The following is a 72,089-nucleotide window of genomic DNA, read 5'->3' on the forward strand; positions in this document are numbered from 1 at the left end:
TAAGAATGGGCACATAATCATGCTTACCTAACTGGCAGGGCGTTGATGTATTCTAATGTGTTTTGAAATAGAGAAGTAGTCTGAAAACCCAGATGTAAGGGGCGGGAGGGTGGGCGCTTCCTGGGAAGACTAGTTAATGGTGCCACGGTGTCGGTCAGTATCTGGCCCTCCATCCTACTGCCCCAGCCCTGGGTCTGAGCAGGGTCCCAGGGTGGTCAAGACTGACCCACCATAACAGACAGCTGTGGACACTTGAATGCAACTGCTTGGGGCTGACATCCATTCTCTTCCTGAGGAGAGAGAATGAGGGAAATCAGATTCCAGTCATGTACCTGCTTGGTGAGAACAGAATGAAGAGCCCGAAGACACCAACAGTTACAAAATGAAAATCTGTAGTGGTGTCATGTGATGATCATTGGATGTGTCCACCTCCACAAGAAAGACAGCTGCACTCAGGACACAGTGTCTCCAAGCCAGGGCTCTAGAGTTTCTCGGGACTGCGTGTTTGGTGTTTCTGTGACTATCTCCTTCTTCTGACTGAGCACCTTTCCTATGGACAGCCCTTTAAATAAGTTCCAATGGAGGCTGGATGCCTACAAAACCGTTCTCTCTTTAAGGTAATGGCAAGTTCTGGTCTGAGGCATTGTCAGTTTATTTCATGGATTTTACTCTCTGAGAGCAGTTTTATTCCCCTCATTTCCAAATATCGGGGGGACAGAATAGATGGGAAAAGGGTACAACTCAATGTTCAGTGTACATGCCATGTACCCAGATATTTTCTTTTTTAATGTTATTTTTAAGATTTTATTTATTTATTTTTAGAGCAAGGGAGAAAGAGAGGGAGAGAAACATCAGTGTGAAAGAGAAATATCAGTCAGTTGCCTTTGGTATGTGCCCCGTCCAGGGGCTGAACACACAACCCAGGCATGTGCCCTGACTGGGAATTAAACTGGTAAACTTTCACTTTGCGGAATGATGCCCAACCCCACCCACCCACACTGGTCAGGGCCCACAGTATATTTATTCTTGATAAATGGTCTCTTTCCACATATATGAGGGATTCACTCATTCCTCCCCTAAGTTATTTATGGTGGCTTTGTGTGTGCATGTGTGTGTGTCCAGCACTGTGCAGGGTTTGGCACAATGCTGGTTCTTGATTGTGCTGCTGTAATGGTTTCTGTTGGTCGGGAGGAGACCACTGTATCCCCAGCAAAATGTTGCTGGGCATGGAGACATTTCTCCAGGACTTCTCTTAAGAGTGGGGAGGTAGTCATTAAGAACACAATCGTAATTTCATACTTTCCAACCAAATAAACTGGGACAATCACCCAGATACCGGGACCAAAGGGAATAAATGTCTGAGGGTGTTTGCTTACACCAGGCACTCTGTCACTTTCTTCACACACATATTTCACTGACTTGTGACAACACTGTGGAGGAGGTATTACTATGCTCACTTTATAGATAGCAGAACCAAGACTCAGATGGGTGAAAGAAAGTTTGCTTAGGCTCACACTGTCAGTGGCAGTGAATCTGGGATTCAAACTCAGGTCTGCTGAAAGCTGAAGCCCTTCATCTCTGCTCTCCACCCTGCCCAGAAACAGAGGCACCGGCAGCCTCTGGAACACTGTAGCCACAAGACAGCGCCCAAGCCCACTCCCCCTCTGCTTTTCCATATGTGATCTCATGACACCTGGTGTGAATTGTGACCTCTCATGGCCTACAGCATTGAGGCTGTCCCTTACTTGTCACTCTGGGCCCTCCCCAGTAAGACCCCCACACACTTCTGTACTCTCTCTGCCCCTAGACCACAGCTCCTGCCACACACAGTCTGCTTTCCTCAGAATCTCTCCGACTTACCACCCCCTTAACTGGCACCAAACATGTTCTCCGATTTTTCTTTTGGCTCAAGATGGTCACCAGGCACCATTCAAGAGCCTGCCAGAGTCCCACACTACAAGGCCACACCTCAGCAAGCGGCCCTGGGGCCAGGTCTTTCCCCAGACAGCCACCACGCCACACCACTCACCCCTGGCTCTTACCATTTGTTTGCTTTTCAAAGCCACAGGAAAAGAACTGGGGGGCAGAAAGGTGAGAATAAGCCTCAGCGTACCAGGTGACGCCCCTCCTCTAAGATCTGGGTGTACCGACTCTCTGTGCTGCTCCCTCCAACGCACTTCCTGCTGACCACACACCTAGCAGATGTCGGGAATGGCGTCTAAACTATTTGTACGTAGCATGTGCTGACCACACGGGAGATATCGCGTCTCAGATATGAATGGATGATTGAAATGAATAAACGAAGAATTCCTGAGAGATAAAGAGGACAGCTGACTACTACCAGTCGTTATAAAAGTGGGCGCGGTGCCTGAGTACTGGCGGGACTAGTGGGAAAGAGAAGAGGATTCAGTAGGTGTTCAGAGACAGTTGGGTGAAGATGCTAAACGCAACTTTGGGAGTCCGAGAGGGTTTGAATTGGAACTCTGCTACTTCACAGCCAGGCAACCTTGGCTAAGACACTTAAGCTCTCTGTGCTTTTACTCTGTTATCTGTAAGAAGAGGGTGAATACCTACCTAAAAGGGACATTATGATGATTAAATAAGACAATTTGCATAAGTGCCTGGCAGAGTGAATGCTCCATAAAAGATTTTTTTAAAGATTTTATTTATTTATTTATCTTTAGAGGGGAAGGAGAGAGGGAGAGAAACATCAATGTATGGTTGCCTTTCGTGCATCCCCTGCTGGGAACTGGCCTGCAGGGAACTGGCCTGCAACCTAGACATGTGCCCTGACTGGGAATCGAACCGCGATCCTATGGTTCGAAGGCCTGTGCTCAATCCACTGAGCTACACCAGCCAGGGCTTCATAAAAGATATTTTGTTATGATTAGAGAGGGAGAAGGGAAGGAAGAGGAGGTTGGAGGAAGACCGCATCTAGGGAGTTTGGAAATGTGTCTAGTGTCGTCCCCCCAGCCCTGTGACAGTCTCTTCACTGTCCTGGCAGAGACACCCTGGAGCCCCCAATTTGGTTATGGATCACTCCAGTTTGTGGAAGTGGCAGCAACATCTGTCTGCTGGGTGGTGGCAGGGGTGGAGCCTGGTGCTGGTGGGGTTCTTACTGGGAGGATGGATGATACTCTCGTCTGGGGAGGAAAGGGCAGTGGGTGCTGGGGCACTGCAACTGAACCGTTGGTTTATTTCAAGCTCGTGAGGCCTCCAACCATCTCTTCCCATAAGCCCCCCTGACATGAGGGCAGAGGAGCTGAACCCAGACCAGATGTTTCCTCTCCTTCACTACTAGTGCCTGTCTTGGGGACTCGGCAGGGGTGAGGGGAGGAGGAAGTAATGAAGGCATTAGGAGAGATGTCTTAATTGGAACCCCATCTTCTTCACCTGGAACCTGCAGGCTTGGAGCGTGTGCTCCCTGAAGTTCTCGGCAGCACCCAACGAATGCCAGTTGCATGGCCACACCTAAGGTCAAATCAGACCCAGGGCAGGGGGTGGGATGGCCCATTTCCTGGAGGAGCCCCTTGGGAGGGAAGTTGGAGGGTGGTAGGGAGCCATCTGCCTAACTCCGTGAAGAATAACTGGGGGAGGAGAGGACAAGAATAGCTCTTTGTTTCATCTGTACCACTTGCAGAAACAAACTACAAGGCAGAGATAGCTTGGAGAATTCCAGCAGCTCCCAGCTCTACTACCGGGATCTCTCTGGACATCAGTCTTTTTATCTGTAAAGCGGGGAGAATACTAACCCCTATCCAGATGACTGTACTCCCTCATTGGGAGGGCTCCATCAGTGGTAATTGTCATGACGGCACTCTACAAATGTGCAGGATCAGCGTGAGTGAGATTTCATAGGGCGTTGGCAGGACGGGAGATGTCGTTTACAGGCAGGGAAAGTACCTAAGTGCCCTTCCACCTGCTGTACTCACGGTAGGGGCCTCAGCTGTGGAGACAGGTGCACATCCTCCCAGATTATTCTGAAATCATTGTGGGTGCCCAGTAAGCACTTCTTGGCTAGAGCCTGAGAGAAACAACTGAAAGCTGCTTCGAGCTTAAAATCTCCTGCACCAATTAATCATCTCGGAGAGTTTGGTTTAATCTCCTTCCCTGAGATACATCTTTTTTCTCACGCAAGGGGCTGTGAGGCCCCAGCGAGTCAGAGACTGGGGCAAGCTGAGTTGGGCAGGCATTTTTTCTTGGTAATCATCCCAGTTTCTAATTCCAAAGGGAAAGGAGGTGCCTTCATCCCTCCCTAGATTCAAAAAGCCCAGCAAAGTGGGTGGTGGTGTCTTCTCAGAGCTGCTGAAAATGGAACAGATTGCCTCCAGATGTAGTGAGTGAGCTCCCTGTCAGAGGTGTTCAACAACACAGCACTGGGCTAAGTAAGCCTTTGTGTATACTATCTTAATCTTTGCAACAACCCTGTGAAGAGGGGACTATTATTGTATTATCATACTTACTTTACAGATAAGCAGATTGAGGCTTCGGGAGGGTAAGCAGCCTCAGGTTTCATAGCTAAATAGCACCTCTTAAAAGCTTGGAAGTCAGGCCGCTAGGGACAGGCAGGTCCTGCAAGAGGTACCACGTGGCCCTCCTGAGGTGAGGCCTGACTGGACAGCAGAGAATTTTCCCCCAAAGGACAAGCCCTGAGTTAAGTCCAGAGAAGCTGCCCTTGCATGAGCCTTGGTCACCCTCCCCCTATGACTGAGGGAGCTCATCTTCTATTCAGGCTGACTTGGCCATCTCAAGCTGGAAGGATTGGGTGTGGGGAATGGCTGGGGGAGGGGTGCAGCATGACCTGGGAACCAGAAGAAGACTGGAGGTCATACTTTTATTCTTTCATGATCGAAATACTGAATTTTGGGTGTGTGAGAGAGACAGAGAGAAAGAGAGACAGAGAGAGAGGTGGGGGTGGTGTTTTCAGGGAGGTAGAGTATTGCTTTTGTATGAGTCTCTTTTTTTCCCCTTTTTTCAGCAAACCACAGACTAAGCTACACATTCTTTGGCCATTTCCTGACTTTAGATTTTGTTGAGAGCTGGGAGGGCGGGGGAACTCAGAAAAAAAGAGTAGGGGTGAGGGAAGAAGTGAGACAGAAAGCAACACACACATACACACCCTCCACACAGCACTCCTGGCAATGAGGAAGTGAGACAGATCTTTTTCATGAATGGGCTTAACTCAGCCTTGCTGAACTTCCGCTCTCCATTCACCAGCATTCAAATTTCACCTTCTGACCATCCAAGGCAGCTGGCTGCTGGCCCAGGAACTAGCAGTTTGAGATCATCCCCCTGACCACAGGCAACAGTGTGCTTACAAAAACCTCCTTTTCTGAGCTGATAAATCCCAAATAATCAGGGTGTTTACAGGATACCAGGTTTGGGGGGCACTAACCCCATGGCTCCTTCCAGGGATATTGCTTGGTGGAAGGTGGCGGTGGAGAGGGGGTTGTTCAGAATTTGCGCAGGCAGTGTGTGCAGAGGAAATCCTCCCACCTAGGAGTTGCACCCTGGGAAGCGTCAAGGCCTGCCTTAAACTCACAGGAGACAAGCATCAGCATTTGGAGAGGACACTTAGAGCTCTTCCTGTGGGGGCTCTGGAGTAGTTAGCTGTGGCCCATGAGGCTTCCATTGTTTCATTTTGGATGTTAGTCAGTGGAGGAAGCTGCTGTCCCTTGAAAATCAGCCTGGAAGTTCTGGAGGGTTTGTCCAGGTAACAGAAAGACTGGTCGCAGGGTCTCAAGCAAGTCATTTAATTTTGCTGTGCTCCAGTTTCCCAGACAAAAGATACACCCCACCCTACCCTGGCAGTGGACCTGGGCCCCCAGGCACTCTCAGTAAAACCTTGCTGCTGTGATTTGGGGAGGAGAAAGAATGGCCCTGAAGCTCTGAGATTCCAGGAATGGTGGCTGCTACAGACTCTGAGTAGTGGCCTGGAAGAAGGGAGATACAGGGCTGGCCTGGCCTGGACACTGAAGAAGGAAATGTGGGGTGGGAGTCGGACGGGGGGACATCCTTGGGAGGCTGAGCCCCCTCTCTTTCTCTATTTCCCCCTTTCCTGCAGCCCCTTCTAGTGGAGGATTGAGAAGATAGAGAAAATGACATCCTCTTCCCGTTCCCACAGAGGCTCCCATGACCCCCACACTTGGGTGGGTTATGAGGTCCCCCAAACACCCATGTTTTAGAATCTTAGGGCCCAGAGGCAGGGGCATGGATGAGGTGAATTTGAGAGTGCCTCCCACTTTGGGGCCCAGAGTCTGCCCAAGGCTACGTCTAGGACAGGCCAGGAGAGCTGCATTCCACTCCGTGCAGCTGCTACGCTGCTGGACCCTGATCTGGGCACTGGGAATGGACTCGGAAATACCAGTGGGCTTGGTTGGGGCTGATTACTCACAGAAAAGGAATGACATCCATTTCACTGGACTTTCTAGGAACTTGCTTGCAGCTGGAGCATCTGGGTCCTAGGTCCTGTCTCCAGCACAGAGAAGCTGCTGAGCAGAGACCTGGTGCTGGAGAGGAAAAAGAGGCCTGGGTGACCAGGCCAGGGGACCCCAGGAGGGATCAGTGGGATTCCTTGTATGAAGTTGGACCCTGAGTCCTCCTCCCCTGGGTAACCAGAAGCAGCTCTCTCTACCCGTTTTCCTTGGTCTTCTCTCTTTCCTGTGCTTGGAAGGCAGAGAGGGCAGCAAAGGAGGACAGAATCCCTGCTGATGGCAGAACCCAGAGGCATGGGAATTAGCATAAGAGGTGTAGCTGTGATGGAGGAAATGCCACTGCTCCGAGATCAATAAAGGCTGCTCCGTCTCATTGGGTCTCACGCCTGACCCATGCACAGGTGCTATTATTGTGCCCTTTTTATGGATGAGACGACAAGCTCTTGTGAGATTAAGAAATTCTCCCAGATTACACAGCAGAGGGATGAGCTAGAGATAAAGTCCATCCTGCTCATTTACAAAGCACGTGGCTTTAGGTACGAGACTCTGTTTCATGTGTTCTTTATGAGTTCAACTTTTATGAGAGTGAGAGATGAAGCACTCCCTGAGGGGAAGAGTGATGTTTTTCTTTTCTCTATTTATCTCTACAATATACCTGGAACTCATTTTAATAAGCAGCCTCCAGAATATGCTGAGATGGTGGGGCCACATCACCTGCAGGGGCCTGAGAGCCACTCAGGAACATGTCCCTGCTATGGAGGCCCCTCTTCCAGGCCTGTGGACACACTTCTCTCACTGCTGCTCACTGCTTCTTTTTGTTCCTTTCCCACATCTACCATCTGCCTATTCATTGCTTTTTCTGCCTCATGGCCTTGCTGACCGCTTTCTCTGTGAGCGCCCGTGTATCCCTTAACCATTTATCTTTAGTACCGCTACTAGATGACCAGTTTCGTCTCCTCTTCTCTCCTGTTCCATGTTTCTGGTTATGAAGAGCTTCTGTGACTCCTTCTCTCTGTGTCTCGAGGCCCTGGAGCCCCACACTCTCTGTCCCCTCAGAGTATCTCATGTTCAAATGCCCCACTGAAGGCTCTGACGCGTTAGTCACTATTTAATTGGGAGTTCCCCTTGGCCAGTCTCTAGCCCACAGGTGGCAAACACAAGGCCCACGGGCGGAACCCGGCCCTCCACCTTGTTTTATCTGGCCTGGCACCTTGTTTCTACCTGGTGGCAGCGCCGCTGAGCTCCTTGGCCCCTAGTTAAAGAGTAGTTACATTCATACAGTCCTAAAATTACACTCAGCCCTATGAAGGCAACCATAAGGCTGATGGAGCCCTGGTGAAAGTAAGTTTGACGCCCCTGCTAGCTTAATTTCCAGGTGGCTGGCATTCTAGAGGGGATCACAGGCGTCCATCTCAGGTCCAAGTTATGGTGGCCAGGGTGGCAGAGTATCAGGATACAAAGAAGATAGGCTCAGTTTTATAAACCCTGGCTTAAAAATGAGGGAGCAGAAGCTCAGAGAGGCTGAGCAACTTGCCCGAGGTCACACGTTTAGAAGACAGTAGAATCTAGAATCTAGATTAGTACACAAGTCATCTGTTTCCAAAGCCTGAGAATTTTCTACTAAATGTGCTACCTCGCAAAACAATGTAACTGTGTGTGGTGTTTGAGTGTGTGTGTGTATTGAGTGTAATGAGTCATATTTTAAATAATAGAAAAATTATAATTCATATTCTCAGGAGATATTCCTTTCAACCTGAAACTTCCATCATTCGGAATAAATACAGACATATCATAAGAGTGTTAAGGTTAAATAAAACCTTTAGCACTAAGCTCAACATAGAATTGTTTGATTGATGATAATATTATTAATAGTATTATAAATTAATAACATACTACCTACTACTACTTTTAAAAAGATGGAAACAGCCCTGGCTAGTGGGGCTCAAAGGACTGAGCACCAGGTTGCGGACTGAAAGGTCACCAGTTTGATTCTTGGTCAGAGCACACGCCTGAGTTGCAGGCCAGGTCCCCAGTTGGGGGCGTGCTAGAGGCAACCAATCTATGTTTCCCTCTCTTTCTCCTTCCTTTCCCTCTAAAATAAATAAATAAAATCTTTATTTAAAAAGAGGATGAAAACAATAGAACTGCTAGTAATAATGCTGCACAAACCCAGTTAGAACAAAACCGACACAAGGGTACTGGCCGTTGGGCTAAGAGACTGAACCCTGGTAGCACCAGCTGTTGTGTGCCCTGGGCAAGGCAGGGTCCCTCTGGGCTCAGTCAAATAAAGGGCTCATCCCTCGAATAGAGGCTTGGTCTAATTTGTCTCTATGGCTCCTTCCAGCTTCAACATCTACAAATTTAGGGATTTGGCTTTATAGCCTTGAAAAGGGCCTAAAAAATGTGGAAAGTAAGTCCTCTAGCACAGCCATGTTAATTCAAGGGAGAACCCCCAAAACCCAGAATTTATTTACAAAAAATTGTGTATTTACTCTTACATATTTAAACTTCAATCACCTTCAAAGTATTCCCCATATGATGCAATGCACTTATTGAGACCTTTTTCTACTGCTCAAAATAGTTTTTGAACTCATCAGTTTTGATGTCTTTCAGTGCTTCTGCTGTTTTTTTGTTTCACCTCTTCCACATCGGCAAAACAGTCACTGGGGCAAGATTAGATGAATAGCACCGGTGGGGCACAGGGATCAGGCCATTTTCAGTCAAAACTGCTGAGCACTCAGCATGGTGTGGGCAGGTGAGCTCATAAATCACCCATCATGAAATGGGCAAAGGTGTTGAAAGAGCCTTCCAACAAAATTCACTGAAGCAGAACATAGCCTCTCACAACAATGCCAGCTGGTAAGCTGATACAGATGGATTCCTAGAACACTCACCTAGCAGGGCAAGCCTGTACTACAAGGGGCCCACCCTCCAGAACACAATTCTGTTTTTGGGGGGTCCCCCCTCATAGACCTCTTTTGACCTAGCAGTTGAGGTGGCCCTATGAGGGCTTCAGGGACAATACAGAGAAGTTCTTATTACGATACTTAAAGACTTCCCACCAAACTGGTGGAACTTTAGGAATTAAAAAACTTCCTCTACAGTGGGGCTGACATACAAAGGTCATACCAATGGCCACGTTTAGTCTCTCTGGCCTCATCAGCTGGGCTCTATGAGCAGCAGAATTTCCATCCACTCAAGCAGCTGCTGATAGCTGCAGGGCCTGGGGTGGTCCCTGTTAACCTACCAGCTGCTTACACGGCGGCAGGAGGAGCTTCCTCTGGCTTCCTCTGGATGGCGGCTCTTCCGAGCATCACTGGAACAATGGCTGACTTCCATGACAAGTATGTGTCAAAACTGTTTTTTGAAAGCAGAAAATCATTTCAGGTTGACTTACAAGCTAGTCCAAATATATTCTCTGGAATATAAAACATGGTCATAAAGTGCCCAAAATAATGCCTCACACTAGCAAGTACTCAGTACACGCTAGCTCATTATTGTTAATACCAGATATAATGGAACAGGGAAATTAAACTAACTATGATATCCAACTCTACTAATTCTTCCAAGACTGGCTAATATTCCTTTTCCTCCAAGAATTCTTCCTGGACTCCTCAGCCTATATTCATTCATTCATTCATTCAGTAAACACTTGTCCAGTGCTTGGGGTTCTAGGTGTTAAGGATATCATGGTGAAAAAGAGTCAGTCTGTGCCTTTATAGACTTTGTAGTCTGGTGGGTAGAAATGTATTATAGACAGCTTATAAATTATACCTACTATATGCAAGACACAGTTTTAGGTACTGGAGATAACACTGCTGAACAAGACAAAGAGTCTTGGCTTAAACAGCTCTCCTTTTAGTGGAGAGACAATGAACAAATGGGTAAAAAAGTTTAGACATAGTAACTGTATGAAGAAAATGAAACAGGCATGTGCTCATGGTTAAGGGGAGTTGGAGCAGTGCTGTATTAACCAAAGAGGTCAGGTTTCAATAACTTCTAGAGAATGCAAATTGCAAAACAATGTCTGCACTAGCTGTCCTTTTCCATTTCGTTTTGGTAACCATCCCTCCTGTTTAAACATGGCTCAAATGCTGCCTTAAATATAGTAGCTGCCTCCTGTATTTGAGGGATTTATTAACTGACTTTAGCAGAGAATGGGGAAAAGGGCTCTTAAACTTGATTGAAGATGCTTCTGCAGCATTTCCATTTCAAAGGCCTTAAGAATCTCTGGGTTGTGGGAGCTGCGGCAGGTGAGAGGGGAGTGGTACAAAAGATCTTTAGCTGCATGATGACACTATAAAGAAGTACTAGAGCCCTGGCTGGGGTGGCTTAGTGGCAGTGGGTTGAGTGCCAGCCTCCCAACCAAAATGTTGCTGGTTTGATTCCCAGTCAGGGCACATGCCTGGGTATAGGCCAGGTCCCTAGTTGGGAGCATATGAGAGGCAAACAATTCATGTTTCTTTCACACATCAATGTTTCTCTCCTTTCTTTCTCCCTTTCTTCCCCTCTGTCTAAAAAGTAAATAAATAAAATGTTAAAAAAAAAAGTACTAGAATGTGAAGGCTGATTTCCAGTGGGAAACACTGCATGACATTACAGAGAGCTGGAAGCAAAACCTGGCTCCTTCCCAATCCTGCTGTCCAATAATCAGTCCGAACAGCACCATGGGGTCACTCTTGTATCAAGTGTTAACTGCAAGCCAGAACACCTTTCTTTTGAGTTTGAAGTTTACAGCGTCCTGGCAAGATAAAAGTGACAAATACGATTATCTCTGTTTGAGAATGAGGAAACAGAGAGAAAAAGGTCAAAAGTCTTATCCAAGGCCACCCAGCAAGCTGGGGGAGAAACCAGGAATAGGCAAGCTCTCCTGTTCTGCTCCTTTGTTCTTTCTGCCATGTGGCTCAGCAGTGCCACAGTTCCCCAGATCCACATGAAATATGCATCCATTCTTAACTCTTCTGTGCATTTAGAACAATTGTCTGACTTGGCGTTTTTCTTCCAAAAATGAACTTACCTTCTCTGACTCCCTAACCACCGCCTAACATTCCTTGTCTTCCACTCTAGGAAACAATGGTCACAGGCAGGGTGGAAAGTGGACATTCAGGGTTACCCTCAGCACAGCTGTCCTTAATTATGGAATGATTTGCAAGAACCCCCAAGTCCACCCCACTCGACACTGTTTCTGAGCCTCAGCAAGTGTTGACTGGAAAGGACAGCTATGGGGGGCCAGGCTGGTGGAGGCCTACCTCAGGTCCCAAGCCCATTTTCTGTCTTCCTCTCCTCGGTTTCTTTCCCTTCAGGAAGTTGCACACCAGCTAATGTGAGTGGGTGTTGCCCTGTGAACCTTTTGGAAGGAGGGCAATTTCCTATTCATCTACCCACCTCCTCACCGGTCTCCCTGCATCTGCTCTGTGTAGAGCAAGAGCAGAGTCGACTCTTTGTACATCGTTTGACAATCCAATGTGGAGTTGTTGTCAGCCACGACAGTTATAGTAACAGGGTGCAGCCAGGAGGGGGCCCCCAAAAAAGGATTTGGAATGGGGTCCAGAACTCAAGGTTTCCAGGAAATATTAAGATGTCCTCACCCTACCCCCCAAGGGACAAATGGAGCAGGGCCATTGAGAGCTGTTTCGTATAGCAACAGTTTTGCAGCTAATCTCTGGAATGGTCACTTAACATTTCTATAACCTTTACGTGGTTTCATAGATATGTTAAATGGCTGTGGCCATGCTTTGAGCCAGGGAGAAGGAAGTGGTTTCTACTCAGGATGTAACTGGGGGGCAGGTCCCCTGAGTTACAGTGCCTGCGTGGGAGCTTGGAGTTGATTGGCTCCACACCATGGGGCCACACCTGCCCAGTAAAGCTGGGAGGGTATGGGAGTGCTGGCAGGTATAACTGATTGTGGGAGGAGTCAGAAATGGGGCTGCAAAGGAGGACTGGCACGGGGATTTAAATGCAGATGTGGCAGCCATAGAGAGAGCCACGTGGTTTTGGGCAGAGTTAGGACCTCCTCTTGCCCAGGTGAAGAAGAAAGCCACATGCTTTTGGCAGAGTGAGGACCCCTGCAGCTTTGACAGAAGAGGCCCACATGGCTTTGGGATGCTCCCTTTGGCCACGTGGCCTGGGAGCAGGAGAGACTTTGCCTGGAAGAAGGGTGAAAGAACTCTGCCACAGTGGACCATGAGAAGGTGCCACATGACTTTGGAGTAATTGGAAATTCTGCCTGGACGGTGACCCACCAGATGATGGCAGCAACCTGAAACACGGATGTGTGCTCTTTTCCTGATTTATGGTACCCAGAGTTAGGACAGGGGGAGAAGGGAGCGTTGTGTGTGTAGGTAGATATCCTAGAGGACTTTGATATTTTAATGAAGACGTTAGGTCTGAATAGCATTAAATAAACATTTCATTTCCTTTTCACAAATCTCTGGCATTGAGAGATGTCTTTCCAATTGGCGGAGGACAATCGGGCCCAGTAGAGGGTTCGGACGGTATTAGTATACCATCCTCTGGAGTCCAGGCCCCTGTGTATCTGTTCGGTAACAGTTTTTTGGCATCCCTGGGTGGGCCAAATATTGCACTCCCCTTGGCCCTCTGTTCTGTAACATTATGTCAAGGAACATAAAGCCCAAAAATGAGAAAATGGGGTATAACAGGAACACCCGTGGGAGGAGCCCAGAACACCCAAAACCACAAGTCTGGACACTTAGATAAGGACTCCATTGGACAGTGATATGAGTGGGACTGCCACCCTTTGTGGATTCAGACCTTGGACGCTCGGGCTTAGCCCTTGGCCATACCATGGATCACACTCGGAGCCCGACAGACCTCCATTCCACCGGATGCGTGCTGCCACTATTGCCACTTGGCCTGAGGCAGGTGCCCACCTCTCCACCTGCGGGCATCACCAGTGCCTGGGACTGCATGCCGAGGACTTGTTCTGCCTGCTTCTATTGAGTAAAGTCCCCCTCTGTGTATAATCTGCATGACTCTACTGGCTTATTGGGGTTGTCTCTCTCCCAATCTGGCACTGTGGAAAGATACAACATGTCTGAATGACTCCTTTCTGAGATGCTCCCTTGCTCACGACATACTCTCAATCCACGTTGCTCCCATGTCCATTCAACAATCAATGTAGGCTGAGAAAACAGACCATCCCTGCTTGAAAGCCTTCAAACCCCCTTCCTTATCTGAGGATAAAGTCTCAACATGGTTTATAACCATCTGCATGATGTGGTTTCTCCTGCCTAGTGGGCCAGTATCACTTCAGATCCGCTCCTCTTCCCCATTCTGACTCCAACCCCCTCAGCTGTCTCGGGAGTGTGTACATGTTGTTTGCTGACCTGAAATGTCCCCCTCCTTTCCCCTATTGCCTTGCTTGAGTACCTCTTACGCTGCTTTCAGTATCAGTTCCTCAAATGGGATTGTAGCCCCTGTATATATATTTTTCATAGCACTTTTTCACTTCTTTAAGATAGTACCTATCACAGTTCTGCTTAAAAAAAAAAACTAATTGTTTAATTGTTCAGCAATTCTCCCCCTCTTCCCTTCCTCTTTCAGGTAATATGATCTTAGTCCCTAGAGCACTGCCCAACACTCCAGGCAAATTTGTTGAATGATTAAAGCTACCCTCATGCCCCAAGGGTTGGGAGGACATTTCAGACCATTGATTGAATCATGAGTCTCGATTAGTTACAGCGTTCCTGCCCCCTGTCTCCACTTCAGTTCAATGCCACTGTGCAGCAGGACTTGGTGACTCTGATGGGGGAAGGGCAATGCTTTCCATCGGAGGCAGCAGCCCCCACAGTGGTGAAATGCTCAGGCTCACCCTGAGCATGTTATTTAACTCTTCAAAACCTCTGCCTCTTCATCTGTGAATGGTAAGAATAATGCCCCTTCCCAGGAATGTTGTCACTATGAAATGAAATCAGGCACGTGAAAGCTGGTGCCCAACTACAGTGATGTTTCAATGAGTGTGAGCTGTTAGTACCCTAATCATTATCACAGAAGGTGAAATTTCCCCTACATTGCATTATGATTGATTTCTCCACAAGTCTGGTTCTACTTTGGGGCTTGCACAGAGTGTCTGACACGGTCCATGTGGCAGCCATTGGAGTCTGAAGACAGTATCTTGTTGACTATGACTCTTCTTGTCTCCAATTTACCACTGGATAGAAACTGTCTCACTTTCATGCCTCTCACAATCTAGGCTCCTGCTGGAAGGATTCCTCTGTCTATGTCCCCTCTCTTTTCAGGCCGTGCTAGAGACGAAGAAGGTGCTAGTTCAAACAGATCCAGGACCATGAGAATACAAGGAATTATCTTGTCTGTTGGACCCAGACATAGGAGTAAGGGGCTTTTTGGGCTATTTGGCAAACCTTCAGGAAAGTCCTCCATCACCAGATGGGAGCTGAAGGAACACAATATGGGCCACAGTCTGACCTCAGGCAAATTCCATCTCTTCCATCTACCACTTTTCTTTTTATCATATTTTGCTGTGTATAATGTGCAGTTTTGCCCAAATTTTTGAGGTAAAAATAATGATATGCATTATACATGGGTAGTCCTAATTCCATATCTGTGTTAAGTGTTTTAAATTCTTTTATTTATGTGTATGCATTAAAGTTGTAACTCTAGAAAGCAACAATGGTATCTGCATGCAAAATAATACCCCAGAATATAATAATCAGTTTTGTTTCTAGATATAAATAGATAAATAATTGAATTAAAACATTAAAACCAAAGATTTTTCCCCCTGAAAGTTTGGGCCAAAAATGTGAGTGCGCATTATACATGGCAAAATATGGTACCTCTTTTTTTTCTAAAGGATGTAACTCAGGTGCCCAGAGCCTGCATGCCACTTCAGCTTACACTTAGAATGTCCTATTGAAACAACCACTAAAGCTGTGTGCATCGATCCTCTTTTTAGAACTTAGCAGTTTTTGTTACATTCTTTCAAGTTCCTTTCTCTTCTGAGTTAATGTACCGAATTAGTTCATGCTAAAGTGTCAATGACTAACCTCAATTCCCCTTACTGCTTGCTATCCACAACACCCCCATCACCATCACTACCACACACAAAGGACTGAATAATTTTGGATTTCAGACGTAAATGGAAGGATCTGTGAGGGAGTTAATTTTGAGCAGGTGGAGATTTCACCCAAGGCTCAATTCATACTGTGTAGGTAGCTTCCTATTCTGCCTATGTATTGAGGCAACCAAACCTACAAATAATATCTGGTAGAAAGGAGGCTGTTCTGACAAGTCAGTTACTATGAAGACCGCCATCTACTGGCAAATGGTATCTGTCAGCCCTGTTGGTGAGCTCAGTAAGTTATTGCTACTGCATGGAGTTTCCTGATTGGATTGCCTGAGTAAAGAAAACCACTTGTCTCAGCCACTCCTTTTCTCTAATCTTCCTTTACTGTTTTTACTTTTTTACTTTGATTCTTTAATGTTCATGACATGTTACAGAGGCTTAGAGCTGGTAGGGATCTTTGGAGAGTATAGCTGTTGTAAGCCATTAACACTTTAACATAAATTAACCCATTTGACTGTCACTAGTCCAGAAATTGAACTGAAATTGCAAAGAGATGAAAAATTGGTTGTCTTTCTTCCTTGCTTCCTTCCTCCCTTCCTTTTATCTTTTCTTGTTCTTTTTTTCCTTCTTCTTGTCTTCTTCTCTTTCTCACACACACTTCTATCATCTTAGAATTAAAATGTAGAATGTGCCCCAGCTGGTGTGGCTCAGTGGATTCAGCACTGGCGTGTGAACCAAAGGGTCGCTGGTTTGATTTCCAGTCGGGGCACATGCATGGGTTGCAGGCCAGGTCCCTGTCTGGGGCTGTGTGACAGGCAACCACACATGGATGTTTCTCTCCCTCTCTTTCTCTTCCCCTTCATCTCTCTCTAAAAATAAATAAAATATTTTAAAAAGTAGATTGTAATGAGAACATCTGAACATTGATTTGGATTAAAAAATTAAAACTATGTGGGTTTTGTTTTTAGAACAGAGAATAAGTCTACTCTGGATGATTCATTTTACAATCATGAGAGCCTTTAATGATTAGGCTAAATTGTAGATGTCATTAAGAAATTAAATGTCTCTACAGTCTATAGTGTTAAACAGCTTGACATAAATAAAAATAAAGCATATGATAACATAAAATAATTTATAGACAAGCTTTGGTAAATGTGTATTGAGATGAAAAATATTTCAATTTATCTAACTCTAAGTACATCAAATTAAAAGGTGCCTCTAAGAAAACAAATAACAAGGATAATTAATAATAATTTGATGTGCCTTGGTAAGCATTTTAGGTGACTTCTCAGAAATGAATAAAGTTAATGACTGGATAATAGATACTTGTAAGTCAGATGTTTTCCAATTCTTAGCTTTCAACAATATCAGAAGAGGACCTAATCGAGTTGTCAGCTGATAGATTATTAAAAATAATTCTTGATGATAGAGCAGTATGTTATTTTTGGCATAGATCTTGGAAAGAGTTCAGAGAGTTAAATCATATTGCTATAATAAAACTCCTTTCAAACTTATTTATGTGAACAACATTTCCCAGCATTACTTTTATAAAAACGACAAGCAGGGTTAGAATGGATGCCGCTCCCTGTCTAATTCTAATAACAAGTGATATCATGCCTGGGTACAAAAGACAATTAAAAATAAAAGCCTTGTCCTTTTCACTGAAAGATAATTTTTAAGAAGATTTTATTTATTTATCTTTAGAGAGGAAGGGAAGGAGAGAGGGAGAGAAATATCACTGTGTGGTTGCCTCTCATGCGTCCCCTGCTGGGAACTGGCCTGCAACCCAGGCATGTGCCCTGACTGGGAATCGAACCGCAATCCTTTGGTTCACAGGCCCATGCTCAATCCACTGAGCTACACCAGCCAGGGCTGAAAGATAATTTTTAATTGAACTTTTTCAGAAAATAAGTTCACATGCAGTTGTAAGAAATAATACCCAGATACACTGTACACCCTTTACCCAGTGACAACCACTTGCAACTCTGGGCAGCACCAGGCCACAGCCAGGGTATGGGCAACACCTCCATCACTGAGACACCCCTCAGGTTGCCCTTAGACACCCACACCTACTTCCCTTTTGTCCTGTCCCTCCTTCAGCACCAATTTCTTCTCCATTGCTGCAATTTTTTCATATTAAGAATGTTATCGAATGGAATCTCACACTATATAACCCTCTGGGGTCGGCTTCTTTCATCTAGCAGTATTCTATGGAGATTCGGTTAGGTTGCTATTCGTATCAGTAGTTCGTTTCTTTTTATTACTCAGTGATATTCCATGGAATGGATGTACCTTGGTTTTTTAACCATTCACACAATGGAGGACATCGGGCTTGTTTCCAGTTGGGGTTTATTACAAATTAATCTGCCAAAAGGAGAAGGGTCTAGTTGAGGAACATACATAAAGGACCCAAGGACATGGACAACAGTGGGGAATAACTGTGGAGTCAGGTGTGGGGGGAAAGCAACAGGGGAAAAATTGGGACAACTGCAATGGAACAAAAATAATAACTGCATACATACATAAATAATAACGCTGCTACATTCTTGTGCAGCTCTTTGTGAGAACACAGATTTTCATGGCTCTGGGATAAATATCCAGGAGTGCAATTTCTGGGTCATGTAGTAGTTGCATATTTAATTAAAAAATAAATGACCAAGCTGTCTCCTGAAGTGGCTGTACCGTGTGTCATTTCCTCCAGCAGTATATGAGGGACCCTGTTTCTCTGCATCTTTGTCAGCATTGGCGGAACCCATTTTTTTACACATTTGGTTAGGCACTTCAAATTTTAGGATAGGCCTAGATGGAAGAGTTGCAAGAAGAGTACAGAGTTCCGTGAAAGAAATCAAGAAGTGACTGAGAAATCGGGTTCCTCCCTGTTTCCCCTGTTGTTAACACACTGAGGACCAGCAGCGACTCATTCCTTTCAGCTAAACTCCGGTTTATTCAGGTTTCAATAGTTGGTCCTCATTTAGGATCTCATCCAGGGCACCAAGTTGCTTTTATTGTCTGATCTCCTTAGCTTTTTCTGGTCCATAACAGTTTCTCAGACTTTTCTTGTTTTGGATGACATTAAGAATGTTGAGGCACGCTGGCCAGGTATTTTGTAGAATAGCCTTCATTTTGGGTTTGTTTTGTGTTTCTTCTCCCGGTCAGATGGGGGTAATGGGACTTGGGGAGGATGACCACCAAGGTGAAGTGCCATTCCCATCACATCATATCAAAGGCACATGCAGTCAGTGTGCCTGACGGTGTTAACCTTGGTCACCAGGTGAAGGGAATTTGCCAGATTCCTCCTCCTCTTCACTTTACTCTTCAGAAGCAAATTACAAGGGCATACCACCCTCAAGCTTGATCTCTTGAGGGAGGAGTACCTACAAAATTTGTTTGAATTCTTTTTTTTAATGCATTGTCTTTTTATTGGCACTTCTTTGTTTTAATTTATTTTTTTAATTTTAATTTTTATTTAATTCTTGTTCAAGTACAGTTTTCTGTCTTATATTCCCAGCCCTGCCCCCGTAGTGCTTCCCACCTCCATCCCATTTCCACCCCCCACCTTAGTTATTGTCCATGTGTCCTTTATACTTGTTCATGTGAGTCCATCCCCTTTTCCCCTATGATTCTCTCCCCTCTCCCCTCTGGACCCTGTCAGCCTGTTCCGTATTTGAGTGTCATTGGTCATATTTTGCTTGCTTGTTTGTTTTGTTGTTTAGATTCCTGTTAACGGTGAGATCATATGGTATTTGTCTTTCACCACCTGGCTTATTTCGCTCAGCATAATGCTTTCCAGTTCCATCCGTGATGTGACAAAGGGTAGGAGTTCCTTCTTCCTTTCTGCAGCATAGAATTCCATTGTGTAAATGTACCATAGCTTTTTGATCCAGTCATTTACTGATGGGCACCTAAGTTGCTTCCAACTCTTGGCTATCATAAATTGTGCTACTATGAACATCGGGGTGCATGGGTTCTTCTGGATTGGTGTTTCAGGGTTCTTAGGATATGCTCCTAGCAGTGGAATTGCTGGGTCAAAAGGCAAGTCCAATTTTAGTTTTCTTAGAAAATTCTATACTGTTTTCCATAGTGGTTGTACCAGTCTACAATCCCACCAACAGTGAACTAGGGTCCCCCTTTCCCCATGACCTCTCCAGCACTTGCTGTTTGTTTCTTTGTTTATGATAGCCATTCTGACTTGTGTAAAGTGGTATCTCATTGTGGTTTTAATTTGCATCTCTCGGATAGCTAGTGATATTGAGCATCTTTTCATGTGTCTCTGGATCCTGTATGTCCTCCTTGGAGAAATGTCTGTTCAAGTCCTTTGCCCATTTTTTAATGGGTTGCTTGTCTTCTTTGAGTGGAGTTGAGTGAGTTCTTTGTATATTTTGGAGATTAAACCTTTGTCTGAGGTATCATTGGCAAATATGTTTTCCCAAACAGTTGCTTCTCTTTTTATCTTGATACTGTTTTCCTTAGCCATGCAGAAGCTTTTAATTTTGATGAGATCCCATTTGTTTATTCTTTCCTTTATGTCCCTTGCTCTAGGGGATGTATCAATAAAAATATTGCTGCGTGGAATATCTGAGATTTTCTTGCCAATGCTCTCCTCTAGGGCTTTAATGGCTTCACGGCTTATATTCAAGTCTTTTATCCCCTTTGAATTAATTTTGGTGTATGGTGTAAGTTGGTGCTCGAGTTTCACAAGACAAGGTTGCCCACTTTCACCACTTCTATTCAATGTAGTATTAGAAGTTCTAGCCACAGCGATCAGACAAGAAAAGTAAATAAAAGGCATCCAAATCAGAAAGGAGGAAACAAAACTGGCATTGTTTGCAGATGACATGATAGTGTACATGGAAAACCCTATAGCCTCTACCAAAAAACTGCTCGAACTAATAAATGAATTTGGCAAAACAGCGGGATACAAAGTCAATATCTAGAAATCAAAGGCATTTTTGTATACCAACAATGAAACAGCAGAAGCAGAAATCAAGAAAAAAATCCCATTCGATATAGCAAAAACAAAAATAAAATATCTGGGAATAAACCTAACCAAGGAGGTTAAAGACCTATATGCAGAAAACTACACAACACTGAAGAAAGAAATCAAGGAAAACACAAACAAATGGAAACATATACTGTGTTCATGGATTGGAAGAATTAACATCATCAAAATGTCTATACTACCCAAAGCAATTTACAGATTCGATGCAATACCTATTAAAGTACCAAGGGCATATTTCATAGACATAGAACAAACACTTCAAAAATTTATATGGAACCATAAAAGACCCCGAATAGCAGCTGCAATGTTAAGAAAGAAGAACAAAGTAGGAGGGATCACAATACCTGATATCAAACTGTATTACAAGGCCACTGTAATCAAAGCAACCTGGTACTGGCATAAAAACAGGCACATAGACCAATGGAATAGAACAGAGAGCCCAGAAATAAACCCAACTCTCTACAGTCAATTAATATTCGACAAAGGGGGCAATAACATAAAATGGAGCACAGATAGCCTTTTCAACAAATGGTGTTGGGAGAACTGGACAGCTACATGCAAAAAAAAAAGAATTCTTCTTTAATGGCAGATTTAACTGCCCCCCCCCCCCAATTAATGAACATTATTTTTAGAGCAGTTTTAAGTCTTCTGGAAAACTGAGCACAGTATGGAAAGCTCACATTTATCTCATCTCTCCATCTTCTCCTCCCATCCAGCACAGATTTCCCTATTGTTAACATCTTGTTTTAATGTGATACATCTGTTACAACTGATGAATGAATACTGATACATAATTACTAATTAAAGCCCATACTTTACATTAGGATTTACTCTTTCTATTGTCTAGTTCCATGAGTTTCAACAAATGCATAATGTCAGGCATACCCATTACAGTATCAAAATACAGTACACAAAACAGTTTCATTGCCATAAAAATCCCAGTGCACCATCCCTCCTCCCCACCAATCCCTGGCAACCACAGATCTTTGTTACTGTTCCTATGGTTTTGCCCTTCCAAGAATGTCATATAGTTAGAATAGTTTCCCTGCTTTAACAATCTTCTGTGCTCCATCTATTCATTCCTTCCTCCCTCTAGGTTCTTGACACTGATCGTTTAACTGCCTCCATAGTTTTGCCTTTTCCAGAATGTGATATAGTTAGAATCATACAGTGTTTAGCCTTTTCAGATTGGTTTCTTTCACTTAGCAACATACTTTTTTGGTTCCTCCAAGTTCTTTCATGGCTGGATAGCTTATTTTAGTGTTCAATGATATTCCATTGTCTGGATGTACCACAATTTATCTACTTACCCATTGTAGGGTATTTGTTATTTGGCAATTATGAATAAAGCTGCTATAAACATTTCTGCAGTTTTGTCTGGACACATGTTTCCAACTCGTTGGGCTAAATACCAGAGTGTGATCAGTGGGTTATGTGGTAAGACTGTATTTAACTCTGTAAGAAGTTGCCAGACTATCTTACAAAGTGGCTGTGCCATTTTACATTTCCACCAGCAATGGATTTTTTATTCCTCTCTTCCCCAGCATTTGGTGAGGTCAGTGTGAGGACTTATTATTATAATAAGTATGTAGTACCTGTTTTTTAAAAATTTATAATTGCCTAATGACATATAATGTTGAGCATCTTTTCATGTGCTTATTTACAATTTGTATATCTTCTTTGGTGAGGTGTCTCTCTGATATTTTGCCAGCTTTATAACTGTATTTGTTTTCTTACTGTTGAGTTTTAAGAGTTCTTTGCATATTTTAGATAATAGACTTTTTTTTTTTAAAGAAAAAGACTATTTTTAGAGAGAAGAGAAGGGAGGGTGACAGAGAGGAAGAGAAACATTGGTGTGCAAGAGGTACATCGAACAGTTGCCTCTTGCATACACCCAACTGGGGACCTGCCCTGCATGTGCCTTGATTAGGAATGGAACCAGCGACCTTTTGGTTCACAGGCTAGTGCTCAAACCACTGAGCCACACCAGCCAGGTCTAGATTATAGACTTTTATCAGCTATGTGTTTGGCAAAGATTTTCTCCCAGTCTCTGACTTGTCTTTTTATTTTGTGAAGTATCTTTTATGGATTAAAAGCTTTTTAAAACTTTAACGAAGTCCAACTTATCAAATTTTTCTTTCATGAATCATGCTTTTGGTGTTATATCTAAAAGTCATGGCCAAATGCAATGTCATGTAAATTTTTTCCATGTTATCTTCTAGAAATTTTATAATTTTGCATTTTACATTTAGGTTCATGATTTATTTTGAGGTAATTATTGTGAACAGTATAATAATGTCTGTGTCTAGATTAAAATTTTCTTTTTGGATTTGGAAGTCCAGTTGTTCCCCACACTATTTGTTACAATACACTCCCTTTCCTCATCACATTGCCATTGGTCCTTAGTCAAAGATCAGCTTCCTATATTTTTGTGGGTCTATTTCTGAACTGTCTGCTCTCCTCCACTGATCTATTTGCCTCTATTTTCACCAATACCAAACTGTCTTGATCACCTTCAGTTTACAGTAAGTCTTCAAGTCGAGTAGCATCCATCTTCTGACTTTTTCTCCTTCAATATTGTGTTGGCTATCCTGGGTCTTTTGCCTTTCCTTATAAACTTTAGAATCTGTCTATTGATATTTACAGAATTTTCTGGGATTTTGACTGCATTGTGTTGGATCTATAGATTACTTGGGGCCCTGACCACATGGCTCAGTTGGTTAGATCATGGTCCTGATATGCCAAGCTTGCAAGTTTGATCCCCAGTAAAGGTGCACATGAGAATCAACCAATGAGAACATAAATGAGTGGAACAACAACTTAATGTTTCTCCCTATCTTCCATGCCCCCAAAAGAAAGATCATTTGGGAAGAATTTTCACATCTGAATATCGAGTTGTACTATTCAGGAAATAAAATGTCTCTCCATTTATTCAGATCTTTAATTTTTTCATCAGAGTTTTGCAGTTTTCCTTATATTAATCTCATACATTTTGTTAGTTTATACCTATGTGTATCATTTTGGGGGTGCTAATGTAAATGGTAGTAGGTTTATAATTTTTCTGAACTTCATTCATTCATTGCTTCTGTATATTAACCTTATATCCTGCAACCTGGCTATAATCATTTATTAATTCCAGAAGATTTTGGTTGTTCTTGCTGTTTTGTTGTTAATTCTCTGGGATTATCCACACATACAATCATATCATCTGCAAACAAATAAAGGCTTTATTTCTTCCTTCTTGATATGCATACCTTTTATTTTCTTTGTTTTATTGCATCAGCTAGGACTTCCAGCATGATACTAAATTGGAATGGTAAGAGAAGATATATTTGGATTACCGACTGAAGTATATTTTATTTTTACTATTTTGGTAAGTGTGTAATATCTTGTAGTTTTATTTGCATTTCCTTAGTGGCTATTCATATGAAATATATTCTCATATACTTATTTGTTATCTGTATGTTACCTTTGGTGAAATGCCTTTCCCCATTTTTAATTGGGTTGTTGGCTTTTTTATGTTAAGTTTTGAGAGTTCTTTATGCATTCAGGATACTAGTACTTTGTCAGTTTGCAAATATTTTTCTGTGTAGCTTGGCTTTTAGCCTCTTAGTAGAATCTTTTGCAGAGCAAAAGTTTTGAATTGTGATAAAGTCTAATTTATTAGATTTTCCCCCTGTAGATTATATTTTTGGTGCCAAGTCTAAGAATTCTTAGTCGTAGAGCCTGATGATTTTTTCTTATAAAAATAATTGTTTTAAATTCATATTTAAGTCTGTGATCCATTTTAAGTTAATTTCTTATATAAAGTGTTAGACTTATGTCTGTGGCTGTCCAATTGCTCCAGCAGCATTTGTAAGAAAAGCTATCATTCCTCCATTCTTTTGCTTTTTGTACCTCTGTCAAAAGAGGTTGGGGCTTCTGGCCAAGATGGAGGCGTAGGTGGAAACACTGTGCCTCCTTGCACAACCAAGTTTAAAGACAACAAAGTTTTAGTAACAAAAACGCAATAAAACACAGAAAACTGAACTGTATGGAAGTCCAACAACAATGAACCATTCAGCCAGACAGGGAAGACAGGCAGATTCAGTGGCTGGCAGGGCGGAGTCAGGCAAGAAAAAGGGGCAAGACTGACCAAAGCGCGCAGGTGTCGGTTGTCAGATCCCAGGTGTGGGGTGGCAATGGGCGGACCCAGTGAGGGTGCAGGGTGGCTGGCTGACCCCGGTCACACATTCACACTCAGATAAACCAGGCAAAGGAGCGAGCAGTGAGACAGACTGCACAGGCTAGGACCCCAGTGACAGGAATTAAAGCCTAAAAGCACCAATTGGAAAAACTTTAGGGGTCGAGGTGGTGGGAGAAGCTCCCAGGCTCACAGAGAGTTTGTTGGAGAGACCTACAGGGTCCTGGAGGGTGCACAGGCCCACACACCCAAGGGCCAGCGCCAGGGGGGCCTAGTTTGCTTGCAAAAAGCAGCAGAGGGGACGAAAATACAAGAGAGAGCTTGGAAAAAGTGCCATTGCCCCTCTCTGACCCCGTCTCTACATACAGCATCACAACCCAGCAAATGGGTCGCCCCTGCCCTGGTGAACACCAAAGGCTCTGCCTCTCATACATAACAGGTGCAAACAGATCAAAGCATTATGGCTCAAGAAGAACAGCTCAAAGCCCCAGAGCCAATAATTCTAAGCAACCAAGAGATAGCCAACATATCAGATGCACAGTTCAAAATACTGGTGATCAGGGTGCTCACAGAACTGGTTGATTTTAATCACAAATTAGAGGAACAAATGAAGACTAAAGTAATTGAAATGAAGGGAAATGCACAGGAAACCAATAGTGATGGAAAGGAAACTGGGACTCAAATCAATGGAGTGGACCAGAGGGAAGAAAAAAAATGTCCAAACAGAAAAGAATGAAGAAACAAGAATTCAAAAACATGAGGAGAGGCTTAGGAAACTCCAGACCGTCTTTAAACGTTCCAACATCCGAATTATAGGGGTACCAGAAGGGGAAGAGAAACAGCCACAAGTGGAAAACTTATTTGAACAAATAATAAAGGAGAACTTCCCCAGTCTGGCAAGGGAAATAGACTTCCAGGAAATCCAGGAAGCTCAGAGTCCCAAAGAAGTTGGACCCAAGGAGGAGCACACCAAGGTACATCATAATTACATTAGCCAAGATTAAAATGAAGGAGAGAATCCTATGAAGCAGCAAGAGATAAGGGGGCAGTCACCTACAAAGCAGTTCCCATCAGACTGTCAGCTGATTTCTCAAAAGAGACCTTACAGGCAAGAAGGGGCTGGAAAGAAGTATTCCAAGTCATGAAATCCGAAGACCTACAGCCAAGATTGCTCCATCCCGCAAAGCTTTCATTTAGAATGGAAGGGCACACAAAGTGCTTCTCAGATAAGTTCAAATTCCAGGAGTTCATCATCACCAAGCCCTTATATGAAATGTTCAAGGGACTTATATAAGAAAAAGAAGATAGAAAATATGAATAGTGAAAGGACAGCAAACTCACACCTAAAGCAAAAGCAAACTAAGAGGACAGCTAGATCAGGAGGGGAACCATAGAAATGAAGATCACATGGAAGGTTAGCAACAGGGGAGTGGGAGGAGGAAAAGGGGGGAGAAGATCCAGAGAATAAGTAGCATAAATGGTAGGTAGAAACTAGACAGTGGGGAGGGCAAGAATAGTATGGAAAATATAGAATCTAAAGAACTCGTGATATATGGACATAAACTAAGGGGGGGGATGGTGGGGGAGGGGTGTGCAGGGTGGAGGGGAATGAAAGGGGGGAAATGGGACAACTGTAATGGCATAATCAATAAAATATATTTTTAAAAAGGTGTTGGACATATTTGTGTGGGTGCATGCCTATTCTTTCACTAATAACATAGTCTTGATTATTGATTTACTGTCGTGATAACTCTTGAAATCAAACTGATTTTTTCCAATTTATTTTTTTTCAAAATCAACTGTGCTTGTTCCTTTGCATTTCCATATAAATTTTACAATAAATATTTCAAAAATAATTACCAAAATCTTGCTGGAGTTTTGATAAGAAGTATGTTTTACATGTGTATCAATTTTGGGAGAATTGACATATTTACTATGTTGAGTCTTTCAATACATAAAAATACAACATCTTTTCATTTAGGTGTGTAAATTCTATACATGTTTTGCTAGATTTATATGTTTCAGCTTTTTGAGCAACTGTGACATGGCAATATATTTTTAATTTTGGTGTCTACTCACTTATTGCCATTATATGGGACTATAACTGACTGATTTTTGTATATTTATCTATATACTGTGACCTTGCCAAGCTCACTTATTAGTTCTAGCATTCTATTGTAGATTCCTTGGGTTTTTTCTTCCTAGACAATCATATCATCTGCAAATACAGATAGCCACATGTTTTTCTGATCTATATATTTTGATTTCCTTTTCTTGTCTTGTTGTTGTGGCAAACACTTTCAGCACTGAAGTGCAAGCAGAGAGCCCTGTCTTGTTCCCAGTCTTAAAGAGAAAGCATTTTGTCTTTCATCTTTAAGTACATAATGTTAGCTCTAAGTTTTTTGTAGGTGTTCATCAAGTTGAGGAATTTCCTCTCTATATGCGCTGGGGCGGGGGGGGGGGAGTTTGGAAATTTTTACCATGAATGGATACTGAATTTTGTCAAATGCTTTTCCTGCATTGGTTGACATGATCACATAATTTTCTTCTTTAACTTTTTAATGACTGATTGATGGATTTTAAAATATTGAACCATGTTCTATCTCTGAAATAAATCCCACTTGCTTATGACATATAATTCTTATATTTTGGTGAATTGTTTGCTAATAATTTATTAAGAATTTTCTATATTTATGAGATTTATTGGCGTAAGTATTTTTTTCTTTTTCTACAGTCTTTGTCAGATTTTGGTATCATAACACTAGCTTCATAAAATGAAATGGATTGTGTTTTCTTCTCTTCTGTTTTCTAGAACAGCCTATATAGAATTCATGTTAATTCTTTTTTAAATGTTTGGTAAAATTCTTCAGTGAAACTGTCTGGGTCTGGAGATTTGGGAGGAAGAGTTGTAAAATTACAAATTCAATATTTTAATGGTTACAGCGTTCTTCAGATTATTTATTTCATATTGATGGAGATGAAATTTTTTAAGTTTGCATTATTTTTGAGTAATTAATCCAGTTCATCTAAATTGTCAAATTTATTAAGAGTAGGTTGTAGAATTCCTTTATTATCATTTGGTTTTATTCCAAGGTTTTACTCCTCATATTGTCTTTTCTCCATTTCTCTCCCCTTTGTCAGTCTTTCTGAAGGTTTGTCAATTTTACTGATCTTTCCAAAGAACAAGCTCTTTATTTCACAGATTTTCTCTATTGTTTCTGGTTTTAAAACATCATTGATTACGGCTCTTATCTTCATTATTTCCTTCCTTCCACTCACCCTGGTCTTATTTGCTCTTCAATTTCCAAGTTCTTGAGGTGGGAGATTTGGTTATTGGTGAGATGTTCCTCTTTTCTAATGTAAGCATTTAGTGCTACATATTTTCCTTTCAGCACTACTTAGCTGGTCTCAACACTATGTTGTATTTTTATTCCTATCAGTTCAATGTATTTTTGGATTTCCTTTGAGACTTCTCTTCCCAGGGATTATGTAGAAGTGTTTTGATATTTCCTATTATCTGTTATTAATTTCTAGCTTGATTCCACTGTTGTTGGAGAAAACAATCTTTATTATTTCAATTCTTTTAAATTTGTTGAGGTTTATGACCCAGGATATGGTCTTTATTGTTACTTATTATATTTAAAATTCTATTATCAAAATGTATATTTTGGGGGACTTCCACCAAGATGGAGGCATAGGTGGAAACACTGTGCCTTCTCCCACAACCAAGTTTGAATACAACAAAGGTTTGGAGAACAAAGACACAGCCAAAAAATAGAAAATTGAATTATATGGAAGTCCGACAACCACTAGTTGTTCAACGGGGACGGTAAGAGGGATGGAGCCAGCAGTGGAGCAGGGTCGGACAGGACAGATCCCCCGACCTAGGCGCGCAAGTGGCCTGGACCCAGTCAGAGTGTGGGGCAGACTGACTGCCGTCGCACATTCGCGCACAGTGAGACGGACCACGCAGGCCCCAGGGGGTGAGGGCTGACAGTGGTGGCACACTCACGTGAAGTGGGACGAAACGTGTGGACCCGGTGACGGTGGCAGTTGCAGCACCTGTGGGGGCCGTGGCAGGAGACAGCAGACGGAGCGCCATTGTTCCTCATTGACCCTGCCCCCACATACAACGTCACAACCCAGCGACTGAGTTGCCCTGCTCTGGTGAACACCTAGGGCTCCGATCCTGCTAAGGAACAGGCACGAACAGCCCAAAAGATGGTGCAAGAAGAACTCAAAGTCCCAGAGCCGATAACTCTAAGCGACCGAGAAATTGCCAGCCTCTTAGACGCACAGTTCAAGACACTGGTGATCAGGATGCTCACAGAACTGGTTGATTATAGTCACAAATTAGAGGAACATATGAAGGCTAAACTAATTGAAATGAAGGGAGATGTCCAGGAAACCAATAGCGATGGAAAGGAAACTGGGACTCAAATCAATGGAATCGACCAGAAGGAAGAACAAAACATCCCACCAGAAAGGAATGAAGAAATGAGAATTCAAAAAAATGAGGAGAGGCTTAGGAACCTCCAGGACATCTTTAAACGTTCCAACATCCGGATTATAGGGGTACCAGAAGGGGGAAAGAAACAGCCACGAGTGGAAAACTTATTTGAACAAATAATAAAGGAGAACTTCCCCAGTCTGGCAAAGGAAATAGACTTCCAGGAAATCCAGGAAGCTCAGAGAGTCCCAAAGAAGTTGGACCCAAGAAGGAACACACCAAGGCACATCATAATTACATTAGCCAAGACTAAAATGAAGGAGAGAATCCTAGAAGCAGCAAGGGATAAGGGGACAGTCACCTACAAAGGAGTACCCATCAGACTGTCAGCGGATTTCTCAAAAGAGACCTTACAGGCAAGAAGGGGCTGGAAAGAAGTATTCCAAGTCATGAAATCCAAAGACCTACAGCCAAGATTGCTTTATCCAGCAAAACTTTCATTTAGAATGGAAGGACAGATAAAGTGCTTCTCAGATAAGGTCAAGTTCAAGGAGTTCATCATCACCAAGCCTTTATTATATGAAATGGTAAAGGGACTTATTATATAAGAAAAAGAAGATGAAAAATATTAACAGTGAAAGGACAGCAAATTGACAGTTATTAACAACCACACCTAAAACAAAAGCAAACCAGGAGGACAGCTAGATCAGGAGTGTAACCATAGAAATGAAGAACACATGGAGGGTTAGCAACAGGGGAGTGGGAGGAGGAGAAGAGGGGAAAAGGTACAGAAAATAGCATAGATGGTAGGTAGAAAATAGATAAGGGGGAGGGCAAGAATAGTGGGGGAAATATAGAATCTAAAGAACTTGAGACACGTGGTTATAAACTAAGGGGGGGAGAATGGTGGGGAAGGGAGTGTGCTGGTGGAGGGGAATGAAGGGAGAGGGATAGAATAACTGTAATGGTATAATCAATAAAATATATTTTAAAAAAATAAAAATATTCACCCTTGAAAAAACAACAACAAAAAAATGTATATTTTGTATTGTGTTGATTCACTATGTACTAATGATTACCTAATACAGAATAATACTTTTGAAATTAAAACACAGTTATAGGAACTTTGAAAAATTATGTTTTTTGGGCAAATTTTTGTTTAAGAAGATTTCAAAAGGTGAAGTGAAGTAGAAATATGATATCAAAGAGAAAAGGAAACAAGGTAAATTTTCAAGCATAAGGAAGAATATGTTCATAAATTTTTAAATGAGTGATTTTTTTGCATCAAATAATTATGGTAACTATTTTCCATTGGATAGATGTAAAAGTGTGATTTAAGAATTTTTTTACCCTGGCTGGTGTAGCTCAATGGATTGAGCGCGGGCCTGCAAACCACATGATCACAGTTCGATTCCCAGTCAGGGCACATGCCTGGGTTGCAGGCCAGTTCCCAGCAGGGAACTCACCAGAGGCAACCATACATTGATGTTTCTCTCCTTCTTTCCTCCCCTTTCCCTCTAAAGATAAATAAATAAAATCTTTTAAAAAAACCTCTCCCAGTCAGGGCACATGCCTGGTTACAGGCCTGTTCCCCGCAGGGGTCAGTTCCCAGCAGGGGATGCACGAGAAGCAACCATACATTGATGTTTCTCTTCCTCTCTCCTTCCCTTCCCTCTAAAGATAAATAAATAAATTAAGAAAAAAACCTCTTCTTAAAAAAAAGAATTTTATTTTAAAATGCCAATATTGATAACTCTGAAATTACATACATTGTAACTACATATTGAAACTTTTGATGTGAGCTTTGGATGTTGAATTACAAAGGAAAGAGATATTATATAATTTATAAAATTTTGTGTGTGGTGGGGGAGTCCAGTACACAAGCAGTATCTGAAGACCCCTGTTCCAGAACACCATGTGGAGTGGAGAAGGTGTGGATGAAGACATAAGCATGTGGTCAATATGGTATACCTCTTAAGATCGGTGTTTACTCATTCATTCGACTAGCTGTGATTATAAAATGTCATTTATTATTATGTGCTTCTTCCTCTGTTAAGTGCTAGGGAGATGGGAGATACAGGTGGCTGATTCGAGGTCCCAGCCCTCAAGTAGGGCATCACTTGCCACGAAACAACCAGCAACACCACCATTCACTGGAGTGTCTGGGTCTCTCCCTGTTTTCCAGCCTTAGTTGCTGAAATTGGACAGTGGGTTGGGGTGCACAGGGGTATCTTTTTTTTTACACCTAGACCATGGAACCACATAGCCTCACCCTGCATCTCCTATATACTCTCATCTGCATCACATCTTCATCTGTGCTAATTAGCTCATATGGTGAGAGGAATCACAGGGCACAGGCTATAAGGACTTAGGCAAATTATAAGCACACAACGTAGTCACAGAAGTTCTGCTCAAGTTGGTTTACCACAAATGAAGTCTGGCTTCACAGGTCAGTCTTTTTCCACCTCAGGCCAGCCTGGCTTCTCCCCACTCCCACCACTGCTCCTTGAGGAAGAAAGATATGCAGTACAATACAGTGGAGAGGGGAGGGCTTGCTGAGAACCAGGGGACCAGGTTTTTGTCTCAACGATAACCCTCTGTCTCCTCAAATAAGTGACTCCTCTTTGCTGAGGAGGTTGAACTGGATGACTTAAGGGCCCGTTCATCCAAGGATTCTATGATTCTAGGCCTCTCCTGACTGAGTTCCACATGTAATCCCAAGTTTCAAATGCTCTTCTCATGATTTGGTAGTGTTCCTCACTCTGTCTTAAGTTCCTTGCACAGAGTCTTTTTTGTTCACTTCTTTCTTAGACCAAATTCTGCCAACTTACCGTTTCCTCCTGCTTACTTTCTTTGAGAGTATCAGTACTTCTTCATGTTCTCTCTCTTTCCTCTGGCTCCACCCTTAAGCTGCCTACCTGTCTGTCTGTCTCTTGATTTAGTTCACATTTCCTGTGTCTGAGATGCCATTCTGGTGTCAGAGTCAGCCTGGCACCTTCTAATTCCTGGATCATTGGCTCATGAATGTGGACCACATCCACAGAATAGCATCCAAGGAAAAAGGCACCTGCACCTGGGATGGCTGAGCACTGCTCCACCACACCTGAAGAATGGTGCTTCTTTCCCATGCAGAGGAGAGCTTGGGACCCCAGAGGTTGCAGCCCTATTGAAGCCTCTCGAAAAACAAAACAAAACAAAACAAAAAACACCTGGTTTCCCCAGGTAACTAGGATTAGTCTTTAAACCTGGCACTCAAGGAACATAGCAGATAGTCCAGATAATCTAAAACGAAGTGGAATTTAAATATTCTACCTTTCATCTCTATAAGCCATCAAAATATCTGGGAACCATCTAAACACATTAGTGTTTCTCAGAACTAAACTTGGGACAAGCAGATACTCTGTGCCTTCTGGAGTGATGCAACAGACAGTACTCTGCCCCATCCATGTGGTCTTCTTTCTCAAAAATGAACCTCTTCAAGCCTACAAGTCTACAGCTTTACAGGAGCCACAGGGGATGGAAGAATGAGCTAAGTACTGCACAGCGAATCGCCCAGCAAATCCAGACTGTGACATGCTCTGCTCAACAATGGAGGCAGCTCCTAAAGGAGAAAGAAGATTCTAAGTTCAGAGGCCCAGGAGACATAGAAGCACATGTGGTATGTGGATCCTAATTGGATTCATGTTTAAATAAGCCAATTGGATAAAAGGCATTTTTCGAGACAGGAGAAATTTGAGTTGAACTGGTGATGCTAGGTGATATTAAGACACTTATTATGTTAGGTATTTGGTTCTGTGATTCTGTAGGAAATCCCTCCTTCCACTCTCCTTCCCCCTTTTCAGAGAGAGCTACATATGGAAGTATTTAGGAGCAAAATGACACAATGTCAGGAATTTTCTTTAAAGTGCTATAGAAAAAAGAAAGAAAGAGAGAAAGAAAGAAAGAAAGAAAGAAAGAAAGAAAGAAAGAAAGAGAGAGAGAGAAGGGAGAAATGGCCAGATGAAGTAAGTGTGGCAAAATGTTGTGATTGTTGAACTGGGGGGATGGAAATCCATTTCCCATTCTGTGACTTTTCTGTATGATTAAACATTTTTGATATTAAAAAAACTGAAAAAATAAAAAGACCTGGGAAATGCCAGTGTTTTGCTGTCCAAGTGATATATGACTCTTTGTGGAGCCCATCATTGCCTCTAGGTGTTTAGTGTTAAGGTGAAGAACAGAGCTGTGGGGTCAGGCAGGACCGGACTGAAACCCTCGCTTTGCCACTTACCAGCTGGGTAATCTTAGCTCATTTGAAGTCTCTGAACCTCATTTCTTTATGTGGTTGCTGTGAGAGTAAATAAAATAATACATGTAAAGTGCTCAGCAAAATAAATATTTAGTAAATAGTTTAAATAGAAGCTATTAATATTGTTAACCCAAAGGCATCAGCCCTGGCTGGTATACAGCTCAGTGGATTGAGCATGTGCCTGAGAACCAAAGGGTTGCCAGTTCGATTCCCAGTCAGGGCACGTGCCTGGGTTGCAGGCCAGGTTCCCAGTATGGAGCACACAAGAGGCAACCACACACTGCTGTTTCTCTTCCTCTCTTTCTCCTTCCCTTCCCCTCTCTCTAAAAATAAATAAATAAAATCCTAAAAAAATCCCACTAAAGTCATCAGAGAAATCCTTTGTCAGCCCACTTATCCTAGGTTAGATTCAGAAAAATAGGAATTCAGAGAAGAATCAGGAAGAAATGTGGAACAAGTGGGCCACACTCTCAGTGTGTACAAGACTCTGAATTCCCAAGGATAAAGCAATGACTGCAGAGGCCTCATTAATCTTCGTGGCCAAGCCAGGGAGGGAAGGTGCCTGGGCAAACCACAGATAACTGCACCAATGAGAGCTCTGGGGGCAGGGAGACATGGGTCCAGGAAGAAGACTCAGGTTTGCCTCCCAGTTTGTGCTGCACCCACTAGGAGCATTAGTTGCTAGGGAGAATCTAAATATATATAGTGTGTTGTTGGAATGTTTCCTTCTGACAGCCGCTGAGCATTTTCTCTCATGGAGCTCATATTCCCCACTGGAAAGTGAAATTGTTTACAGGCTCCCAAGGGAAGCAAGAGCCCCGGATTCATTTTTCCCTAGAGAAAGCATGTTTGCTGGAAATTAGAGAAGGTAATTGGAGAGGACTAGGGAAGAAAGGGACCTGCAGGGGTCATTTAGTCCATCCTCCAGCCTCTAGGCAGGAGTGAAACTAACCCGTTCCAGATGGCAATTGTCCCTGTCTGCTGAAGACCACCAGGAGAGACCCTCGAAGCTTGACTCAGCAGCTCATTCCAGAGGAGGCTGAGTGCACAGACGTTTTGGTCTAATCTCAGCCCGTCACAACTGTCATTGGGTCTTGAATGAGTCATTTGTCTTAGACCCCAGTTTTCTGATTTATAAAACGAGGGAGGCTAGCTGGTACTGTCTTGTTGCTCTGAGATTAAATCCCATACAAAATGAGAAAAAGCTTTATGACCAGGAAGGGGCCAGTTTGTAAAAGGCCTGACAGCATTCCATTGCCAGCTCCTTAAGGAAGTTTAAAGAATCTTTTAGAGCTGATCCAAATGGTAGCTTATCCTCACTGTTCCCCCTTTGCTTATGAAATACAATGGGAGGTGGTAATAGTGCCTCAGAGAAAAAACTCCCACTGGTTCCACAAAAATAGTGCATTGGTACCGTTTGCCCAGAACCAAAGGAGTCCTCTGGTAGTGATGAAATTCCCAGAGGCATTGTTATTAGGGGAGCAACAGTGATTTTAAAGAACTCAGCAGCCACACTAGGTTACCAGCTACATTGTGTTGTCTGGGGAGCTGAGGAAGTCAGCTGAGTCAAGAGCCGAAGCCTAGAAATTGAGGCCCAGAGAAGTTCAAAAACCACAGCAACTAAGGATGGAAGGGGACTAGAACCAGAACTATTCTGATTTACTGACTGCCTGCTCTGTACCAGACACTGGTAGTAGCTGTGAAAAAGGTGCTCCAACTGTCATGAAACTTAGAGGCTGACAGGGAAGACACATTTAACAGACAGTAAGTGTTGCAGAGGAGAAGCATAGGGGGCTAAGAGCATGTGAAAAGGCAATGCGACCCACCAGTCCTTCCAAGGTCTTCAGTCACAGGGGAAGCTGGACACTGAAGCAAAGTCAGTGTGACATGTACAACCAGCATTCGGCACTTGGCCCTTGGCTCTCATCACACTTGGGCTCCTGTCATCCCCTCTACTGTTATTCAACTCTGGTGCCTTTTAAATTTAATTTTTACTGAAGTGAAATTCACACAATACACATGCAATCATTTTAAAGTGAGTAATTCAGTGACAGTTAGCACATTCATAATATTGTACAACCACCACTTCTGTGAAGTTTCCAAACATTTTCATCACCCCCAAGTAAAACCCCATACCAACAAGCAGTTACTCCCCATTTCTCCTTGGCTCCTGGCACTGGCAGCCACCAATCTGCTTTCTGTTTCTATAAAATTGCCTGTTCTGGATAGTCCAGGCAGGTGGAATCATGCACTATGTGACCTTTTGTGTCTGGCTTCTTTCACTTAGCATGTTTTTGAGGTTCATGTATGTTGTAGTATGTATCAGTACTTCATTCCTCTCCATAGTTGAATAATAACTCTAGTATTTTTGTAAAGGTTAACAAATGGGTGTTCTAGAAAGAGCACTGGACTTAGGAAAGAGAAACCTGGCTCTACCAAACACCAGTCCTTACTCTGAATCTCAACTTTGTCATCTATGAATTAAGTGTTAATAATACTAACCCAAATCACCTTGTAGAATGCCTGGGAGATACAAGCAGACATAATTATAAATAGTAAAACATGTTCCAAATGTAACTGTTGGAAACTACTAGTAGTAACCATTAATGAATGTCTCATGTATATATCCTTTCTCCACTATGTTTTAAGTTCCTTGTAGATAATGACTATGTTGTACCCATTTCTACCCTCGCAACACTTAGAATTATGCCCATCACTTATTGGCTGTCCAATGAACGTCTCTTGGGTAGATAACTATTAGAATAAATGAATGGACTACATACTACTTGATCTGTGAGGGAAACTGCTTTCTTCTAGGTCACTCAATCAATATTCATGGAAGAAAGGAAGAAAGGAAGGAAGGAAGGAAGGAAGGGAGGGAGGGGTGGAGAGAAAGCATCACCATCTGGCCTGGAATTACAAGCCTCTCCCTTCCCTCTCTGTACCTGTGCATTAGTCCTATCTTGGCCTAATGGCTCAAGGGGATTAACTCTTAAAATTAGCAATGGTATCAAGGAAACAGACTTTAGGTCTGGAAATAATGCCCTAGGCAAAGGAAAGTAGGGGTTCTGAGACCATGTACTTCTGGACAGCATCTGTACCAATTGTTCGGGTCCCAAAGATGATCAAGGATGGACAAGGACTAAAGATGGAAGCTCAGATGCCTCACTTAATAAATGATCCAACCTAACTGAGCCTCATTGGAGCTGGCCAGGAAGAAGCAGAGATGCACAGGAGCAGCCCTTGTCATCAACAAAGGCCTTGTCCCCACCCTTGAGTTATGAGATAAGCCAGAAGGAAAAAGTAATCCCAATACAAAAATACTCATTAATGAACTGACCTTTTTTAGAGTGGTTCACCATCAAATATTACTATTTACTACAAATGTGTCTTCACAAAATTAAGTTGCAAACCTTGCAAGAGATATCAAATCTGCCCAGGTGGATGAAAGTAATCTTGGAGAACTATTCAAGTCACAGGGAGAGCCACCACCCAGAGAGGCCCTGGGCAGCAGAGTCAGCGAGTGAACAGCACTTAGGGCAGAACCCACAAAGAGGGTGCTGGGCTTGGAGGGGGGGTAGGTTTTAGTATTAAAGGATTAAGGAAGAGCCCTTGAGATAAGTGATGGAGGGACTCTCTATACAACTGGGTTTTGAAAAGCAACATTAATTAAAAGATGTCTTTCGGGACTTCTGCCAAGATGGAGGCATAGGTGGAAACATTGTGCCTTCTCCCACAACCACGTGTGAATACAACAAAGGTTTAGTAAACAAAGACACAGTCAAAGAACAGCCAATTGAACTATATGGAAGTCTGACAACAACGAACCGTTCAACTGGGACCAGTAAGACGGGTGGAGAGAGCAGTGGAGCAGGGTCGGGCAGGAAAGATCCCCCCCGCCCCCCGACCCAGGCACGCAGGCAGCGCAGACCCAGTCAGGGTGCAGGCAGACTGACCGTGGTTGCACATTCGCGCCCAGTGGGATGGAACGCGTGGGCCCCGGTGACGGTGGCAGCTGCAGCGGCAGGCGGCAGATGGGACCGCCATTGCTCCTCTTTGATCCCATCCCCAGATATAGTGTCACAACCCAGTGACTGAGTTGTCCTGCTCTGGTGAACACCTAGGGCTCTGCTCCTCATACATAAACAGGCATGAACAGTCCAAAAGATGGCTCAAGAAGAACTCACAGCCCCAGAGCCAATAACTCTAAGCAACCAAGAAATAGCCAATCTTTCAGATGCACAGTTCAAAACACTGGTTTTCAGGATGCTCACAGAACTGGTTGATTTTAGTCACAAATTAGAGGAACAAATGAAGGCTAAACTAATTGAAGTGAAGGGAAATGCACAGGAAACCCATAGTGATGGAAAGGAAACTGGGACTCAAATCAATGGAGTGGACCAGAAGGAAGAAAAAAATGTCCAAACAGAAAAATATGAAGAAACAAGAATTCAAAAAAATGAGGAGAGGCTTAGGAACCTCCAGGACATCTTTAAATGTTCCAACATCCGGATTATAGGGGTACCAGAAGGGGGAAAGAAACAGCCACGAGTGGAAAACTTATTTGAACAAATAATAAAGGAGAACTTCCCCAATCTGGCAAAGGAAATAGACTTCTAGGAAGTCCAGGAAGCTCAGAGAGTGCCAAAGAAGCTGGACCCAAGAAGGAACATCATAACTACATTAGCCAAGATTAAAATGAAGGAGAGAATCCTAGAAGCAGCAAGAGATAAGGGGGCAGTCACCTACAAAGGAGATCCCATCAGACTGCCAGCAGATTTTTCAAAAGAGACCTTACAGGCAAGAAGGGGCTGGAAAGAAGTATTCCAAGTCATGAAATCCAAAGACCTACAGCCAAGATTGCCCCATCCAGCAAAGCTCTCATTTAGAATGGAAGGACAGATAAAGTGCTTCTCAGATAAGATCAAATTCAAGGAGTTCATCATCACCAAGCTCTTATTATATGAAATACTAAAGGGACTTATCTAAGAAAAAGAAGATAAAAATATAAACAGTGAAAGGACAGCAAATTGACAGTTATTAACAACCACACCTAAAACAAAAGCAAACCAAGAGGACAGCTAGATCAGGAGGGGAACCATAGAAATGAAGATCACATGGAGGGTTAGCAACAGGGGAGTGGGAGGAGGAGAAGGTACAGAAAATAGCATAGACAGTAGGTAGAAAATAGATAGGGGGGAGGGCAAGAATAGTATGGGAAATATAGAATCTAAAGTACTTGAGACACATGGTCATAAACTAAGGGGGGCAAGGGTGGGGGAGAGGTGTGCAGGGTAGAGGGGAATGAACGGGGGGGATAGAACAACTGTAATGGTATAATCAATAAAATATATATATATTAAATAAAAAATTTAAAAAGATGTCTTTCAGTGCCATCATGAAATTGTGCAAGAAAAAGTATGCCCAACAAACTCATTTTTTATTATTTTTTCTAAGATTTTTACATATTACATCAACTATAATTCACATTTCATTCAGTGCATACTTTCATAATCTGTAATGTAACTTTTCATGTTTTTTAGCTGCTAATTATAAAATCTCAGGGTTTATTGTTAGTGGCACTTTTCCTGTTCTAATTATGCTTTGTGACAAGAAGCCCCTGGTAGACTTTTTATTTACAGATGGGAACTGTTGGGGACTGCTACAATTTGGAATTCACTGTAGTTTATGCATGCAGTCCTGAATTGATTAGGAGACCTGGACTGTATTCCAGTTCCACTTTCACTTTACTGCATGACTTTGGCAAAGCTGCTTAATGTCTTTTTATACCAGCTTCCAAGTCTGCAAAACTTAGGATAACTATCCCTGCTTTCCTTCTACTCCACAGGAGTCTCAGTGGGACAATATTAGGATCCTTATGAAAGTAAACAGTTGTCTCCAGGGAAAGGATGATGCTACTACTTACTTAGTCAATTCTCAATTCCTTATGCTACCCAAAGGAAAGGAAAACTCCAAACAATAGATGATCTAAACATGCTTTCTATTACTTTTGGTATCATTATAATACATGAACTTCAAGGTTTCCTTCAGCACTGCAATTCATTGCATGTTTTCACAGAAATTCATTTTCCTGACTACAGTTTACACTCAGAGCAACTTTATAATTCCACTTTCTAAGCACACTCCCACTGATGGAGTGGTGAAGAAGCCTGGGAGCCTGTTGGACTAGGGCTGCTGTGAATGATTTACGTACTGACTCTCAAGGGTTCACAGGAAACTCGAGGAAGTATTGCTATTACTCTATCATTCACTTTGACCCATAACATGCTGTGAGGTCGGAGATGCTGGAATCTTCTTCCTATTTGAGATAAGGAAATTGAGGCAGCCACAGAATGTGGGACTATCGAAACCATTTTCTCACCCTGGGCTTTGATCTGCAGTCTCTCTATCCCTAGCCTTTCCCACCTAGCAGCACTTCCTCCTTTGCAAGATTACAGGAAAGAAACTGAAACCAGCCAGGGTCTGACCACTGACCTGCAGCATTTTGGCACTGTATGGGGGAGCAGGGGGAGCAGGGGAAGCAGGGGAGGCACTGACATCCGGGGCACAGGGGTGCCAGGCAAAGGGAGGAGGTCACTCAGGGCCTTGGGCAGTTTCTCTGGAGCTATGAGCTGAGCTCCACCCCAAGCCCACGGTCTCAAGCCCTTTCCTCTTAATTGTAGTTTTATGAGATTTGGGAGGAAAATGACATCCAGCTGGTCTGGATTTCTCAGCACATGAGATCCAGGCGTGTTTTGTAAGCTCTCTTGGATGACCATTCTGCTATTAGGAATCAACTGAGGCCCTTTTCCTTCCCTGGAGGAAGTGACATTCTACCAGCTGTCCCAGTCCCGAGGTGGAAGGGAGTGCCTGGAGGAAGTGTAAAAGGGGCAGCAGGAAGCCTGAGCTGTTACAGAGCCAGGACTGGGCTCTTAGAGTTCCTTCTGCTGGCTGGGCATTCTTCTCAGAGCAAGATTTATAGACCAGAGAAGTCATTCTTATCTTTGTGTCAACTATTTGGCAGACAGGTCACCCCAGATTTGGGAAACTGAGGCATAAGAAAGGAGTCACTGGAGGTGCAGCACAGGTTTAGGAGCCCATAGAACAAGCACTGACTCCAGGTGTGTCGGCTTGAGCAGTGCTGGTTCCCACAAAGCTTCCATCAACAGGCTTCAAACCTTAGTTATGGGTAACATTGGGAAATTACTAAATTACCATGGAACTTAACTTTGCTCATTGTTTTTCTTTTCTTTAACCTCAGCTGAGGGTATGTTCATTGATTTGAGGGGGGGCAGGGAGAGGGTGACAGAAAAAGAGACGTTGATGTGAGAGAAACTGGATTGGTTGCCTCCTGCATGTGGCCCAACTGGGTATCAAATCCACACCCCAGATATGTGCCCTGACTTGGAATTGAACTGCAACCTTTTGGTGCTTGGGACAATGCTCCAACCAACTGAGCCACCCAGCAATGGCAACTTTGCTCATCTTTTAAGTGGGGATAATATCTTCTTGGAATGTTGGGAATGCTAAAATAAAAGCACACATACAAAATACCCAGCACATTGCTAGGCAAATGGTGGTTTATTGAATTATATGGATCAACAAATATTCCAAGGCTGGCGAAACCTTGTGCTGGGTACTGTGGATGACACTGAGGTGGCAGTGGAGTTGTAAGAATGAGGGTGGCAGGCTGGAAAGACCTGACTAACACTGTACAGCAGGAGACTTTCACTAACCAAACAAAGCAGCTTGGGTGTGAGCCACACTGTTGATGAGCATTCTAAATTGAAAGAGGAGAGTGCACTATAAATTGGGCAGGTCAAGATCTTCTTGGAAGAAGAAATGGACTTTCTTGTCTGAATTGCCACAGAAAACTCAAGTTGGTTATTTAGTGACACAGCTAAGTATGTAAAATGTTGAAGCCTTCTAGAAACTGTTGTTTATCTTCTGACACTTGCAGGGTAGGTGGAGCCTCTGTTGGCATCCTGGGGGTCTGGGCAGCCTGAGGGTGAGCTCGTTCCAGCAGGGCAGGGGGGGGCTGAACAAACCCAATGGGCTGCCACTGGCACTGGTGGCAATTGGGCAAGAAGTTCAGGGTGTTCTCAGGTTCTCAGGCATCCAGGTCACTATTACCAAGAAGTCTCCAAAGCAAGTTTATCTCAAGGTACGTCTTCCCTTGAAAATAATTGTGAGCAAGGTTTGGGGCTTTTGTCCATTTGGAAGAACAGCAGGGCCTGGGGATTCCAAACGCAGAAGGTCACCAAGACAGGTCCCAGAGAGAAATCCTCTCCGGAAAGCAAATTGCCACGGAAGGGAGTTAGTCTTACAGCGAGCTGTCCTCAGAGCACGTGTGTGAGACAGAGAGGGGAAAGCAAGCAGTAGCACTGAGCACAACACTGGAGAGTTTGTTTTCCACATGGCCCTTTATCTGGTGTCAAATGTATCTCCTGGGAAAAGAAAGGACCTCTCAGGGCAACCCCTCAGGAACGTTTTCTCCTTCTCCCTATGATTTACATGGAGGCTGCTGGGGCATCCTTTGGGGGCCACCAGGAGTGTAAGGTGACTCAGGGCCCTTCGAAGAAGGAGGTGGGGAGGGAAATAAGACAACCTTACCCTCACCCACCCAGACTGTGCTCAGTGCCAGTGTGAACATATGAGAAGGGCTTCCTCATGGGGTATACCCACCCTCCTGAAATAGCCACCCCAAAATAAAGGGCTCTGTTGTGACTTTGCCATGGGGGTTCCAGCTCTAGGTGCCTTCTCTTAATTGTTATTTTTTAATTCCCACAGCTACATATGGCAATGATAGGAACCTTCTGTCTCCTTCACATGGCATCAAATGAGACTGTAGAGATACATGTGCGTTTGTTACATAGAAAACACATATGGATATAAGGTGCTATTCAACAGAGAGTCTCTTCCTTTCTCTTCAAGGAAGAGAGCTTGGGTCTGCAATTGGTAGACCTAGAGCCCCAGCCCTGCCACACTGTGGCCACAGCAGTCATTTTCCACTGAGTCTTCTCTTCACCTGCGAAGTGGAGATACCAGCATTCATCCCATCTCGCTGGAATGTGAAGAGGAGTAAACAGGATTCACGGCCATGTGCGAACTTTGTATGGTAAACTGCTCTATAAAGTACAGGGGTTAATGTTGTTGGAAGTCAGGATTAGGGCTGACCCAGCTCAGAGGGCACGTGGGAACTTGGGAAGAAGCAGCAACATTTTCTGTCCCTTAATTCAGCCACTTGAATCCCTGGACTTTCCCAGTGGCCTGGCAACTTGGGAACATTCTTGTTTTGAATGAAATAATTTGATGGTGTATGTAGACACTTACTTTCAAATTTGTGACTATTTGAAACCCCCCCAGTTATAGCAAAAAAAAAAAAAAGAATGAGTTGATCAGTAGCATTTTTTCTTGCAGACTGTATCCCTTTCTACCAGTATCTAATTTTCCCTTCCTTTTTCTAACAGCCCTGTGAGTGTAAGCATGGCAATGTGTTCAGGCACAGCACATACCATTTCCCACCCCGCGCTGAAAAGAGGGAACCATGTGGCTAACTTTCAGCTGATGAGATATAATAAGTTTTTTGTGAGGCTTAAGGAGAATTCCTACAAAATAGGGACTGAGTTGGTATATGTATGCCTTTTGCTTCTTCTCTTCACTTTCTTTTTTTAAAATATATTTTATTGATTATGACATTACAGTTGTTCTAATTCCCCCCCTTCATTCCCCCAACCCTGAACATCCCATCCCCCCTTCCCCCCTTTAGTCTATGTCCACGTGTCTCAAGTTCTTTAGATTCTATATTTCCCATACTATTCTTGCCCTCCCCCATTTTCTATCTACTGTCTATGCTACTTATTTTCTGTACCTTCTCCCCCCTTCTCCTCCTCCCACTCCCCATTGCTAACCCTCCATGTGACCTTCATTTCTATGGTTCCACTCCTGATCTAGCTGTCCTCTTAGTTTGCTTTTGTTTTAGGTTGTGGTTGTTAATAACTGTGAGTTTGCTGTCCTTTCACTGTTTATATTTTTATCTTCTTTTTCTTAGATAAGTCCCTTTAGTATTTCATATAATAAGGGCTTGGTAATGGTGAACTCCTTGAATTTGATCTTATCTGAGAAGCACTTTATCTGTCCTTCCATTCTAAATGAAAGCTTTGCTGGATAGAGCAATCTTGGATGTAGGTCTTTGGATTTCATGACTTGGAATACTTCTTTCCAGCCCCTTCTTGCCTGTAAGGTCTCTTTTGAAAAATCCGCTGACAGTCTGTTGGGAACTCCTTTGTAGGTGACTGCCCCCTTATCTCTTGCTGCTTCTAGGATTCTCTGCCTCATTTTAATCTTGGCTAATGTAGTTATGATGTGCCTTGATGTGTTCCTTCTTGGGTCCAACTTTGGGACTCTCTGAGCTTCCTGGACTTCCTGGAAGTCTATTTGCCAGATTGGGGAAGTTCTCCTTTATTATTTGTTCAAATAACTTTTTCACTTGCTCTTTCTCTTCCCCTTCTGGTACCGCTATAATTTGGATGTTGGAGTGTTTAAAGATGTCCTGGAGGTTCCTAAGCCTCTCCTCATTTTTTTGAATTCTTGTTTCTTCATATTTTTCTGTTTGGACAATTTTTTTCTTCCTTCTGGTCCACTCCATTGATTTGAGTCCCAGTTTCCTTTCCATCACTATTAGTTTCCTATGCATTTCCCTTCACTTCAATTAGTTTAGCCTTCATTTGTTCCTCTAATTTGTGGCTAAAATCAACCAGTTCTGTGAGCATCCTGAGCACCAGTGTTTTGAACTGTGCATCTGATTGGTTGGCTATTTCTTGGTTGCTTAGAGTTATTGGCTCTGGGGCTTTGAGTTCTTCTTGAGCAATAATGTTTTGGTGTGTTCGCACCTGTTATGTATGAGGAACAGAGCCCTAGGTGTTCACCAGGGTGGGGCAATTCAGTTGCTGGGTTGTGACACTATATGTGGGGCGGGGTCCAGGAGGGGCAATGGTGGTCCCCTCTGCTGCTTCCCACTGCTGGGGCCTGCATGGTCTGTCTCACTGCTTGCTCCTTCACTGGTTTATCTGCACATGAATGTGTGGCCAAGGTCAGCCTGCCGCCTTGAGCCCTCACTGGGTCTGCCCGTTGCTACCCCACACCTGGGATCTGCCCATGGCTGCCTGCGTGCCTGGGTCAGGGGATCTTTCCTGCCCGACCCTGCTCCGCTGCTGGCTCTGCTCCTCTTACCAGTCTGGTTGAGTAGTTCGTTGTTGTTGGACTTCCATATAGTTCAATTTTCTGTGTTTTGGCTGCATTTTTGTTACTGAAGCTTTGTTGATTTAAAACTTGGTTGTGCAAGGAGGCATAGTGCTTCCACCTATGCCTCCATCTTGGCCAAAGTCCTCTTCACTTTCTTAATAGCTGGAATAGAAGTGTTGGCTGGAGTTCTGGTAGCCACTTTGTGGCCAGAAGTTATCCTAAGAATGACAAAGGAGTCTGGTATATTAACGGCCTCAGTGAACTGCCACTCCAGCTTGAGACTGTCCACTTCTGGACCTCTTTCTGTGTAAGGAAAATGAAACCTGTTCATTTAAGCTGTTTCCCCCCTGCCCAAGGTTCTGTTATCATTGCATGCAATTCACAATTGGATGCCAATCTTATTATCTTTAAATGGTGGGCTCACATGATTATCATCCTCTTAGGAGCTAAATACACTTCACCAATAATGTCTCTCTTATCCCTGTGAGACAGTTAGTTCCTAGAACATAAGATTCACAGATAGGTGAGCTGAGACCTAAGGAAGAGTATTAGCTGAAGAAAGTCATGAGAAAACACCTGCTTTAATTTCTGGGGTCAGCTGTATATTCTGCAACCAAAGTGACTATCTTTGTAAATCTCACTAGCACTACTTTTTGACTAGGGGAAGGCTACAGGCATTACAATGACCATTTTACAGCCTAAAACAGTGAATTGGAGAGGCTAAATTTCCAGATTAAGATCTTGCCACTTTACAATGAGGAACATGCCCAGAGAGAGGCCTAAGGATCTGAAGGTCCTCAAAATTTCTACCCTTTTCATGAAGCAATAGAGAGAGGAAGGCTGCAGGGGTGGTAGTAGGAAGGTAAGAATGAAGCCAGGGGACCCCAGAGGAGCCCATCTGCCATGCCCACACCCTTGCATGCCCCCTGCTTAAAGCCACACCCCACATTATGCCAACAGTGCACACATCCTTTACCCCTCAAAGTTATGTGAGACTAAGCCATATGTAACACAATGCCAACACACCTGAATAAAAATGGGAAAACCTGGACCTCCAGAGCACAACAAAATATCTTTTGAAAATACCTAGATGACTTTGAATTCCCTATCTTAAAACATATGTCTTTATCCACCTGGAATACAGCATTGTATCCTGAGAGCCTTGGTCCACATGGAGATTGGACTGTGCTTACTGTGATACTAATCTCTGAACAAACCTACTAAATAAATTGATAGATGGAGTACGGTGGCGCTACCATGGAAATAACTCCTGTCTATGAGAATAAAAAGAACTAAATAAGCCATGTAATTATTAGTTAACTTTCAAACCTCCAAGTGTTGAGCAAGAGTTTTCATTTGACCGTCCAAACACAACATTTTACAGTACATGTGAACATATAGATGTTCCCCCCATCTGTGTTCTGTTCCCTTTCTTTTCTGAGTCCTCACTGCCCTGACGTTCTGACACTTCACAGGTTAGCACTGAATTAAATCTGTCCTACATCGATCCCTTGAGCATGTGTGTCAACTATGTTCCCTCAACTCAACTGTCAACTTCCTAAATGGCACAGATTGTATGAAACATCAATCAGGTTATTTAAAAGTAAGAAGTCTTGACTTCCACCCCCAGAAAGATAGAACAAATGTATTTTTCTCTATTTCTCCCACTAAGTACAATGAAGAGCCCTGGACACTGTCTATAAAACAAACAGAAGAAGACTCTGAAAGATGGAGAGAAGAAAGCAGGCCTACTAGGGACCTTGGACCCAAGGAACAGTGCAGTGGTGAGTGTCCTGGTTCATTGTTGTTGTTATTGCTAGTATTGGGCTCATAGATCGTGGACTTGGAATCAAAGAAGCCAGCAACCTGGAAACACAAAGGGACACAGACAAAGCCCCCACAAAATCGACTCTCTAACTCTGACCAATGTGGCTCAGTTGGTTGGGCATTGTCCCGCAAAGGGAAGGGTCACTGATGTGACTGCTGGTCAGGACACATGCCTCGGTGACAGCTTTGGTCCCCTGTTGGGGCACACAAGAGATAACCTGTCCATGTTTACATCCATGTTTATCTCCTTCCTTCTCTCTCTCCCTCCTTCCCCACCCTCTCTAAAAATAAATAAACAAAATCTTAAAAACAAAACCTATTCTCTCTAGCCAGAAGACCAGGAGGAAAAAGATAGTCTTTAAGAAAACTTTAAGGCAATAACTGATCTACTCTAGCCAAAGCCACAGAAAAAAACTGTGGCCCTATTTCCACCCAGCCAGCAAAGACTGTGTGGGGAGCCAAGACTTCCATTCTTGCCAGGCTGTGAGAAGGCATCAAAGATGAAACACAGACACCACCACAGAGCTTACAAACATTGGAAGAATAACAAAGGAAAACTAAAAAAATCTCTACACATGTAAATTTGATAATGTAGATGAAATGGACAACTTCCTTACAAATGCAAACCACTGCAACTCATTCAATATGCAATTAAAAATTTAAATAGCCTTATAACTGAGATGATTAATTTCATAATTTTAAAAATCCCCAGAAAGAAATATCCAGAGGCAGATGGTTTCACTGGAGAATTCAACAAAAAGAAGCATGAACATTTAAAGAAGTATGAACACTAATTTTACACAACCTCTTCCAGAAAACAAGAGAGAGAAAAACACTTCCCTATTGATTTTATAAAGCTAGTATTACTCTGAGCAGAAAAGCAAACACACACACAACCACAGACCAATGTCCCAACTCGTAATTCTTAACAAAATATTAGCAAAATAATCCAGCAATATGTAAAAGAAAATACATACCATGACCAAGTGGGGTTTATTCTGGGGATACGATGCTGGTTTAATATTTGAAAATCAATCAATTCACCACATAAACTGGCAAAAGAAAAAAAATACCATGATCATATCAACCAAAGTAGAAAAGCATTTGAAAAAGTTCAATAAACATTCATGTTAAAAAAACTCTCAGAAAAAAAGAATGAAACTTTCTCAACTTGATAAAAAGCATCTTCAAACTTACAGCTAGCATTGTAATCAACAATGGGGAATCAAATGACTTCCCCCTAAGATCAGGAACAAGGCAAGGATGTGCACTCTCAGCACTGTTCGCAACATTGTGCTGGAAGTCCCCTGCAGTGCAATGAAGCAAAAAAAAAAAAAAAAAAGAAAATGAAGGGCATATGAATTACAAAGAAAGAAACAAAACTACCCCTATTTGCAGATGACATGTTTGTCTTTCTACTAAGAGAATCCCAAGTAATCTACAAAAAAATTCTAAACTAGCAAGTTTGCAAAGTTGCAGGATACAAGATAAACAAATGGAAATTAATTGTATTTTTATATAATAGAAGTGAACATGTGGATACCAAAATTAATAATAGAATACCATTTAGACTTAAAATTACTTATGTATAAAGCTAACAAAACATGTACAAAATTATGTGCTGAAAATTATAAAAAGCTGAGGAAAAAATCAAAGAACATGTAAATAAATGGAGAGATCTATTCTGTGTGTGAATGAATTAGAAGATTCCACACAGTAAAGGTGTGAATTCTTCTCAAACTGACATATATTTAAAAGATTTCCTCTCAAAATTTCAGGAAGATTTTTGGTGGATATACACAATATTATTCTAAAACTTAAATGAGAGGGCAAAGAAATGAAAAGAACCAAAACAATTTGAAACATGAGAATAAAGAGGGAGTAGTCAGTCTACCCAATTTTAAGACTTATAATGTAGCCTGACTAATCAAAACTATGTGTTATTGGCAGACAGAAAGATAGACACAGAGGTCAGTGGAACAGAATGGAGAACTAAGAAATAGAATCACAGAGTATGTCCAGCTTCTTTTTTATCAAGGTTCAAAAGCAAATGAAGATAGTCCCTTTAACAAGAGTTGCTGAAGCAACTGGATGTCCATAGACATAAAAATAAATGTCAACTTAAGTCTCACACCTTACACAAAAAATTAACTTGAAATGGAGCATACATTTAAATGAAAGTCTTTTACAAAATGTTTAGATAAAAACAGAGAAGAAAAATCTTCAGAACTTGGTACTAGGAAGGTTATTAGACTTGACAATGATGATTAATAAATTAGACTTCATCAAAATTAAAACCTTTTGCTCTGTGAAAGACCCCGTTAGGAGAAAAAGACAAGCTACAGAGTGGGAGGGAATAGTTGCAAACTTCATATCTGAAAACAGGCAAATATCTAAAATGTATAAAAACAACCTCTAAAAAACGAACAAAAAAAACCACCAAAAAACCCTCTCTGAACTCAACAGTAAAAAATAAAATTCAATTAGAAAATAGGCAAGTGACGTATTACAGAAGAGGATTATCGATGGTGATCTAGCACATGCAAAGATGTGCAATAGCATTAACCATCAGGCAAATGCAAATTAAAATCATAATAAGCCCTGGCTGGTGTAGCTCAGTGGATTGAATGCAAACCTGCAAACCACACAATCACGGTTCGATTCTCAGTCAGGGCACATATCTGGGTTTCAGGCCAGTTCCCAGCAGGGGACTTACAAGAGGCAACCATACATTGAAAAAAAATCATAATGAGGTATCATTAATATCTATCAAAATGAGTAAAATAAAAAATAGAACTGAAGAATCCTAAATAATTTTTGTATGTACTTCCTCCTCAAAGACATGCAGGTTAACTTCCACCCCTGTGGGTGTGGGCTGTGCTAAGGGCTTCCTTCTGAAAGTGAGGCATTAGTGGGGCGGGCGGAAGGTAACTGGACCTTGGAGAAACTTGGCAAATTCCCTTCACCTGGTGACCAAGGTTAACACCGTCGGGCACACTGACTGCATGTGCCTTTGATATGATGTGATGGGAATGGCACTTCACCTTGGTGGTCATCCTCCCCAAGTCCCATTACCCACATCTGACCATGAGAAGAAACACAAAACAAACCCAAAATGAAGGCTATTCTACAAAATACCTGGCCAGCGTGCCTCAACGTTCTTAATGTCATCCAAAACAAGAAAAGTCTGAGAAACTGTTATGGACCAGAAAAAGCTAAGGAGATCAGACAATAAAAGCAACTTGGTGCCCTGGATGAGATCCTAAATGGGGACCAACTATTGAAACCTGAATAAACCGGAGTTTAGCTGAAAGGAATGAGTCGCTGCTGGTCCTCAGTGTGTTAACAACAGGGGAAACAGGGAGGAACCCGATTTCTCAGTCACTTCTTGATTTCTTTCACGGAACTCTGTACTCTTCTTGCAACTCTTCTATCTAGGCCTATCCTAAAATTTGAAGTGCCTAACCAAATATGTAAAAAAATGGATTCCGCCAATGCTGACAAAGATGCAGGGAAACGGGATCCCTCATATACTGCTGGAGGAAATGACACACGGTACAGCCACTTCGGGAGACAGCTTGGTCATTTATTTTTTAATTAAATATGCAACTACTACATGACCCAGAAATTGCACTCCTGGATATTTATCCCAGAGACATGAAAATCTGTGTTCTCACAAAAAGCTGCACAAGAACGATGTAGCAGCGTTATTATTTATGTATGTATGTAGTTATTATTTTTGTTCCATTGCAGTTGTCCCAATTTTTCCCCTGTTGCTTTCCCCCCACACTCCACTCCACAGTCATTCCCCACTGTTGTCCATGTCCTTGGGTCCTTTATGTATGTTTCTCAACTAGACCCTTCTCCTTTTGGCAGATTAATTTGTAATAAACCCCAACTGGAAACAAGCCCGATGTCCTCCATTGTGTGAATGGTTAAAAAACCATGGTACATCCATTCCATGAAATATCACTCAGAATAAAAAGCAATGACTCCTGTGCATGTAACAACCCCTGGACCAATGCTGAGCGGAGAAAAAGACAGTCCCAAAGAGCTACATACTGTATGTATTGTACAGTAAGTTCTCGGTTAATGTTGTCCATAGGTCCTGCAACTTTAAGTGAAATGATGTATGTTGAAACCGGTTTTACCATAGGCTAATCTATACAAATAAGAGCTAAGTTCCTAAGGTATCTCTTCAATGTTATACTAAAAACAACATTGAACTAAATGCCATTATTGGAAGTACATCTTTCATGTACTATGACATGAAAGATGTTATCACAAGGGATAACTAAGTAAAAGTACATAGGATCTCTGTATTATTTCTTACAACTATATGTGTATCTATAGTTATCTCAAACAGTTCAACTTTAAAAAAAAAACAACCTGAGAAGTCCCAAACCAAGGCACTCGCAAAATCATGCCACAGATTGCAAAGGTCTCTCAGCATTAACAGCAAAATTAGAGATTGAAATACCTGTAGCTGCTCAAGCCCTCTCCCTGCAAACATGGCAACGAAGAGATTAGATTGGAAACACCAGGAAACATTCACAGGCACAAAAATTGGCAGCAATAGAAAGGAACAGGAAGGAAGAGAGGGTATGAGAGCAACAGGGCAGTGACGCTGAGAAACACTCGTTCTCAGCCTATTTGAAGCAGTTGTTCTGGGAAACCAGGCACTTGTATGGGAGTTGCATTTCCAAAAACAGTCCTGAAATCTTGTCTGAGCACACCTTGGAGTCCACGGTGTGTAAAAAACTACACTTCACATGTCTTATGCCACCTAAAGGGGATTCTATTTTTCTGAAACCAGTAAAAATTGTGAGAAATGTTATGGTATGCTGTGCTGAGCACAGCCGGAGAGGGTGGTGAGGAAGAACTAGGTTTAAAGCACTTTCTGCCACTTGGTGACTATGTGGCCTTAGATGTGCAACTTAGTCTTTGTTAATGTCAGTTTCACAATCTGTAGAATAGAGCTAATTATGCCCATCTGCCAGGGTTTGTGTAAGATTAAATGTGATGATGGATGTGAAGCATCTAGTCCTGTGCCTGGCCCAGAATCAGGTCCTCATTTAAACAGCTTTTAAACATGGTTGAAGGATACAACTTAATTTGCTTGTTAGACTCCTAAATGGAATCTGAAGGCCATCATCCGTTAAAAAATGGGCTGAGTTGCATCACTCATCCTCTTTGGACTAGGCTGATAGTCTCTTAAATTGTGTGAAGAACAAGTCACATTATGTTTAAGAAGTTCTGGCATGTTTGTTCTAAAACCAATTTTATTTCCTTAGAGTCATATCCTGCAGTGATGTGGCATCATTTATTAATGGGTTAGTCAGCTTTCTCTCCCTCATCAGACCCAAAGGGAATCATGAATATTTATAAGATGGCATTTAAGTTTATCCAAAAAATCTAAACTGTGGCCTCAATACATTTTGTTCAAAACCACAGGGATGAGGCTGGTCACATGATAGTGGCTTATTAGAACTCAACTAAAACCACAGCGATGCCTTTCTGACAGATTCCCATGCAAACTGGTTTACATATGTGTTCTTTTTTCAAAAAAAAAGCTTTGTCTTAGAGATAGCACAATTTGAACATTAAAATGAATAATGACTGCCATGGATTGAAACATATATCAATTTCACAAAAACCTTTGAGTTCAGAGAACATATTTGCAAGCCACAGACCAGACAAGGAACCTGTATTCAGAATACACAACACCAAGACAAACAGTATAGTAAAAAATGAGTGAAAGATTTGAACACATGTATAAATGGCCAATAAATCTATACAAGGATTGTTATCAGAAAGAAGTGAGATAAAAATCTCACTGACCTATCATTTTATACCCCCCTAGACAGACAAAACCAAGTGTTGACAAAGATGTGGGACAACGAGAAGTTTCATACATTGCTGGTAGGAACACAAGGGTGCAACCACTTTGAGAAGCAGTTTGGCAGTTTCTTACAGAGTTCCATATTCACTAACCACACAACTCTGCAATTCTACTCCTATATATTCTACCCAAGTGAAAGTATGTTTCCACAGAGATTCATAAATAAATGTTCATAACAGCTCTATTCATAATAGCCCAGAACTGAACATAATGTATCAACAGACCGATGGATTAAAAAATTGTGGTATGTTCATAAAATGGAATGCTACTCAGTAATAGAAAAAGAAACTAACTATTGTTATAAGTAACTCCATGAATCTCAAAAACATTAAGCTGTGTGAAAGAGCCTGGAAAACAGGAGTATAGTGTAGTTCCATTTATATTGAAGTCTGGAAGAGGCAAGACAAATTAATACTGAAAGAAAGATCTGTGGTTGTCTGGGGAGGGAAATGGAAGGGATGGGTGACCATGAAAAAACATGAGAAAACTGCAGGGCAGGTGGAGTGGGAATAGAAATGTTCCATACCTTAACTTCCACCAAGATGGAGGTGTAGGTGGAAGCACTGTGCCTCCTTGCACAATCAAGTTTAAAATCAACAAAGTTTCAGTAACAAAAATGCAGCCAAAACACAGAAAATTGAACTGTGGAAGCCCAACAACAACGAACTACTCAACCAGACTGGTAAGAGGAGCAGAGCCAGCAGCGGAGCAGGGTCCGGCAGGAAAGATCCCCTGACCCAGGCACGCAGGCAGCCATGGGCAGATCCCAGGTGTGGGGTAGCAACGGGCAGACCCAGTGAGGGCTCAAGGTGGCAGGCTGACCTTGGCCACACATTCATGTGCAGATAAACCAGTGAAGGAGCAAGCAGTGAGAGAGACCATGCAGGCCCCAGCAGTGGGAAGCAGCAGAGGGGACCACCATTGCCCCTCCTGGACCCCGCCCCACATATAGTGTCACAACCCAGCAACTGAATTGCCCCACCCTGGTGAACACCTAGGGCTCTGTTCCTCATACATAACAGGTGCAAACACACCAAAACATTATTGCTCAAGAAGAACTCAAAGCCCCAGAGCCAATAACTCTAAGCAACCAAGAAATAGCCAACCAATCAGATGCACAGTTCAAAACACTGGTGCTCAGGATGCTCACAGAACTGGTTGATTTTAGCCACAAATTAGAGGAACACATGAAGGCTAAACTAATTGAAGTGAATGGAAATGCACAGGAAACCAATAGTGATGGAAAGGAAACTGGGACTCAAATCAATGGAGTGGACCAGAAGGAAGAAAAAAATGTCCAAACAGAAAAGTGTGAAGTAACAAGAATTCAAAAAAATGAGGAGAGGCTTAGGAATCTCCAGGACATCTTTAAACACTCCAACATCCAAATTATAGCGGTACCAGAGGGGAAGAGAAAGAGCAAGTGAAAAAGTTATTTGAACAAATAATAAAGGAGAACTTCCCCAGTCTGGCAAATAGACTTCCAGGAAGTCCAGGAAGCTCAGAGAGTCCCAAAGTTGGACCCAAGAAGGAATACACCAAGGCACATCATAACTACATTAGCCAAGATTAAAATGAGGGAGAGAATCCTAGACACACCAAGAGATAAGGGGGCAGTCACCTGCAAAGGAGTTCCCATCAGACTGCCAGCAGATTTTTCAAAGGAGACCTTACAGGCAAGAAGGGGCTGGAAAGAAGTATTCCAAGTCATGAAATCCAAAGACCTACATCCAAGATTGCTCTATCCAGCCAAGCTTTCATTTAGAATGGAAGGACAGATAAAGTGCTTCTCAGATAAGATCAAATTCCAGGAGTTCATCATCACCAAGCCTTTATTATATGAAATGTTCAAGGGACTTATATAAGAAAAAGAAGATAAAAATATAAACAGTGAAACGACAGCAAATTGACATTTATTAAAAAGCACACCTAAAACAAAAGCAAACCAAGAGGACAGCTAGATCAGGAGTGGAACCATAGAAATGGAGATCACATGGAGGGTTAGCAACAGGGGAGTGGGAGGGGGAGAAGAGGGGAGAAGGTACAGAAAATAAGTAGCAGAGATGGTAGGTAGAAAATAGACAGGGGGAGGGCAGGAATACTATGGAAAATATAGAATCTAAAGAACTTGAGACACATGGTCATAAACTAAAGGGGGGGGAAGGGTGGGGGATGGGGTGTGCAGGGTGGAGGGGAATGAAGAGGGGAATTAGAACAACTGTAATGGCATAATCATAAATATATATTAAAAAATTGAATCAATAATTAATAACCTATTGAAAGTGAAAATATTAGGCCCAGATGGATTCCCTGGTAAGCTGCAGCAATTAAAAAAGAAGTATATCAATTCTCTATAATATCTTTCAGGAGATAGAAGCAGATGGAATACTTCCAAATCTGTTCTATGAGGACAGCATTACCCTAATATCAAATCCAGACAAAGATCTTACAAGAAAAAAACTAGGGACAAATATATTTTTTTAAATTGTTTTTCAGTTAGTTGCCCCAATTTATTCCCCCATTGCTCTTCCTTGCCCTGTCCAACTCCTGCTCCCAAAGACAATCTCCACCCCATTGTCTTTGTCCATGGGTCCTTTGTACATATTCCTAGACTTGACCCTTCCCCTTCTTTCCTGTTATTCCCCTCCCCACTCCCCTCTGGTCACTGTCAGTTTGTTATTTCCATGTCTCTGGTTCTTTTTTGATAATGTTTTGTTGATTAGGTTCCACTTATAGGTGAGATCATATGGTATTTGTCTTTCACTGCCTGACTTACCTCACTTTGCATAATACTCTCTAGTTCTATCCACGCTGTCAAGAAGGGTGGTAGTTCCTTCTTCTTTTGGCTATGTATTCCGTTGTGTAAATGTACCACTCATTTACTGATGAGCATTTACTGATAGGCATTTACTGTTTCCAAACTTGGCTATTGTAAATAACGCTGCTATGAACATTGGAGTGCATAGGTTCTTTTGAATTGATTGGTTTTTCAGGATTCTTAGGGCATAATCCCAGTAGTGAAATTGCTGTATCAAAAGGCAGTTCCATGTTTAGTTTTTTGATGAAATTACATACTATTTTCCACAATGTCTGCACCAGTCTACATTCCCACCAATAGTGCACTAGGGTTCCCTTTTCTTCACATCTCACCAGCACTTGTTTGTTGATTTGTTAATGGGCCATTCTGACTGGCATGAAGTTGTATCTCATTGTGGTTTCACCTTCCTTCTTTCTGATGGGTAGTGATGCTGAGCATCATTTCTTATGTCTCTGGGCCCTCTGTATGTCCTTCTTAGAGAAGTGTCTGCTCAGGTCCTTTGCCCATTTTTTAATTGAATTGTTTGTCTTCCTGGTGTGAAGTCATGTGAGTTCTTTAGATATCTTGGAGATCAAACCCATGTCTGAGCTGACATTAGCAAATATGTTTCCCATATAGTTCATTCCCTTTTCACTTTGCTGATATTTTCTTTTTTTAAATATATTTTATTGATTATGCCATTACAGTTGTCCTATTCTCCCCCTTTACTACCCTCCACCCTGCAAACCCCTCCCCCACCATTCCCCCCCTTTCGTTCATGTCCATGTGTCACAAGTTCTTTAGATTCTGTATTTCCCATAGTATTCCTGCCCTCCCCCCTGTCTGTTTTTTACCTACCATATGTGCTACTTATTCTCAGTACCTTCTCCTCCTCCCACTCTCCTGTTGCTAACCCTCCATGTGATCTTCATTTCTATGGTTCCACTCCTGATCTAGCTGTCCTCTTGGTTTGCTTTTGTTTTAGGTGTGGTTGTTAATAACTGTCAATTTGCTGTCCTTTCACTGTTTATATTTTTATCTTCTTTTTCTTATATAAGTCCCTTGAACATTTCATATAATAAAGGCTTGGTGATGATGAACTCCTGGAATTTGATCTTATCTGAGAAGCACTTTATCTGTCCTTCCATTCTAAATGAAAGCTTTGCTGGATAAAGCAATCTTGGATGTAGGTCATTGGATTTCATGACTTGGAATACTTCTTTCCAGCCCCTTCTTGCCTGTAAGGTCTCTTTTGAAAAATCTGCTGGCAGTCTGATGGGAACTCCTTTGCAGGTGACTGCCCCCTTATCTCTTGGTGTGTCTAGGATTCTCTCCCTCATTTTAATCTTGGCTAATGTAGTTATGATGTGCCTTGGTGTATTCCTTCTTGGGTCCAACTTTGGGACTCTCTGAGCTTCCTGGACTTCCTGGAAGTCTATTTGCCAGACTGGGGAAGTTCTCCTTTATTATTTGTTCAAATAACTTTTTCACTTGCTCTTTCTCTTCCCCTCTGGTACCGCTATAATTTGGATGTTGGAGTGTTTAAAGATGTCCTGAGGTTCCTAAGCCTCTCCTCATTTTTTTAAATTCTTGTTTCTTCATTCTTTTCTGTTTGGTTGTTTTTCTTCCTTCTGGTCCCCTCTCTTGATCTGGGTCCCAGTTTCCTTTCCATCACTATTGGTTTCCTGTGCATTTCCCTTCATTTTAATTAGCTTAGCCTTCATGTGTTCCTCTAATTTGTGGCTAAAATCAACCAATTCTGTGAGCATCCTGATCACCTGTATTTTGAACTGTGCATCTGAAAGATTGGCTGTTTCTTGGTCACTTAGAATTATAGGCTCTGGGGCTTTGAGCTGTTCTCGAGTCATGTTTGGTCTGTTTGCACCTGTTAAGTATGAGGAGTGGAGCCCTAGGTGTTCACCAGGGTGGGGCAGTTCAGTTGCTGGGTTGTGACACTGTATGTGGGGGCGGGGTCAGAAAGGGAAAAAATGGCACTTTGTTCCACTCTCAGATTTCTGTCCCCTCTTCGGCTTTCCACAAGCAAATGGGCCCCTCTGGTGCTGGTTCCTGGGTGTATGGGCCCGTGTACTCTCCAGGACCCTGTGGGTCTCTCAAATGAACTCTCCATGGGCCTGGGGGTCTCTCCTGGCCCCTCGACCCTGAGAAAGTCTTTCCAGTTGGTGCTTTCAGGCTCTAATTCCCACTGTGGACTTTGCCTCAGCCGTCTGTCTCACTGTTCACTCCTTCGCTTGGTTTATCTGCGCACGAATGTGTCACCGCAGTCAGCCAGCTGCCCTGTTCCCTCACTGGGTCCACCCATCCCCACCCCACGTCTGGGATCCACCAACCGCCTCCACCTCTGCTCCTGGGTTGGTCGGACTGAATGATCTTTCCAGCCCGACCCCACTCCACCGCTGACTCTGCCCCTCTTACTGGTCTGGCTGAGTGGTTCGTTGTTGTCGGACTTCGTACAGTTCAATTTTCACTGTTTTGGCTGCGTTTTTGTTTCTAAAACTTAGCTGTCTTTAAATTTCATTGTTGGAGGGTGCACAATGTTTCCACCTACGCCTCCATCTTGTCCAGAAGTCACTTTGCTGATATTTTCTGTAGCCATGCAGAAGCTTTTTATTTTGATGAGATCCCATTTGTTTACTCTTTCCTTTAGGTCCCTTGCTGTACGGGACATAAGCAGTGAAAATATTGCTGCATGGAATATCTGAGATTTTCCTGCCTATGTTCTCCTCTAGGACTTTTATGGGGTCACAATTTATACTTAAGCCTTTTATCCATTTTGAGTTTATTTTGGTGTACCCAATAACTCTTATAGGCATAGATGCAAAAGTCCTCAAGAAAATACCAGCAAATCAGAGCTCACAATCTCTCTGTGACTAGAAATAGTAAGGAACTTCCTACACTTGATAGAGAATATCTACAAAAAACCTCTAGGTAAAATGGTGCTTAATGGTGAGAGACTCAAAGCCTTCCCACAAAGACTGAAAAAAAGGCACAAATGTCCCCTCTCATCTGTGATTTTAGCATCATGCTAGAAATCCTAGATAATGCAATAAAACAAGAACAGAAAATAAAATGTATGCAGACTGGGAAGTAAGAAAAACTATCTTCGTTAGCAGATAACAGGATCATTTATGTAGAAAATTTAGAAAATAATCTGTTAAAAATCCTAGAACTGATAAATGATTACAATAAGGTTGCAGGTTAATATATACAAAAGTCAATCACTTTTCTATATAATAATGAACAAGTAGAATTTAAAACAATATACCACTTATAGTAGCATCCCCCCCAATAAATGAAATACTTAAGTATACATCTAACAAAATATGTATAAGATTTATATAAGGAAAACTATAAAACTCTGATATAAGAAATCAAAGAACTAAATAATTAAAGTGAGGAGACAGTCCATGTTCATGGAGAGAAAGATTCACTTTTGCCAAAATGTTGATTTTTTTCCAACTTGAGATTTGATGCAACCTCAATCAAAATTTTAGCAATTTTGTGGATATCAACAAACTGATTATAAAGTTTATGTGGAGAAGCAAAAGACCCAGGGATAGCCAACACAATATTGAAGAAGAACAAACTTGGAGATAGACCACCCAATTTCAAGTCTTACTATTAAGCTACAAGAATCAAGACAGTGTGGTACTGGCAAAAAAAAAAAAAAAAAATAGACGAATTGATCAATGGAACAGAACAGACAGCCCAGAAATAGACTCACATGAGTAGAGTCAGTGAGTCTTCAGCAAAGAAACTGAGGCAATACAATGGGAAAAAGACAGTCTTTAAAACAAATGGTGCTGGAATAACTGAACACCCATATGTAAAAAAAAAATCTAGGTACAGACCTTATGCTCTTCACAAAAGTTAACTTGAAATGGACCACAGAGCTAAACGTAAAAAATATGCAAATGTATAAAACTCCTAGAATATAGGAGAGAATTGAAATGACTGTGGGTCTAGTGATTACTTTTTAGATACATCACTAGTATGACCCACAGAAGAAATAACTGATAAACTGATTTCATTAAAGTGAAAAAAAAAATTCTGTGAGACATACTGCCATAAGAATGAAAAGTTAAGCCACAGACTGGAAGAAAATATCTCCAAAAGATGTATGTGGTAAAGGACTATTTAAAATATAAAAGAAACTCTTTTAAAAAACTTTTATTGATGTTCCAATACAGTTGTCTCCATTTTCCCACCATCACTTTCCCCCACCCATCACTTTTACCCACCCCACTTCCCACACTCAATGCTACCCACCCACCTTTGGCTTTGTCCATGGGTTCTTTATACATGTTCATTTATGACCCTTTCTCTTCTTAACCTTGTTATTTCCCTCTCCCTTCTGCTCTGGTCACTGTCAGTTTGTTGTTAATTTCAGTGTCTCTGGTTATATTTTGCTTGCTTGTTTAAGACATTTCTTTTTAAAAAAAATTTTTAAACTTTTAAAAAAATTTTATTTATTTATCTTTAGAGGGGAAGAGAAGAAGAGAAATATCAATGTATGGTTGCGTATTGTGAGTCCCCTGCCGGGAACTGGCCTGCAACCCAGGCATGTGCCCTGACTGGGGATCAAACCGCGATCGTGTGGTTTGCAGGCCTGCGCACAATCCACTGAGCTACACCAGCCAGGGCTGCTTGCTTGTTTAAAAGGAAGTTTTGTTGATTAGATTCCACTTACAGGTGGTATCATATGGTATCTGTCTTTCACCACCTGGCTTACTTCACTTAGCATAATGCTCTCCAGTTCCTTCATGAAAGGTGGGAGTTCCTTCTTTCTTTCTGCTGTGTAGTATTCCATTGTGTAAACATAGCACAGTTTATTGATCCACCCACTTACTAAACTCAGCAGTAAGAAAACAAATAAGCAAATTTAAAAAAATGGACTAAAGACATTAAGAGACACCTCACCAAAGAGGGATTCAGATGACAAATAAGCACATGAAAAGATACATATGTTATTGGGATAATATTGGAAGACCATTTGGTATTCTTACAAAATTAAACATACCATACAAAATTACCCCCAAATCACACTGTTTGGCACTTTCCAAAGGAGCGGAAAACTTATGTTCACACAAAATTCTGCTCACAAATGTTTATAGCAGCTTTATTCCTAAATGCCAAAACTTGGAAGCAACCAAGATGTCCTTTCATAGGTGAACAAATGAATAAACCATGTTCCATCCCAACACTGGAATATTATTCAGCACTAAGGGGAGATGAGTGATCAAGTCATGAAAAGACATGAAGGAAACAGCCAACCGGAAAAGGCTACACACACGGCATGATTCCAACAATACGACATTCCGGAGAAGGCAGGACTATGAGGACAGTAAAAAAAAGATCAGTGGTTTCCAGGGGCAGGGGACAGAGTGGCAAAAGATGAACAGACAAAACACAAGAGTTTTTAAGGCAGTGAAAATACTCTGCATGATACTATAATGGGAGATACATGCCATTTATATTTGTCCAAACCCACAGAATGCATATCACCAAAAATGAACCATATGAAAAGTATAAATTTTGGATCATCCTGATGTGTCAGTGTAGGCTCATCAACTGTAACAAATGCACCACTCTGGTGAGGGGTGTTGATGATGGGAAGGCTGTGCCTAGGTCAGGTAGGGCGAATATGGGAAATCTTTGTATCTTCTGCTCAATTTGCTGCACACCCAAAGTTACTCTAAACAATAAAGTCAATTTTGAAAAACCAACCAGGATATTGGGGATCCTAAAATGGCATGCAGACTTTGACAAATGAATCTGTGTTGCAAATGTGTATAATATAACCTTATTGAAGGGGAGTAGGGAAAAAAGGAGCTGCCCTAAGTAACTTTGGGAAATGTTTTACCTGGACACAGAAACAGAGAAAAGGAGGTAAAAGAAAGGAGAAGGAAAGAGAAGGAAAGATGGGGACATCTTAAAAGGATACAGATGCTAAACTGAAAGAGCCCCCTGTGGCCAAAGCTGGAACAACTTGTGGCCATGAACAAACAGATTCTAATCCAAAGAGTAACAAAAAAATCCCCGAGTCTATACTGATTATATTGGGTTGAATTATGTCCCCTCGAGATTCATGTCCACTGAAATGTTACAATGTGACTTATTTGGAAATAGGATCTTTGTAGATGTACTTAGTTTAAAAACCTTGAAATGAAATCATCCTGGATTTAAGGTGGGTCCTAAATTGAATGACTGGTGTTTTGTTTTGTTTTGTTTTAAGAGAAAAGAACAAAGAGACACGTGCAGAGAAGAAAGTGGTGATAGAAAGATGGAGGCAGAGATCAAAGTGACACCAAGGAACACCCTTCCTTGCCAGAAACCCAACCCCTGACCCAGGGGCCAGGGTACATACATCGACTTGTTCTCCCTCGGAGCCTTCAGAAGGAACCAACCCTGACAGCACCTTCATTTCAGACTTCGCCCTCCTGAATTGTGAAAGAACGTATGTCTGTTATTTTAAGCAACCCGGTCTGTGGTCATTTGTTATGGTGGCCTTAAGAAACTTACATATACTAGTATAAGTAAATCACCGAATAAATAAAGGAAGAGAAAGGGCAAATCCCCCTTATAGAATAATTTCAAGTAATATATATAGGTAACCCCTATCCCAGAAGTGGAGCTTAATCCCTGTCCCCTTGAGTGTGGGCTGAATTTACTACCTTGTTTTCAAACAATAGAGTAGAGGAAGAGCAAATTAGTAACTCTACAGAAAAACAGTAATTCTATAGGAAGACACCCCTTGATTAATCAAGGTTAATACCACCAGTAACAAGTCATGCTGATAATGTGTATCACCTGATGTGCTGCGACAAGAAGAGCATTTCGCTTCCACTGTCTTTGTTCCCAAACCCATCGTCTCAGTCTAATCACGAGAACATATCAGATGAACCCAGACTGACAGACATTCTGCACAATACCTGACCATCGCCCTTTAAAACTGTCAAAATCATAAAAGAAGAAAAAGAAAAGAGAAAGACAGAGAAATTGACACCGATCAAAGGAGACTCTGCAGGTGTGCTGACTGAATGCAGTGTGGTAGCCTGGATCGAGTCCTAGCACAGAAGAGGCCAGTAGTAGGGAAACAGACACGGAGTACACTGTGGAGTTTGGTTAGTAGGAGTGCAGCAGTGCCGGCGTCTTGGTTTTGACAAATGGCATGGCTGAGGAAGATGTTAGCATTAGAGGAAGATAGGTGAAAGATACACGGGAAGTGTCTTTTCTATCTTTGCAACATTTTGGTAAATCTAAAATTATTCCAAAATAAAAAGGGTTTTAAAAAATACAACTCTGAGTAAAAGATGTAGAAGCCAGTCAGCACTTTTTCTGCCTCTATTTTCCACCTGTGGTTTTACTTCCTCTCTGAGATGGAAGAGAATCTTTACTCAATTGCTGTTTGCCTCCTCCTCCTCCCCCAACCTCTTTCCCACACTAATAAGTAAATTTAAAAAAAATAAGAAAGTAAATGACACGAATGAATGTATAAATGTGAACAAACAAACAAACAAAGAGATAACTTGCAGTAGGATGAGGGCATCGAGCATTTTGGTGGGAACAATTAGAAAGTGCAAATGTTTAGTGTTCACAGCTTGCCCCCCACAATGGCAACAGTCACACTAGCACAGTATTTGAAAAAGAAAGTTCAATATTTATTCTGGCTTCCTGGCCCACCATCCACTAGGGTTCCTTGCACAGCTGGCTTTCGAATAGAGAGCCAAAGTTTCCTCTATGGGCTTTCTGACTTCCCATCCCACATGTGTTACAGGTGAACAATCCACTGGCTTCCACTCCATCTGATTGGCACTCAAGGAAGAAAAGCAGGGTCTGAGGACAGGGAGCACATCTAATCCACTCTTGGATATCTGCAGGAGGTTGTTGTGCAGACAGATGCACTAGATAAGGAAAGTGAGTACCTTTTGTGAACCTAAAAATACCAAAGAATTGTAAGGTGCCATTGTCGCTGTTACTCACCCCGTGCCTTGAGACTGCAATGCTCTCCTCATACTTGCCCAGCACGCTTTCAGATGAACTTTACAGACATCTATTACACAGCAAGTTGGCCTGATTTCATTTCTCAGCCCCTGCAGCCCTGGACTCTGGCTTGAGCCACTTGATACTTAGGACTTTGGGCTCAGCCCTCTAGTCATCCATTCATTTAGAAAAATTAATTCAACTGTGTGGCAGGTCTGTGCTAGGTATAGGAACACAGAGACAAATAAGACAAAATCCCTAACTTGGAAGAGTACATACTAATCCTGGCTGCTCACTTGCTTTAGATCAGACCCCACCTGGGTATCTTAGTTTAGCTTTTCCTCTCTCCCCCAGCATCAGGCTTAGCTCTCTCTCCCTGGCTTGGTCCATCCACACTACCTGATAGGCAATCTGATTCTCCAACTGGGCTTTGGAATCCCTCCTCTCGAGCCCTCTTTGAGCATGGCAGCAGTGTAGGGAAGATGTGGTTGTGGTATTCCACACACCTTGCTAATTCTCAGCCTTGGAGACTCAGGGGTCCAGCAGTGCTGGCTCTCCATCCTCCTGCCTGGACATCAAGTTTCCAGGGTTCTTGCTCCCTTCCTTTCGAACCTGTTGGTACATTCTGCCCATCTGTTGAGACATTCAACTATTTTTCACAGGTACTTCCTCTAACTTCCAGCCCGGACCCCAGCGGATTTTGGTATGCATCCCTGAGCACTGACTTGCCCTTCAGATGGAACCTCCGAGCAGCAGCGCTGGGACTTTACCTTTCTTCCATCTTGTTCCCACTAAGGTGTGGGAATGTACTTCCAGATCACAGTTCCTCCATGGCTTCTAAGAGGGTCCCACTGAAAATGGCTACACATGTCACATTGGCAAGAGGAAGGGCCTCTCCCAACTGGGAGAAGCAATATTGCTTAGCACCTTTAGGAGTTTCATCTTTTCTAAGAACTATGACAAGAGACACATTTTTGCTCATGTCTGAACCAGTTCTGTGTCCTACCAAGTAATCAAAGCCTAGTTTTGAAGCCAAAATGTCTCGTTTTTTGCGTTAACATCTGTAACTCCTTTAAAATTTTCTTTCTTTTTAAAGTGGAGATAAACTAACTGAGAACAGTTCTGCTGGTCTGGAGGTTGGCAGAGATGAGGGGCATCAGCCGGCAGCCGTTGCACAGAGCACAGCCCTCCTTCTGGCGTGCAGCAGCTCAGTCCCAGGTGTGCGGATGTTGGGCCCCTCAGCCCGCAGGCCTGGCCACCTCCAGAAGGCAGCAGATAGCAGGCAGCTCCATTAACTCTGAATATTATCATTTTTCTTATGTGTTACATGATGCAGAGAAGGTTGGGAGTGTCTATTATAAGATTGGACATCACTGCTACCTTTTTTACTGGTGTGGCTGAAGCAGTGCCTCAGAATTCTGGGGTGCAGCTGGTAGGGAAAAAGAAGCCCAGCTAAGGAGAGGCCCAGGAGCCATGTGTAGGAGAGACTGTCCCTCATTTAATGCTCCCAGAGATGCTGAAGCTAAGAGAATGTAGAATTAAGTGGACCATGAGACCAAGAAATCCAGATCTATCACTGAGTACTGGGTACTGGGATGGATGCTGGGGCTGAGTTTTTAACCAAGATATGAAGGTCCATGAAGTGAGAGCAATGGGAAGCTGATGTGAGGACAGATGAATGGATTCTGAAAAATGTTGCTGTCCCTGTCAGATTTCACCTAACAAGCAGCAGGGAGAACTGGATGTATTTCAAGGGTGGTGCAGGTCGGAGGTGAGGAGAGGGGTCCTGGTCAGAGAACTTCATCCACTAATAGTGCCTGGAATCGGAAGTGTCTTCTCCCTACTCACCATTTAAGGTCCAGCTCAAGACTGAATCCCCTGTGTAATGCTACCCTTCCTCTGAACTCCTGCAACCATTTTGATCCCCACCATGTACTTTGGCATGTAATTACTGATGTACCGCATCACCAAGGTTCACATGCTACCTTCATCCTGTTTCTGTCTTGGAAACAAGGCACGTTGCCTAGGTCCTTTCATAACATCCTCTGTATCCAGCATTCTGCAGGGCTTGGTAATGAAATAAAGACAGCAATCAAGTTATACTGACATTCTCAATGGCCCAGATGGTTCAACAAACCTGGGTGTTGCCTACCTGGCTCCATGCAAATAAAGAAATGTCTGTGGATGGAAAGATTTCCCTAACGTGTGTCAACTGGTAAAGGCCAAACTTACTAGCAGTAGTATAGACACACCATGGAGTTTTCCATAATTAGCAAATTATGCTAGATTAGTAGTTCTCAATCTTGAATTCCCACTGGAATCATCTGGGAGCTTTCAAACACTCCATTCTGATGCAAGTGGTCTGGGGTGCGGTATGAACGCCAGTGTATTTTAAAAACTTCATGCTCTAGTGCTCAATCCCATCGAATCCTGTTCCAAATGCCTGCCCTTTTCATATAATTTGATTTGTTTATGAAGTATTTAGGCAGCTCATTTTGTGCCAGACAGAAATAAAGAGAAACATGGTGCTCACCTACTTCAAAAAACCTACTGTTAAATGAGAGACACTTTTATGGAAAGAAAGTGCAAGTAAACCTTACTACCTAAACTTGGGAACTTAAGTGATTCAGATAAACTTTTGGATAATACCTTGCTATCTGGGTTTTTACTACTTGCTACCTGAAATGCAGAAATCAAATAGATTAAGATAATGTGGGATTCCTCTCTATGCAAATTTACCATTCAACCTCTAGCTATAGCTTAAGAACCAAATAGACTGAGATGGCACATGATTGTAAGCGCTGTGTAAGGAGAACAAACTGAGAATAAACAGGAAGAAATGGTCATCTAGAAAGGTAAGGGTCCCTGGTCTTGGGGTCTTACAGCTCATAGGAGGCAGCCTAGGTAAAAAGGAAGCGGTAAATGTGTAGTCATGCACCAGTACTCAATCTCTGCTGGAGGTATCTTTTTTCCCCTATGTTTAAGACTTCTCTGTCTCTAGTAGAGGTTCAAAGAAAAGACTGAGAATCTCCCTTATCTGGTTCAAATTGAGGTGAGCAAGTGGCCTGTAAATAGAGGAATGCATGTGGGCCATTTCTTCTGATCAGAAAAACTGGGGTGCCTGGGAGGAGAGAGCAACAAAGGGGTGGTGCTTAGCAATGTTCAAAAGACTAAAGTGAAAGCTCGAATCTAAAAGCCCACAATGGGCCCTCATGACTTTGGAAGCATGCTGTCCTGGTGCCATGCACCACTCTGTTGACTCCCACACATCCTTCCTGGGGCACTTGGATGGTTTCCACAACTGTTCAGCTGTACCCCATCCCCCAGTGATACCCCTGGACTTTTATATACCTTCAGACGTATCTGAGGGTTTACTGATGACCTTAACTAGTCCCACTCACTTACCTCATGGTCTTATGATAAACGTGATATAGGAAGGGACTTCAAAGGTCATCTCTTTGTGTCCCACCTTTACACAATACCCAAAGTTGATCCATGGAAAGCCTACCCATTCTGTGAGATCCCTTGGGTGGAGATTCTCTAGTCTGTGCCAGGGGCTGATATCTCACCCCATCTCCTCCTCTGATGCTGCCACTGGAGCTCAGCCCTCAGTTCTGAATTTTCAACATGCCTGCATTTTCTGTGGCAATGGATGACTCTTCCCATACCTACCCTTGTCTTCTCTTTTCTCTGGCCTCCCCCTTGCTGCAAATTTAAGAATGCTCTGAGTTATGTCGCTCAAAATTATTTCCCAGGCCCTTCATCTGTTGGCCCACAAAGAAGGATCGATAAGAGAGTTCAAGAAAGCCGAAAGCCAGGAGCATTCCCCAGGCTGGACTGAGGAAAGGTTGAAGAAGACCAGGCACAAACCCTTCAGCTCCTTGTCAGCAGCCTTTGATCTGCATGGCAGCTAACACAAAAGTAGAATTTGGCCCTCCAGCTGTACAGGACGAGACTTGACAAGGAAATCAGTTTCTTTGACAATTTCAAAAGCCCCGACACTTTCGTCACTTGGCACTTGGCCACAGGGAATGGTGCTATGGATACATATGCACCCCACCAGAGAAGCCATTTTTCCCAAGAAGGACTGAGAGTCAAGTGCAGGCAAGTCCATGAGGTATGAAGGGCAAGCTCTTCCCTGCCCTCCACTGAGGACAGGTGTTGCAGAAACTAAGAGGAGAATTTTGATTGGATAGCTGAAGGAACTTCCTACCTGTCTGGGTTGTAAGAAACTAGGAGGGATTGCCAGGGCATCTGAGGAAACTGATTCTTTAAGCCTAAAGAATAAGCATACTTGCTGCTGGTCTTGTAAAGTTTAAGCCAAAAATGCTGCAGCTGGCCTTTGGAGGATCATTCCATATTTACAAGGCTACATAGGACTCAGATGTGCATTTTTAGCTTGCCCAGCTTGTTTTTTAGATAAGCGAACCAAAATACATTATGATAGCCTTTGGTTATACATCCATTTTACCATTTGGCTTCCTGAGTGTTCTTGTCAGCTGACTTAACCTCTCTAAGCTGCTTTGTTTGGGATTAATAACAGATAGCCAAGGTGCTGCACTTGCAGCCGGTTCAGGGCCACACTTAGCAGTGAGACTAGATGACTTCTTGAGCACTCCTGATTAAAATGTCAACTGAAGTGCAGCTCCCTTTCAGGGATGCCAAGGAGGGCTCCTGTCAGTGAGAAGTGGATTAAATGACTTCAGAGCTCCTCAGAGTCTGACAGTTGTCTATGGTGAAGGGCTCAGAAGATCACTAAGTCTAAGAGAATTCTAGAAGCCAACCTTGATAGGAAGCACTAATTATTCTCCCAAAGAAGAATGAGTCTAAACCTGAGATGTTGGGAACATGCAATGAGAAAATAAGGCACATTCCTCTTCCTTAGGAAGGTTCTGGTTGGTATTCGAACAGCACGCATGCATGCATCTATTAAAACTCAAACTGAACTCACCATTAGTGTGGGGAATACAGACACCATGTCAGAGTGGCCCCAACAGTGAATGAAGAACAAAAATAGGTGAGAGACGAAGTGGATCCTGAAAACCATCTGGCACTGGTTGTATAGCAAGGGTGTTATAGGGAAACACAGATTTACCCTGAGTGTCACAGAGGGCCAAATGTTGCAGGTCAGATTTCCCAGGAAGCAGATTCTGAAGTGCAGATTAGTGTAAAGGAAATTCACTGGAAAGTGCTCTTGGTGTCAACACCTACAGGATAAGGGTAGGAAATAGAAGGGCTGAAGGGAAACCTGGGCTGCACTGAAGTTGCAAGGCCTCAGCCAGCCCATCTAGTCCAGTTCACCCTGTAGAGTTGTCCCAGACTGAGTCATGGGCCAAGTCTTTAAATCCTTGCATGCCCAGCCATTGGTATAGGCTGCCTCTGGGAGGGCAGCATGTATATGGAAAAGGTGCTCTCTCTTCAGCAAGCAAGAATCCAGGCAGAGCTGACAGCTCAGTGCTGTAAGCCAGAGGCACTCCCAGAAGGCCAAGGAAATAAGCCCTTTCATCCAGAAGGGAGATCTGGGCAGTGCCACACAGCACCAACAATACCTACCAATGTACACCCCAGAGCTCAGCTGGATCCTACTCTCAGGGCTGGCCTTGAAGAAACTGGTAAAGTTGCAGAATTTTCTCATGGGGGCCCTCACATTCTTTCCCTGTGTCCTTTAGATCCCTTCTCCTTTGAGCATCCTGGAGTTTCAGTACCTCAGTATGAATCCACACTAAGGATTCAGAACTCACTACATACGATCTCCTACAGGTCAAGGAGTATTTTAAGGGTAGTTCTCAGGGACACCATGTATAATTCAAAAGAAAGGGCTGTTAGTGGCATAGTTTCCCTATCAGCATCACAAGGGGTCTTTGGCCAAGCCTATTAAAATCCAGATTGTTAAAGAGAAATCAAAACCAGAATGCTTCCCCTCAGAGGGAGGTAGTTTGAAAGGATTTTAGTTTCCCAGAAGACATGTTCCCTGAATTGTGAGTGGGTCCGAAGTTGGTAAAAGTTTCCCTTCCTGGGTCAAATTCCCCAAAATGGTAATGATAGACTTTAGATGTCTGGAGACATGAAGATTTGGCTGCCTGAGGGTGTGCATGGGTGCTCAAACTCCCTTCAACACCACAGAAAGAATCATTCTCCACAGCAGCAGTAGCATCGCTCTCCACTACAACCACAGCATTGCCACCATACCCATACCACGGCCATCACAACCACAGCATTGCCACCATACCTACACCCTGACTGCCACAACCCACAGCACAACCACAAAACCATCATAACTGCAGCATTAACCAAGAGAGGGCTTACCTAATTAAGGCAACTATCTTTTCAAACCATCAGTGCAATCAGAATTAGATGAACTCAGGCCACTTCTTTTAAGGTTTTGAATTATATCTGATCTCAAGGTTTCACCTGCTGGGGGTGTGGGGGAGCCATCAATCAAGACAAGTGGAGGGCCAATAGGAATGAAAGATAGAGTTTTTCTATGCTGGAGAGAATAACCAAGAGAGACCATGGTGGCTCAAAAATGACCATAGGAGGGACATCCAGCCAAGATGTAGGCATAGGTAGATACACTGTACCTCCTCCCACAACCAAAAGGAAGGACAACAACAAATTTAAAAACAAGAAACAACCAGAACTGCCAGAAAATCAAACTGTATGGAAGTCTGAGAACCAAGGAGTTAAAGAAGAAACATTCATCTAGACTGGTAGGAGGGGTGGAGATGGGCAGCCAGGGTAGAGAGGAGTGAGGCAAGGCTGCAGCTGGTGGAGTGGGCAGTCCCACACGTGCATGCAGATAACCTGGGAGGAACAACTGGGGAGCCAGACAGACCACACAACAGGGCTCCAGTGTGAGAAAATAAAACCTCAAAATCTCTGGCTGAAAAAACCTGTGGGGGTTGTGGTGGTGGGAGAAACTCCCAGCCTCACAGGAGAGTTTGTTGGACAGACCCATAGGGTCCTAGAACATACACAAAACCACCCACCCAGGAATCAGTATCAGAAGGGCCCAATTTGCTTATGGGTAGCAGTGGAAATGACTGAAAACCTACAGAGAGCTGAACAAGCAGCATTACTCCCTCTTGGACCCCTCCTCTGCATACAGCACCACAAAGCCTGGAAGTGGGTTGCCCCGCCTTAGCGAATACCTAAAGCTCCGCCCCTTACTACATAACAGGCATGCCCAGACCAAAATAAATAAATAAATAAAGGCCCAAATGAAAGAACAGATCAAAGCTCCAGAAAAAATACAACTAAGGGATGAAGAGATAGCCAAACTATCAGATGCAAAGTTCAAAACACTGGTAATAAGGATGCTCACAGGATTGGTTGAGTATACGAAAAATGGAGGAAAAAGTGAAGGCTATGAAAAGTGAGATAAAGGAAAATGTACAGGGAGCTAACAGTGACAAGAAGAAAAGCAGGAATCAATCAATGGTTTGGACCAGAAGGAAGAAGTAAACATTCAGCCAGAACAGAATGAAGAAACAAGAATTCAAAAAAATGAGGAGAGAATTAGAAACCTTCAGGACAACTTTAAATGTTCCAACATTCAAATCATAGGGGTACCAGAAGGAGAAGAGTGAGAAATCAAAAACTTACTTGAAAAAATAATGAAGGAAGACTTCCCCTAATCTGGCAAAGGAAATAGACTTCTAGGAAGTCCAGGAAGCTCAGAGAGTCCCAAAGAAGTTGTACCCAAAGAGGAACATACTAAGGCACATCATAATTACATTACCCAAGATGAAAGATAAGAAGAGAATCTTAAAAACAGCAAGAGAAAAGGAGGCAGTTACCTACAAAGAAGTGCTCATAAGACCATCAGCTGATTTCTCAAAAGAAACCTTGCAGGCAAGAAGGGGCCGGAAAGAAATATTCCAAGTCATGAAAGGCAAGAACCCATATCCAAGATTACTCTATCCAGCAAAGCTATCATTTAGAATGGAAGGACAAATAAAGTGCTTCCCAGATAAGGCCAAGTTAAAGGAGTTCATCATCACCAAGTCCTTATTATATGAAATGTTAAAGGGACTTATCTAAGAAAAAGAAGATCAAAAATATGAGCAGCAAAATGATAACAAACTCACAACTATAAACAACTGAACCTAAAAAAAACTGAAACAAACTAAGCAAACAACTAAAACAGAAACAGAATCACAGAAATGGAGATCACGTGGAGGGTTATCAGTGGGGAGAGGGAGTGAGGAGAATGAAGGAAAAGGTACAGGGAATAAAGCATAATTGGTAGGTACAAAATGGTCAGGGGGAGGTTAAGAATAGTATAGGAAATTGGAGAAGCCAACGAACTTACATGTATGACCCATGGACATGAACTAAGTTGGCGGGGGAATTTGGATGGGAAGGGGAGTGCAGGGCGAAGGGGTATAAAGGTGGGGGAATGGGACAAGTATAATAGCACAATCAATAAAATGTACTAAAAATAAATAAATTACCAAAAAATATGACCAGAGGAATGGTGACCACTTTCCTTAAAGGAGTCCAAAAGAATGTGGAAAATTCTCATCTTCCTGTCAGGGGAGGAAAGGGAGGCATATTAGTCAATTTGTCAATTACCAAGCATCACCATTTTGAGCAGGCCCCATGTCAGGTCTATGCAGGACTTGACAGGAAGGGTAATACAAAGGTAAATATTCCTTTGGCCAAGAAATCCATTTGTTTTTTTCTGTAAAATAAAAGACATATTTTCATTTTCACCAATAATTTTATTGCCTTTAATATTTTGAGTATGTCAGCTATCTCCTGTGTGATATAACGTTGATGGTTCTCATTTAATGTCTCAATTTGCTCGCTATCAATTTCAGCTAGTCTACCTGACCGTAGACCATTGTCCAGCAAGAAATCTCTGACACAAAACTTTGCAAACCACTTTTGACATGTTCAATCAGTCACGGCAATTT

This window comes from Sturnira hondurensis, unplaced genomic scaffold (assembly GCF_014824575.4).
Source record: "Sturnira hondurensis isolate 20B ecotype Veracruz unplaced genomic scaffold, ASM1482457v3 Scaffold0015509, whole genome shotgun sequence".
NCBI lineage: Eukaryota > Metazoa > Chordata > Mammalia > Chiroptera > Phyllostomidae > Sturnira > Sturnira hondurensis.